Consider the following 55,094-nt stretch of genomic DNA (forward strand, 5'->3'; position numbering starts at 1 on the left):
TGGGACCCACCTCTTCATTCTTAGCCACATGTTTGGATATCCGCATTCCGGATAATGTTTTGGATAATCTGGTTAAGTTTGTTTTTCGGTTAAATGTTTAATTCGGCTTAAAACGAGGTTAAAACGGTCGTTTTTCGGCTTAAAAACAAAATCTATATGAAACCGATTTAAAAACTTTAAAAACTTAAACCATGACATTTATTAACTTAAAACATCATATTATTAATTATCGCGCATCTTTTTCGGCTTGATCGATCGTCTCTTGCTCGGTTTTGTATTAAAGGTTTCGTTTAACGTACCGACGTACCATTAAATCGAAATTCTTTTTCTGTGCTTTAATTCACTTATCCCGAAGCTTTAATACTTCGTAAACATCACTAAATATCATATATCTCGTCTATAATTGAACCCTCGATTCGTTCGGGTTTCAATAACTATCGATCGATTAATCGCATATTCAATACGATGAATTATATATTCACGTACGATCAATACAGTGAACCATGTATTCTCGTATAATTACTATGGTAACTCATGTACCCGACATAAAATATGACGTAACTATTGTCTACCGGTTAGGGTATACCGGGTTTCGTCGGAATCGTTACAGTCACCATCTCGAAATGGTTTCTCGGTTCAGGATACCGGACGTAAGTCTGATCAGATGCAAGGTAGAGGTACTTCTCGGCGGCTTGATTTTGCTTGTGAATCTCATCGGCTTGTTCTTGAATTGAAGGAATCCTTCCTTGAAATGGCGGGAAGCTTGATGAAGCTTGGTTCCTTAGCTGCTCAAGATACTAAACATACGGATCGACAGAACCGTAGCTTGGGTTGTTGGAAGTGAGTGATCCATCAATGGATGTTGATATCTCATTAGGGTTGTCGGGATGCTCTTCTTTCGGTTCGGTTTCTTCCATAGGATCCTCCTCTTCGGGATCTTCCTCTTATTCCTCCATAGGCTCTTCCTCCTCTTCCATATACTGAGTGGCATCGTTGATCATTGTGGGTATCTTGAAACTCTCGTAAGGCATCGTCACCCTCATTCTTGGTTTGCGGGATGATCCTTCACCATTGTTGGGTTGTGAGTTGACTTCATGAGCGGCAGAGCTTCAAGTATGCCACCTTCGCTGGTCGGAGTGGCACTGCATCCAATCGGAGGATGGGGATCTTGGTTCTTCCTTTATGGGTCGGTTTGAAAGGAAGGTATAGGATGGGTGTGCATTTGGAAAATATCCGGTTGGGTAGTATTGTGGTACTTGTGGTGGTTGGTAGGTGGGAATTTCCTAGAGGCCGTATGCTGGTATTTCCGTGGGTTGATACATAGGCATAGTCGGTGGATGATAGCTCGAGTGTCTTGGTGGTTCGATTCTTTGTGGTGGTGGACTATCGGGTAATTTAATTGGGTATTGATCAGTCCCGGGGAAGTATATTGGTTTAGGACGTTCAATGTATTGGTCTCGGCTAAAGAAGGCCTCAAAGTAATCTTCATCCATGACGTCTTTTGGGAACTTGTAGTATTTTCTTGCTCTTCTTGCTTCACGATCATAATACTCCATTAATTTCTCATAAGACATCTTTGGGTGGTTTAGAATGTAGAGAGGGAAAGAGAAGGTTACCAACCAATCTTATCCCTATTCAAATAAACAATTAAATTATTTTCCTATGCTTGGATCGAAGCTTGGGTATTGTTTTATGATACCCAAATCGCTAAGATCGATGGCTCTGATACCAACCTGTCACACCCCCACCTTAGGCCTAGGAGTGTGACTCGATAGTTGGTACCACATTTGTAATTAAATCAGAGCTGCGGGTTAATGCGGAAGACTTTAATAAACTTGTGGATTTAAAGTTTAAATATTTACATTACAAAAGTCGAGACGAAAGTCTCGTTTAGTTTTACTTGTTTATATGTTTTACAAAACCACTATATTTTAATATTTATACAAAATTAACCAGCCATCGGATTCTTGAGCCTTCGTCCTTTAGCTCTAATATTAGTTACCTGCAAAATGTTATGAAAATACGTCAGCAACGAATGTTGGTGAATATGCTGACGCGAAAACATTTTCTTTTACTTTGTTACCCCTCGAGGGTTACGCGTGCCTCGACCCATCTTGGCTTAGGAATAACAAAGTTAAAACAATATCATTATAACTCGAGTCTCTACCTAGGTCACCCTAGCAAGACACCGCAGCGTCCCGACATACATAGGTACCATAAATATACACAAGGTCATTCTCACTCGAACATACTTTGGTTCGGCCCATCGTGGCTGGAGGTCGTGACCAGGCGTGGTGCGATGTGCCCACCGTATTTTACCACATATGTAAGGATCCAGACAAACGTATACTACAGCCTGAGGGCTAGGATTTTACTCTTATTCATAATGTTTTTAGAGACACTTAGTCTCATGTAAAGTTTTACACATAACACATTTATTTATTTGAAAACAAATTTGTAAAAGTGGGGCGTATTCACCTTTGATCGGGATCGGTTTCCAACACCGTCCTTGCGTACTCTTGCTATCTCGCACCTATAGTACGAGTATAACTTTTATTAGTCGGATATACAATCCGGCTTAAGACCTTTAGTCTTATTATCTCGATGAACCTTTAGTTCATTTCTTTTACTTTAAAACCTTTAGTTTTAAAAGCAATATTTATAAACCTTTAGTTTATTATAAAAACCCGACGTTTCTTCTTCTTTAAGAAACGTATTCTTTTCTTTATTATTTAAGAATACACATTATACTTAAATAATAATTATAACAAAGAACTATATAGCACATTTATATAAATACACATTTCTTTTCTTATTCCATTTCTTTGTTATATTATTTTCTTTCCATAAACATCGAGCATAAATCCGACTTAGGGCATTAAGCCTTTATAATATTTTATTGTTATATTAGTCGGGTAGTAAGCCTTACCTTTTCTCGGCTTATAATTCCCTAGGGGGGTGTTTGGTACAGAGAATGGAAAATGAGAGAAAATAGAAATGGATATGGAATTGTAGAAAAAGAGAATTGGTATGGAGAATGAAAATCATTTCTCTTGTTTGGTACACGAGAAAATAAACAGAGAACTCTACCATACCCGACCCCACCTCCACCCAACCTGACACCACTCACCACCGCAGCCCCACCACCACCAGCACCACCACCACCAGCACCACCACCACAGCACCACCACCACAGCCCCACCACCACCACCAGCCCCACCACCACAGCCCCACACCACCAGCACCACCACCACAGCCCTTTCTTCAACCATAGCCCACCACCACCGGCTGCCACCACCAAATCCCCTTCTTCAACCACAGTACACAAGAAATTAAAAAGATTCAAATTTTTGGAACATAAGATATAGAAAAAGGAGGCTCAGATCTGTCATCACTGCCTCTTTGGAGATTTTGTGGTGGTGGTTGTGGTGGCGATGATGATGATGATAATCAGAAGCCACCTGCGACCACCGCCGATTTCCACCACCACTGTCACCCACCTGCGACCACAATCACCCGACCATCTGAAAACCCTAACCTACCATGAACCACCACTTGAAACCCTAATCTCCGTTCACCCGTACCACCTGCAACCTACAACCGGTTACCATCTCTGTGTTCACCACTGCGAACGGCGGAGACGGGGTGGTGGTTGCAGACTTGGAGACGAGGTGGCGGTTGCAGACTTGGAGACGAGGTGGTGGCCGGAGACGGGGTGGTGGTCGGAGACGAGGTGGTGGCCGGAGACGAGGTGGTGACATGCTATGAGGAGGCTGCTGAGAAATGGATTTCTCTTTGTTTTAAAGAGAAATGGAATTCTCTAGTTTTAGAAAAATAGAAAGAGAAATAGAAATGAAAAGTGGAAAACAAACAAAAGAAATAATTCTAATTCCATTTCCCCCCAATCAAATCCCTCTACCAAACACCCCCTAGATGTTCAAGCAGCACTTCTATGCCGCTTAGTCCTTCCAACACTCGCCTTGATTGCCACTTTACTTTGGCACGCAAATCGAGACACCAACTCTTCTCGGCACGCACTTCGAGGTGATCGTCGGGTTGTAAAAACGGCACCACCTTCTTGCTTGGAACGTCGTTGGGAAGTGGTATGTATATCGAGGTATGGCACGTTTATCGAGGAATCGGGGCACGGTTTTCGAGGTGGATCGTTGGCACGAATTTCGAGGCTTAGAGAGATGTTTAGAGAGAGAGTTGTAAACTGATTTTGGTGTGGTTTATGAAGACCTTGGACCTGCTATTTATAGGCAAAATTTTGGATCCTATCGCGATACGCGATAGGCTTCTTGTCACCCATCGCGTAGCGCGATGTAGCTTCGCAGAGTCACAACGTAGGTCTGCCATGTGTTGCTACGTGACAGACGGTGTGCCACGTGTTGCCACGTTTCGGGACACGTGGCGAGAGGTGTGCCACGTGTGGACGCGTGGCAGTCTTGTGCCAGAGGTGTCAGGACACGTCATCGCGATACGCGATGACGTAGGTTCAACCAGCGATCGCGTATCGCTGTTGACCCTTCCAGAAGGTTTGACCAAGCCCTTTCGCGATACGCGATGGCTTGTCCTTTGTCTCCATCGCGTAGCGCGATAGGACAGAAAATAGATTTTTCATTTTTAACCTTGGAGTTTGGATTTGGTAGAATTAGTCCCTTAACTTTGAAAAGTTGACATTTTTGGCCCGAAATTTCCGTGATGTTACAGTTAATTAAATTGTTAAGAATAAGTTTTACTTGAATGATTAGTATCAAGCCCGATCAAATGCCGTGTCGCCCCCGCCACAATGCGCTAAACAGATACCGACTGAATCCACGTTGCATCACCCCCGCACCGCAAAGATAACTCGCGCCGATCACATCCTCATTACGTCCCCGCCACAACGCGCGGGCACACCTACTATTAAATTATATATATATATATATATATATATATATATATATATATATAAAGATCAAATGTTGGTGTCACAACTTTTTTTTAGAAATCTATTGTTTTAGTACTTATGATTTTAGTTTAATCATTAAAACAAGTTTGTCAGTGATGGTGTGTTGGCTAAAGTGTGCCTTGCTAACTTTCTTTATGGTGAGTTGCTTGGGTTCAAACATGGGTTCCTTCATATGGATGATTTTTTTTCTATGTTTATTGTTATAATTTTGTTGGGCTATAACATCACTTATTTTGCCTTTCAATTTATATAATTTTTTTTAAGTAAAATAATTTGAGGGGATTTTGTTTTAGATTTAATTACGGTATCATAACAAACTCGTATAAGATAAATATTGAACGGGGTGCCATGGAATTTACCTTTGCAATCTTACATGCACTTAAAATGCAATAATAATTAACCTAAAACAATGACAGATCGCTTGTACTGATGGTTATTGCTGGGAAGATAAACATTACCTATTCGGTATAGTAACGAACTACCTATTCGATATAGTAACGAACGTAACTAAACCAACCGAATTCGCGTCACAACTCCCGGTTTTACCGACCGAATAACCATTGTTTCAAGTATGTTTATTTATGGTTTTTCTTTCAGTATCATAACGAACGTAACAAAAAACAATGACCAATTAATCATAAGTTTTTTAAATTTTTTTAATTTTAGTGCTTTCTGTATTTAATTTTTTTAGTAAGTTAATGTCTTTTTTGCTTTATATATGTAAATATTTGTCTTTTTTTTCTTTTTAGTTCCGACGCCGTAACCAAAAAAAAAATTAAAACGACCTAATTTATGTTATCTCATCGTCACCAAACACGGGTTTTACAAATAAATATTGTTTTAAATATATTATTATTTTGTATCATAAGTTATACGAGTATCATGTGCGTTTACTAATTTAATTTTTAGTTTTAGTGCCAATATTGTAACGAAGCAAACCGTTACAAATTGAATTTTGTCGCTTTGATCATAATTGTACGTGTGACGATACTTTTGGGTGCACACAAATGCATTTTTGGATTTATTTTTTTGCCTTTACGAACTTAAATGATACCAACCAAATTTCTAAAATTGCTCTGTCGCCGCAACGCGGCGGTACAGTAAGGCCCCGTTACCGGTGCCTCACATTTGGGCGTTGGATTTACTTATCGACATAGTTCTAATTATCAGAGTTAATAAAAACATACGCGGAATATAAAAACTTTTATAAAATATTACATTAACCATAACTTGTCTTAAAATAAACATCTTGTCTTTCAAAATATCATAATATTAAACATAAACATCTCGAGTCTTCCGATGCCAGCCTCTTATTCAATGCCACGTGTTCCCCTCAAGCGAGCTGTCTCATCCTACTCACCTGCGTGCATACTAAAAGTCAGCTACGCTGAGTGAGTTCTAGTTAATAACATAACATACTTTACATACATACGTACATACTTTCATAATTCAAATTTCTACTTTATTTTATTCTACTGCCTCGGATATTATTATGGTCCAGTCCCATTTCTGCCTTGGATATTATTAGGGTACAGTCCCTTTTCTGCATCGAGATTATTAAAGGGCTCGGTCCCTTTTCTGCCTTGGATATTATTAGGGTCCAGTCCCTTTTCTACCTTTGTTTCTCTTACATTCATTCATAACATACATATGTATCATTCATAGTTCATGCATAACATTCACATTTATAATTATAACTTGGCAGTTCGTGCAATATCCGAAGATCGTTCACGTACCGACAAGCAATCATTCATACATTATACATAGCATTCATATTCATAACTATAACTTGACAGTACGTGCAATATTTGAAGATCGTTCACGTACCGACAAGCAATCATTCATACCGTTCACATATATCACATAGGGCATACACTTATCACTTAGGATAAGTGTATTAACAAATCTCATCGAGTATGCACATAGCCCCGAAAACATAATAAGGAATGGGGCTAGAAACTCACCTGGATCCTGTTGCGTTCACCGTTAATCGTTATCCCCTTATTTAACTGAGCTCAGCTAACTGTATATAAGTTACACGTATCAATACTCGTCTGATCTATTCTAACAGCCTTGTATTAGGTTACTTTTACTTAGCATATATATAGTTTTCATTTATTTTAATATTTGTCTTTCTTTGGTAATCCTCTTTCCACACCCTTGCATTCGAACCATCCAGGTAATCCAAAGTAATCGAGCCTTAATGTAATTAAATCTTGGATATATATGTACGTGAACTTACATTAAGCGAACTTATATTAAGCGAACTTACATTAAGCGGACTTACATTAAGCGCACTTACATTAAGCGAACTTACATTAAGCGAACTTACATCAAGCGAACTTGCCGTGTGCGAACTTATATGTACGTGAACTTAATTGTAAGCGAACTTATATGCACGCGAACATATTTGTAAGCGAACTTGCTTGGGCTGCTATCCACGGGTTCGTTTCATCGCATGTTTCGCGACCTTAATACACTTATTATGATTCGGCCTTAGCCCCAAACATTCCCTTAACGGTTTGCGGTCCAAACTTGACCCGAATGAACGTAAAACTTGGATCTTTATGGCTAAGATGCTCAAAACTAGATCTAGAGTTTCTTTATACTAGCCTTATATGTCCATAATTCGTTAAGTTCATTTTAAACATCAAGTTTGCAACTTTATCACATAATAAGGTCCGATTTACTATCCTACTAAGTTTCATGCAAAACCGACTTCGTTTACTTGTTCTTTTCACAAACCGAACGCTACTCGTTTTTACCCGAAACGAACCAACTAACGCGTTTACTATCAAGTTCTTTACTTTATCAACAATCAAGCCCCGATCTATCATCCTACCAATTTTCATGTAAATCCGTTCATGAAAAGTAAACCTTTTTAACAAAAACGTACCTTTGAGGTTTTTGTTTGAAATCACTCGAGAGGCTCAAAACCATATCACACGAACTCCGATTTGAGTGATTCAATCGGCCATGGAACCGACTCGTCCCAATCTACAAACCCATCAACTCACCTTCGCCGGAAACCGCCACTACAGTCGCCGGAACAGCTGAACAGTCTCCGGAATCTTCACTTTTGAGATGCTATGGTATTGCTGATAAAAACCATACTTCCCGACCTCTGATCTAAGATCTAATCAGTAGGAATCTTTATTTATATACCGTGAACACTCAGTTAAAATTTGAGACCGATCCGACGGCTAGATCTCCGGGAATCTTTGTGTATTTGTGGGTGGTTTTCTCAAAAACGAGAATTGGGTTAAGTGTGTGTTTTGGATGGTGTAGAGATATATGAAAATGAAAAGGATTAGGGTTTTAAGGGGTATTTATACTCCCTTAAGCCCATGGACCTTAGGCCAATCTTTCCTTTTTAGTCCATAATTAATTACATCTAATTAGCCTACTTATCCTTCCATCTTTATTATTTTACTATTTTTCTATTAACTCAAGTAAACTTTTCGGTTTTAAATAAATAATATATTAATTATTTATTCTTAGAAATTTCGGGATGTTACAGACACTCAACTAGTATAAGATAAATATTGCATCTTGGTGCCACAAATCTTGAAAGCCATATCAGATTTGGGTATTTAACTAATTCATTTGATGTCTACAACAAAGATATAAGTTTGGCATGATGGCTGGTATTCAACTTATTCCATTCACCATTTTTTTAATTTGTTTTTGTTTCAATGGTCCACTTTTAGGCTGTTCACAATTTTGTTTTTTTTCTTGAATATTGCAATGAGTTTTATTTCTTTTATTTTTTTTTTTGCTTTTAATATGTATTCTTTTTTGTTTTTTAGTTATGGTATCGTTACGAATGTAACCAAAACCGATTGAACTAGCGATGCCCAAGTTTTACCGATCGATACACGTAGTTTGAAATGTGTTTTAACTGAGACTGACCAAATTCATGTCGAGTTACATTTTACCGACCGAATAAATGTCGTTTGAAATGTGTCGTAACCGAGACCGACTGAATACGTCTCAAGTCGCCACCACAAGGTCCGGATACCAACTGTATAAATGTCATTTTAAACATGTTACTTTGTGTATCGTAAGCTATACGAGTTTTTTTAGTTCCGGTACCGTAATAAAAATAATCGAAACAACCGAATTCGCGATGGGTAAATAACCAGATCTCAGCTGCCTCGGTGTTTTGCGCCGAGCCAACCTATTCTATTACCAGACATCCTTGGGAGAAGTTCATCCGAAACTAGAGCTAGAAAGTCCTTATTTAGTTTATATATATATATATAGATATAGATATAGATAAAGAGTCAAATGTCGATGCCAGCAGTTTCTTTTTTGAATATTATATTAATTTAGTTATGATATGTATTGAAATCATTTCAAATAAGTTTGTGTGGCTTGATGGATCTTCAATTTGTTTGTTTAGTTGTAGGCAAGTTCAAAGCTCTGATTCGAGTCTCATTAAGCAACCTTTTGTTTTTCTTACTTTTCTCATTTGTTATTTGATATTTTTGTGGAGCACATATCCTTTTTTGTATATGATTTTTTATGCATTTTTTATCATTCTATTTGTTTTATTTATTTTAATTTGAAGAATTTATTATTTGCATTTATTTTCGGAACCATAACGGACATATCCGATACCAGCCGAATTCGTAACGACTCACCACCGCAATGCCCGGATTTTAACTATCAAGTAAACATCATTTTAAACATATTATTTGTATCATAAGCTACATTGTAACCAAGTTCGTGTCATTTTGATCATAAATTGTACGTGTGCCGATACAATTTTGGACGTTTACATTTTTTTTCCTGATTTAGTGTTGGGGGTGTAACGAACTTAACCGATACTGACTGAATTCACATTGTTGCGCTGCCGCAACGCGAAGACTGTTTACCTAGTTTATTTCTTAAAGTACCATAAACTAATAACCTGATGACCTAGTAGTATATAGTGTTTGCCCTACAAGTATAAGGTGATGGTTTCAAAACAAGTAATAGTTTGCAATAACATTTGGTAGTTTGTAATTTTATTTTATTTTATTTGTTTCTTAGGCTATTTGTAGTGGAGGGTTATTAAATGAGACGATTTGTATCATGTGACGCCCAGTCAGCAAATTTTAGATTTTTGTTTTTGGGTGTAATGGTGTTATAGCCCTATCTATATATATATCACACTCACAAACATATATAATATTAATATATGTACAAACACAAGCAGCGACAAATACCCACCCCCCCTATCGCCCCTCAAATCCCCCCGGGGGGGGGGGGGTTTGCGCTCTTTGTCGCCGGAAGTCGCCCATAAATGCCGCCCACTACAAACGACCTTAGAGGAGGGGCGGATCTAGACATGATTGAGGGGTAGCCCGCACTACCTTTTAGCTTTCTTAACGAAATACATTTTTAGTTAAAACAATTTTTTTTCTTCTTTATTTTATGTATCGGCTAGCCCTCATTTCTAGATCCGCCAGTGTCGTAGAGATCCTTAAACCGTCATAAAAGAGAGACGACCGGGGAGAACGTGATGATGAGAGACGTTGACAGCCTCGACAGATCCGTCTAATTAAGTTGGGGGTGGCCATTATGACAAAGTCTAATGTGTTAGATGGAATTTTATGTTTATTCAACTGTTTGTAGATAGGAAGGAAAAGTCTTTCAGCATGAGCACCAAAATAGGGGGCTAGACTATATATGACATATACCTTTCTAGATTTTTTTGCTACCTTAAAAAGTAAACGCTTAATTTACATTTATTGAAATTTATAAATAATTTGTTATATTTTATTCTGTAGAATTTTAAAAATTATGAAACGAATCAACGATGTATGCTTGTATAAAACTTCTCATGATTGCCTCCTGGTGTTTAGAGATCAATCAATTACCATCTAAAACAGTCAAACTATTAATTATTAACAAATATTGTAACTAGATGAGATTGATCTTTAATACACCACAAATCATTTCTTCTATTGTCGTACATCAAACATACACACACATACATGACCGACTCAATTGTTTTGAAGGCAAAGCGAGGAAAATAATCCAAGCTCCAACTCGTGTAGTTGTTAAATTGCGGGATCTTTTGTTCTTTTTTAGTTTATCTTTTAAGTTTTGTTTGAACTGCAACTTTCCATTTAACAAAAACAAAGCCAAAAGTCCTGTTTAGCAAAGCAAAAACATATAAAAAGAACTTGTACAAAACATACCTTTCTCGCATGTTCCAACCTATATCCAAACCTTTTGACCTATTCCTTTCATTCATGCAAAAACTTAAAACTTTAATATCGCCAAGAAAATAGGCTTGACATTAGAGAAGATTAAGTTGTTTAGAGCCTTCTAAATACACAAACACGCAATTAACCATTGTAATGGGCTGAACATTCTTTGTCTTATACTCTTTGCCAGGTACGTGTTTATGAATGTCAAAAATGTCATGAATTGAAAAGACAAAGATGGAAGAGATGTCACACCACGAACTAATGTTTTGCCAAACTAAGAAAGCTATGTAGCATGAAGTAAACACATGATCCACACTCCACAGATTCTCCTGAATTCATACAACAGTTTATCACTTTAGTAAACACAAAACCTAAAGTTAACCTAAACAATGTCATCAAAATTAGTATCTGATGACTAAACAAGTCTCACCAAATCAAGTCTCACAAATAGACTAAATAGTTAATAGAAAGCGACTAATTAAAAAGTTTATTATAAAATCAATTCATGCAACAATCTAACAAATTCTAAATATTATCTTTTGGCTCCTTTTATAGTTTATCTTTTTAATAACTACCAAACTCTTAAGTAAACAATTAAAATCAAATAACCTAAACAATGTCATCAAAATTAGCATCTAATGACTAAACAAGTCTCACAAATAGACTGCATATTTAGTAGAAAGCGACTAAAAAGTTTATTACAAAATCTGTTCATGAAACAATCTAATATATATAAATCATCTAAAATGCTTAAAATCTTTACCAATAATAAAACAAAAATTATTGTAATATATTTGTGATATTAGTCTATTATAAACAACATTAAATAACAAAAATATTTCAATCACTGATCGAGTGTGTTAAATACCATATAATGGCAATATACAACTAAATTATAAGGGTGCATTAAATTCATACTCAAAGTTTTAACAATACGGCCTTAGCTAGGTTAGGTTAATGATTTTAAAGAGCAACTAGGTAATAAAACCTTTTGTGTTGCGGCAGCGGGTCGGTATCAGTTAAGTTCGTTAGTCGGTATGAATTAAGTTCTTTATAGTTACGTCATAAAAAAAACTAAATATATAAATGCCCAAAAACTGACACACTTACAACTTATGAATAAACCTATACACCCTACCCACATGAGGTGACGGCGGTGTTGCCAGGTGGTTCCGAAGCCATGCACCGTATCTATAGTGGTACCCCTCCCTCTCTTATAGAAAGTGCCCATGACACTTTAACAGCCCATACTGTACGGGTGGTGTGTGTGAGCTTTATCGACCCATAAAATTCCCCCAACTTCATATGCACGGAAATTAAATGTATCATATAAGTTACTTGATTAGGTAACTTATTAAATACAAACTCGCTTATTTCAATTTCATATAAATTTTAAAAATTCAATTAATTATTACAACTTCAATTCATCTAAAGTTTTGGCATAAACTTTTAGCGTATAAAGGGTTGAATATCATGTGTTGGAGGCGAGTTCAACATTTTTCGTTAAACTTGACTTTTTAAATGTCAACTATAACAAAACATCGCCTTTTTCAAACTTTAATATTCAAAGACGAGAGACATTTGACAAAGTCAACATCGACATATTTCAAACCACACGACGCCGTTTATACATATCCACACGTTTTAGTGTTCACAACACTATAAATGCACACCCACAATCCAACTAACTAAACCAAACAAACCACCATGAAAACAATCAAAATACTCATCATTGCCGGAGTACTTGTCGTTGGAATCCTCAACTCCGCCGCCCAAAACTGCGGTTGCAGTCCGGACTTGTGTTGTAGCCGGTTCGGTTTTTGTGGCAGTGACGAGGCGTATTGTGGAGCCGGCTGCCAAGAAGGGCCGTGCTTCGCGGCTCCTCCCACGAATAATGTTGATGTTAGTAGCATCGTGACCAATGCATTCTTTAACGGGATCGTGGATCAGTCAGACGCCAGTTGTGAAGGGAGAGGGTTTTATTCACGAGCCGCCTTCCTTGAAGCCCTCGGAAACTATCCTCAGTTTGGTAGGGTTGGTTCTGAAGATGATTCAAGGAGGGAGATTGCAGCTTTCTTTGCTCATGTTACACATGAAACTGGACGTAAGAATTAAGATTCATTCCTCTATATTAATTATGTTACATGATCTAAATAAGGCAACATTTGAACAATATTACTACTTTTGAAATCATTTTTGTATACTTTATAAACTTATATATGCCTGCCCAATATGGGTATTTTAACCGTCACAAGATATTTCTTAACAATACTTTCACATAGAATTCTTGCAATACCATGACTAATAGATTATAGGTATTAGTGAGATAGATGTAGAGATCTCTTTAAACGTTTGTATGTAATTATTTCACTTAACTAATGAAAGATCTATAACATATAAAAATATGTTATTACTTGAGTTTGTTACAATTAATTTTTGGTAATTAACCATTTACAACATTAAAGTCGCTAACAAAAATAATAAATAGATTGTGTTGTGTGTTCTATATATAAATTAACTATTTGTTTTGCATGTGACAGATTTTTGCTATATTAATGAAATAAACGGTGCCTCAAGGGATTACTGCGACGAAAATAATACTCAATATCCATGTAACCCTGACAAGGGTTACTTTGGGAGAGGCCCGATCCAATTGTCATGGAATTACAACTACGGTCCAGCCGGAAGGAGCATCGGGTTTGATGGGCTCAACAATCCTGAAACTGTGGCCACAGATCCTGTGATCTCTTTTCGGACCGCACTGTGGTTTTGGATGAACAACGTCCACTCGATCATCGGTCAAGGGTTTGGAGCTACTATTCGAGCTATTAATGGAATGGAATGTGATGGTGGCAATCCAGCCACTGTAAGTGCCCGTGTCCAATACTACACTCAATATTGCAACCAGCTTGGAGTTGCAACGGGTGATAACCTTCGGTGTTAGGCTAATTGTAATAATGTGGGATCCCATCCGTGTATAGACGATGAAAAAAATATAATTCATATTTGTGTACCACATTGACTATCTTTGTTGTCATTTTATTCAAGTTTAATGGAATAAGATCTATATATACATGTAAATACAGAGGCTACGAGAACTCAAACATCAAAATACCAAAATCATGTATCTACATAGAATGAAGAAGGAAAACAAAGATAGAAATGGTAATTATGTTTCAGTAGTTACTCTACTTACATATGATAATTGGGGAAAGTGAATATGGGACTGTCACACATGTAAGTTTGCATGTGAAACTCTCCAAAACTACGTCGTTTTAATGCAATATACTTAAAAATTATATTTTATAAAACTATTTACTAAGTGAAGAAACACTAACCGGACCCCGGACAGATTACTGGTAACCTGGGGGTTGGAGAGATGTTTCCCACGAGGGGTTAGACCCTTGGAAGATGGTTCTTCTGATAACCTGCAAAACAGACACCGTGAGCTCGTCACTGAGAAGGGGGGGGGGTTCCTCCTTGTGACCACCCTCCGGCGTGAGAATCAGACTAGATTGCTTTTTAAATATAAAAGTATATTAAGAGATTGCTAGAGCAGATATCAGGTATATTATGATGATAATGTGAATGTAATGTGTTGAGATGATCATACCATTTGGGGTATTTATAGCCGAAGGTAGGTTTCCAAGGAGGTATGGCCGGCTGCTACAGTGTTCCTGTTCATCAACAGTAGCCTACGCACGTGCCCTGCTGGTAGTTGGTGGGTAGGCAGCGGCTGATAGTGACCAGGCCTGCTGTGTACTATTCCCTTTCCACCAACTGCCGGCTACGCACGTGGTATGACAGTAGTTGGTGAGTAGGCAGCGGCTAATAGTGATACAGTACAGGAGCATGCTGCTCGCCATACTGTATCAGTGAGCTGTCGTATCTCTGATCAGATCTTTCGCCCATACCTCGTCAGGTACAGTAAAAGATCCTTCAGTATACGGACTGGCTTGGGCGGGAGTATTCCCCCTCCCGCCTCTGTGCGGGATTGCTCCCGGCTTGGCTCATTCCTTCAGGTGACACTGAATGATCGAGAGCTAAGTGCCTTGTGCGTGTAGCCATGCTGCGCGGGTGGCCTTCCCTAATGGCTTGTATCCGAGGCTGCGGGGACAGGCGGAGTCCTTCACCATTGGGAGGCATTTCCTGCGGGACCAGCTTGCGTACTGCGCGTAAGGACGTCACGTCTCTGAGCATGGTTGGTCCTGCGGATCCAGTTGGTCTCTGCGCAGACGTCCCTGTTTAAGGTGAGTCTTGCGGGTCCAACTGGGCTTTGCTGGGACCTACCTCTTCAAGTCCCCCCAGTCCAATGTTCTTCTCCTGAGTGTTTAATAAAGTGAGGTGAACTTTTGGACTTGAGCAAAGGGTTTTGAAAAGGGTTTTGTAAGGTTTTCCATGGGGATTCTTTCCGCGGAAGTCCTTGTCACTTGCAGAAATGCCCGAGTTTCCTGCTTGGTCTTTGGGTATGATGCGGGTAGGTCTGTAACCTCCTCGCAAGTCAGGAGCATTGAGTCCCAGTTGTATGGATTTTCCATGAGGTTTTGGTAGTTTTGAACATAGTGATCAATTATGTTAAGACCACCAATTCCATCCTGGAGCTTCAAACAACGTAGTTCTCGACGTTCCCGCTATGCGGGGATGTTATTTCCGTTTCCGCAAGCATTGCCCAGAAGATCCTTCTTGGTTTCAATTCCCAGCGGAGCGCTAGGTATGTGAAGGGTTTTGCCTTAACACTGTACCTGCGCTCGTCTTACGGTTACTTTACTTCCAAGGTATTCCTGGCGTCAATTCCCTGCGGGTGCTAGGTATGTGAAGGGTTTTGCCTGAACACTGTACCCGCAGCCGTCTTATAGTTACTTGGTTGCCAAGGTACTTGGCTTCAATTCTCTGCGGGTGCTCGGTATGTGAAGGGTTTTGCCTTTACACTGTACCCGCATCCGTCTTACGGTTACTTGTTTGCCAAGGTTTATTTGGCTTCAATTCCCTGCGGGTGCTAGGTATGTGAAGGATTTTGCCTTTACACTGTACCCGCATCCGTCTTACGGTTACTTGTTTGCCAAGGCTTATTTGGCTTCAATTCCCTACGGGTGCTAGGTATGTGAAGGGTTTTGCCTTTACACTGTACCCGCATCCGTCTTACGGTTACTTGTTTGCCAAGGGGTAAGGGGTATTTTCCCGCTTACTTTTTAATATTTTCAAATTTTGAATTTTGAAATTCGAAGAGTTGGTGAAAAAATAAGAACAGTCCAAACCTCTGAAACGTCGTGCGACGGTTTCTTCTGACTGTGTCAGGACGTGCAGGAAGTTATGGTGACGTGACAGAACATGGTCATTCCAGTCGCTTTTTCAGGCGCGTGGGCGCGATTTTTCGGGCGCGTGGCCGTGAAATTACTGGCATACGTCCTTTCAACAGCTGTTGCCAGCTTGGTTTTTGCCACGTGTCATAGTTTCATTGCACATTCGATTTCTCTCTCCTCCGCATTAATTTCACCGCATTAATTGCGATTACTATATAAAGGGGGAGAGGGTTACTTTGCAATTCACACTTTTCACTCTTCTCTTCATCTTTAAGGCGATTTCCGGCGAATACTCCTTTATTCAATCGAGCATTCTCTCGAAATCGTTCTCTTCTTTCTCTGCAAGATGTCTTCTCGTGATGCTGAAGCTATAGCTGACGACAGGGGTACTGCTGGCGAGTGCCAGTGTGCTCTGCCCGGCGATCAGTACCGGTATGTTGTCAGGAAGTTCATGCTCGATCATCTCGAGCCTGAGTTTCCTGAATCCCACCAGACCGTGTATGATGCCCCCAGAGGCAAGATCGGGGTTTATGCTGCATTTTTTGTCTATGGGAATCTTAGATTCCCGTTGACAAAATTTGTTTACCGTGTCCTTGAGAGGCACGGTGTTCATTTGACCGAGCTGCACCCCATGGCGATCGCCAAGATTCGCCATTTTGAGTGGGTGTGCCGGATTTTGGGCATCGAGCCCCATGTGGACCGCCTGATGACCTTCTATACCTGGAGGTGCATCCAGGGGTGGTACACCTTGACGACCCGTATTAAGGGTCTGAAGATTTGCGACACCGAGCGCAGTCTTCGCGCGTGGAAGCAGGAATTCTTCTACATTTCTGCCCGCGCCATCCCCCTTGCCATGAAGTTTAAAAATGGCCAAGCGATACCGAGCCTTCACGCCCCCAACTACCAGGAGGCGGAATGGTTTTCGAAGATATCCCGGATCCAATCTCCGGTTTACCGGTTTGCGGAGTCCGGGATGGTCATGTTAGGGATGAGCCGGGTGTGGAAGGATGCGTCTCAGGTTCCCATCCTTCTCGAATACGGTTTGAACTCTATTCCCTATGGTATGTCTTGTCTTTCTTTTTGATACAAGTTTGTCTTCTAACTGTTTCTTTTCTTTCAGAGGGAAATAATTTGGAGTCGCTTCTGTTCCCGCAGGAAACCGACGGTCCCGCGCGGATGGGTACTCGTGCTCTGGACGAGGGCGAGTTGCCCATCCTGGAGCAAACGGCGGATCGTTTTGTGGAGGTCTATCCGCTGGGCCACGAGATCCTGAGCCACCGGCGGCCAGGTAAGGCGATATTCTTTCCTCAATCTCTCAATGCTGTACCCGCTGTTGGAATTCTTGACCTGTCTTCTTCTGAGGAATCCTCAGATGCTCCTCCATTGGTGCGGAAGAAGAAAGCTGCTGCCGGCGGGAAAGGGAAGGAGAAGGCCTCCACGGCTGGTCCGGTGGTTCTATCTGACTCGGAGTCAGATAGTGAAGAGGTGGCGGGGAAGCCCGGTGGTGAGAAGACCACTGTTCCGGAGGCTACGACCGTTACCTCCGGAGAACCAACGAAGACGACGGTGACCGGTACCAAGAGGCCGGCTCCATCGGGTTCCTCCCCGCCCGTCCGTACGTTCAGGGTCAAGAAAACCCGTAAGTACAATCATAATGTCTTTGCAGATTTATTACTTCTTAAATTTATCTAACACTTTCTTCTTTGTGCAGGCGTGGATGTTGACGCATTCCGGGGTGAAGCGCAGGGGAGTACCTCCCCGCCAATGACGGTAGGCTCAGTCAGCCTTCCTGAGGCGTCGATGCAGGCGCCTGCGCCTGCATCCGCTGGTCCAGTTGCTCGTTCCTTTGAGCCAACTGTTCCGGCCGAGATGATGCCACCGCCGGCCGTGAGTGCGATTTTTACAGCATCCTTCACGGAGCCGGCGGTTACTGCTGCTGCTGAGGAGGCGGCGACCGCGGCGGCGACCACGGCGGCTGCCACCATGCCCGCGCCACCGGTACCTACGGCCGGACCATCAGGTACGCGCAGGGCTTCCCGCCGATCTTTGCCCCCTTCCCGTCTGCCTGACCTGTTGGATGGATTTCCTTTAGGTTCAGGTGATGGGTTTGGCGGCTATCGGCCTGTCATTGACCCTACAGGTGCGTAGGGTTCCTTTCTTTTTCCCTTATGTTTTTTATCATCTTTTCCTTACTGCCTTTGTTTCTTTTGCAGTGTCGGATTCCAATGAAGTGTATGTTCCGCGATGGAACATACGCCGAGGAACAACCCTTCGTACCCCTGTGGAGTGCGTGGACTGGGCTCGCCACGCTGCTCCTCATGGTGCGTTGGGGGAAGCCATGGCTAGCTACCAGGAGGGTAGGCTAACCAATGAGCTTCGGGTTCTCCAAGCCCGGATGCAGCCGCGCGTCGAGCTGCTTTGTCGTGAAAACGACAAGTTGAAAGCAGCTCGTGCCAAGGACGTATCTGAGGCGCGTGCTCTTCGGGAGGAGAACCAACAGCTGGTGGCAGCTGCCGCCGACAAGGAGAAGGCCTTCAAGGCCCTCGAGGTTGAAGTTCAGGCGCGACTCGAGGCCCGCTCCAAGGCTGCCCAAGCTGTGAATGAACAGCTTCGGCTGGCCAGGGAGACTGCGCGAAACGCAACCGAGAGGGCTGCCAAGGCTGAAGCCGTTGCTGAGCCTTTGCGTGTGGAGAATGAGGAGCTCAAGGCCAAATTAGAGGCTCTCCAACGCGCTCATGATGCCTTGGCAATGGAAGATGCCAAGAAACTCCAGGAAATCTTGGACCAAAGAGGGGTGCTTGACCACACCGAGCGGAAGCTTAAGGGCGTCGAAGAGGCTGCCGCAAAGGAAGTTTTACTTGCCAACCTTAACAAGAGCGAAGCCGAACGCGCCCATAACGAAGCTCAAGCTGCCCTCCAATGGCTTCTTCGAGAAGCGTTGCCTCAGGTATGTTTAGCTTTATCTTCTCGCTTTTCTTTTGTAAGAAAAGGTTCTAATACTTGTATTTTTTCTTTGTAGGTTGTGCGTCGGGTCTTTTCAGAGACCTCTTACGATGATGCTATGACCGCAGCCCTCAACGCTTCTCATGAGGATGGGGAAAAGGCCGGCTTCCTGCTTGGTCTAGGGTTTGTTGAGAAAGGCGTCCCGCCTTCCAACTTCCCTTTGTTCGATGTGGATACCGAAGCCATTTATGACCAAGCATTGAACCAATACGCCGCCTTCCCGCATCCAGTGGTGGAAAAGGTGGACGAAGTAGCTGCTGCTGATGATGGGTTAGCTGTCCTCAAAGCGTTCCTCGAACCACCCCGTTCTTCTGACGGAGCGGGTCCAAGTGGAAGCGGCCCTGAAGCTTGATCCTGAAGATCCCTTCCCATTGCTAAGACTTGTATAGTTTTATTCTCTTAGGCGGGTAGTTACCCGGCCATTCTTGTAATATATTCTTGAAATATTAATCTTTTTGCGTATAAGATTGTTATTTCCTTCTTTGGGTTCCTTGCTTTATAAACTTATGACTTGCATACTTAGTTTAAATTAGCAATTTTCCAAGTGTTTAGAATAAGAACCTTTGAACGTGGTTGATAATGGGTTAAAGTTTCGCTTCCTCCTTCGTGATTGTGCGGGTAGAACCGTCACTTGCACTTGGTAGGATGGCTAAACTTTAACCTTCATCTGACCTGCGTGTAGGTTTTCCTTTTCGAAATTTCTAAGGCATTAAGATAAGTTAACCTTTGAACGTGGTTGATAATAGGAAGTCTTGCTTCCTCTTTCGTGATTGTGCGGGTAGAACAGTCACTTGCACTTAGTAGGATGGCAAAACTTTACCCTTATCTGACCTGCGTGTAGGTTTTTCTCACCTTTTGAGGATAAGTTAACCTTTGAACGTGGTTGATAACAGGAAGTCTTGCTTCCTCTTTCGTGATTGTGCGGGTAGAACCGTCACTTGCACTTAGTAGGATGGCAAAACTTTACCCTTATCTGACCTGCGTGTAGGTTTTCCTTATCCTTTTTAAGAATTTTGTTTTGAACCGTTCGACGCGCGGTTGTCGATAGGTTAGTGTTCGGTTTCCTTTCATGATTCATGCGGATAGACTGGCACTTTCATTTAATAGGATAATTGAACTCTTCCCCTTCAACTGACCTGCGTGAAGGTTTGTCAAGTTATTGGGTTCGTGCGGGTAGGACCGCCTTCCCACGCAACGACTTCACGTAATGTGAACGCCGTCACCAGTGTTGCATAGTTTAACCGTTCGACGCGCGGTTGTGGATAGGTTATTATTCAGTTTCCTTTAATGATTCATGCGGATAGACCGGCACTTTCATTTTTGGGTGCTGAACTTTTTCCCAAACTGACCTGCGTGAAGGTTTGTCACGTTATTGGGTTCGTGCGGGTAGGACCGCCTTCCCATGCAATGACTTCACGTAATTATGCGGTGAAAACCGGCATATTAGTGTTCAGAAAAGTATGAATGTAAAATCATCAGCTTCGATGTTCTTAAAGAGAATCATTTCCATTAGAAGTGGCTCTTGGCCTTTTCTTTACAAATTGGAATTGATTTACATGCAGACTGTGTAAATGAGCTCCCTTCCATGTTGGGATGGGAGTGCCATCGAGCCGATACGCACCTGGTTCGGGATCTCGTTCTTTACGCAGCATGTAGTCTCGATTTTGAAGCTGGAATTGATTCGTGTCTTCCCCAGCTGAGGTTCTATACGCACCCGCCTGCTCAGCCTTTATTGTGCCACGAGGTGCGCGAGCGTCCCATCTCTGACAAATGCTTCGACCATGTCCTTTACGTCTATGCATTCTTCAGTGTTGTGGCCTTTTGTCTTGTGGAAGTCACAGTATTTGCTCCGATCAGCATCGTGACGATGTCGGATTATTGGAGGCTTTGGCCATGGGAGCTCTTCAGTGGCGAATATCTCAGTGACGCTTTTGGTGAGTGGCGTCCATCTGGAGTTCCGGTGCGACTGTACATTATCCCTTCCGCCCACTCGATGTTGCAAGCCGGATGAGGTGTCAAAGTTTACCCTTGACTGCCAAATGCCTAGCTTTCGCTTTTTATTTAGTCTGGCGGTGAGGACGTTGTCTTCTCTCGTCTTCTGAGTGTAGAGGTTTGTGCTCTGTGGGAGATCTCTACCCAGTTGCTTCTCTGTTTCCGCATAGCGTTTTGCTGCTGTCATGATGCCATCCCATGTGGATGGCATGCCATCTTTACCCGTTAGGGTGCGGATGAGCTCTGGGTCATGTGCGCCCTGGATGAAGGCAGCGCGAACAAGATCTTCGCTGATATTGCCCAAACTTAGCTTCTTTGAGTTGAAGCGAGTGATGAAGTTTGGCAGAGATTCATCTTCCTCTCGTAAGCATTTGAGGATTGTCCATTGCTCCTCGGTATACTTCCGTTGCTGGCTGAAGTGTTGGCTAAACTTCTGTTGGAAGTCTGCCCAGTCGTAGATGTGGTTGACCGGTAGACGATCAAACCAAGCTCTAGCAGCCCCAACAAGCGTCATTAGGAACATGTAGCACCACGTGGGTTCCGTCCAATTGCTGACGGTTGCCCCCGCTATGAACCTGTTCAAATGATCGTCTGGATCAGATAAACCGTCATATGTGCCTATGTTAGGCATTTGTTTGGCACTCTTTGGGGCGATTGCTTCCGCAATGTCCCTAGCAAATTTGGACGTTCCCGCATTTGCAACGTTTGGTCTGAATGTTTTGGAGAAGTCTCGTGGACTTCCACCTGTGCTTTTTGGTTTGAAGGCTTGTCCAAAATGCCTTTTCGGTTGGGATTCCGTTTCCTTACGCTTCCCTTTTGCCCTATGGCGAGGGTTCGCGTCGGAGTCGGATTCCTCCGAGTCATCCTCCCAGTATTCGAATTCGTCGGCCTGTTGCACGGAACGCAAGCGTTCGTCCAACTCAGCCTGGAATTCCTTTTGTCGTGCCTCCGCCCATGCCTTAACTTCATCGAGAGTCTGGCGGGGGAGTCTTCGTTTCTCAAACTGGGTATCGGTGGATCCCAGTAGTTGATCATTTACTGCACTTGCCCCAGCTTTGGTAAGTGGGGTAGTGTTCGTAAAATTTACTTCACTTGCCCCGGCTTCGGTAGCCGGGGTAGTGTTTGTAAAAACTGTGTTGCCGGTATTCCCCCCAGTAGCTGGGGTTGTGGTTACCGGAATTTCTCTAACCATCTTTGTAAAAGTTTGAAAAAACTGGAGAAAATTGTAGTTCTAGCTTTATGCACGGATGGCGCCAATGAAGAAACACTAACCGGACCTCGGACAGATTACTGGTAACCTGGGGGTTGGAGAGATGTTTCCCACGAGGGGTTAGACCCTTGGAAGATGGTTCTTCTGATAACCTGCAAAACAGACACCGTGAGCTCGTCACTGAGAAGGGGGGGGGGTTCCTCCTTGTGACCACCCTCCGGCGTGAGAATCAGACTAGATTGCTCTTTAAATATAAAAGTATATTAAGAGATTGCTAGAGCAGATATCAGGTATATTATGATGATAATGTGAATGTAATGTGTTGAGATGATCATACCATTTGGGGTATTTATAGCCGAATGTAGGTTTCCAAGGAGGTATGGCCGGCTGCTACAGTGTTCCTGTTCATCAACAGTAGCTTACGCACGTGCCCTGCTGGTAGTTGGTGGGTAGGCAGCGGCTGATAGTGACCAGGCCTGCTGTGTACTATTCCCTTTCCACCAACTGCCGGCTACGCACGTGGTATGACAGTAGTTGGTGAGTAGGCAGCGGCTAATAGTGATACAGTACAGGAGCATGCTGCTCGCCATACTGTATCAGTGAGCTGTCGTATCTCTGATCAGATCTTTCGCCCATACCTCGTCAGGTACAGTAAAAGATCCTTCAGTATACGGACTGGCTTGGGCGGGAGTATTCCCCCTCCCGCCTCTGTGCGGGATTGCTCCCGGCTTGGCTCATTCCTTCAGGTGACACTGAATGATCGAGAGCTAAGTGCCTTGTGCGTGTAGCCATGCTGCGCGGGTGGCCTTCCCTAATGGCTTGTATCCGAGGCTGCGGGGACAGGCGGAGTCCTTCACCATTGGGAGGCATTTCCTGCGGGACCAGCTTGCGTACTGCGCGTAAGGACGTCACGTCTCTGAGCATGGTTGGTCCTGCGGATCCAGTTGGTCTCTGCGCAGACGTCCCTGTTTAAGGTGAGTCTTGCGGGTCCAACTGGGCTCTGCTGGGACCTACCTCTTCACTAAGTTATCTCATCTTTGTTTCTCATTTTCAAACCTACACCTATTTACACCACGATGAAATCATCTCGTAATCTGGCATCAGTAGTTTACATTTAAATTGGAGTACATATGTTTTTTCTGGTTAACTTCACATTTTATACGAAGTAATAATCAACTATGTGTATGGCCAAAACAAAAAATTGAATTCAAGTACATATGCAATGACGTACTCACCGTCCCCAATATAAAAAAAGTGAACTTGCATATGATTTTATTAATTAATATTATAATTACATATGTGGAGATTTTTGAAGAAAGTTCTCTAAAAGAAAATATGAAAACCACTAGTAGATGGTTACTTGGAGAAGGCCAGCGATGAATTTGCATAAAAAGATATGAAACTGGGTGCATGTTTGAATTGAGGAAGACGAAATCATTTAGGAAATAGTATCAACTAATTTAGGTAAGAATATATTTGTGGAATTTAATCTTTAATTTAATTAAAACAACATGGTTTTGATGTTCATTTGGACAAAACGACGTAGTTTTGGAGAGTTTCACATACAAGCTTACATGTGTGACAGCCCCATATTCACTTTCCCATGATAATTACTCTACTTATATATACTACTTAATAAATAAAGCTTTCTAAATGACACATGTCATCACTATGTTGATCCTTACAAAATTTTCCCTCATCTCTCTCATATTAAGTACATTTCTATTTTTAATATTTCATTTTCAATTTTTAATAATTCTATTCTAATTTAAAAGAATTAATATCATCATAAATATGTTAATTTGTTTAATATAAAATATATTGCATTGGTTTAAAATATTAGATTTTTATAAGTAACTACGAAACGGGTGGGTTTTTTAACTGGTTAAAATATCAAACATTGTTTGTGTCAAAAAAATTTAAGATTAGCATGAGTTTTGGTTCACGAGTTGGTTTAAAAAAGTAGTCATTTACAACTAAGTTTTGATATAGAAAATAACAAAGAAATAATTTATGATTTATGAATTTTCTAACGTTTTATTTTCAAATTGCGTAATGTGTAATTCTTTTACCGTATAATATATCTTCATATATGTGATACATTTTTTTTTATTTCACGTTATGTATTATTTAAAAAGTTAATTATTCTAACTCGTGTGCTACACGGGTAAATAACCTAGTAGAACAATAAAGATAAATACTCTGAGATAATTGCTCTACAAAAACAACTATTATTACAAAGCGTAATTATTCTTATATATAAGTAGAGATTTTATATAACTAAATTAATTATTTTTATGAATAGTGTAATGATCGAGGCATTTTATATGTACCCTCTATTTCATGTTGGTTATTTATAAAATGCATTGGTACTATAACTAAATATGTAACTTTTATTGGTTTTTGTATTTGGTTAGTTTAGGATAAATAAGCCTAAAATGTTTGTTTTAGAATAATAACATATATATATATTAAACATAACATGTCTAATTTGGAAAATCAGTTTTACTATTTTTAATTACAAATGCTGCTTAAATGATTTTTCTTTGTGGTGTTGTTATGAAGCGGGGAAAGAAATAAATAAGACAATTCATTTAATTATTGTTGCAATCAAGACCGTAAAGGTACTCACGTTTTGTTTTGTTGTGTTTGGAGTTGTATGCAAAGTGACAAAATTAAAATGGATGATAGCTCGCTCGCTTAACAATAGGCATGTTTGGTTGAAAGGAATGGAATGAAGGAGAAATGAAATGGGAGGAAGGAATGGAATGAAGGGGAAATGGAATGGATCATTACCATTCATTTGTCTTGTTTGGTTAACATATGGGAATGCAGTGAATAATTGCTTTATAATGTTTGGTATCCAAAAAAAATTTAGGAATGAAATAGAAATAATAAAAATATGCCTATCCCAAGATATAAAGTTTTTTTACAAAAATAAAAATAAATAAATAAATTTTGAAATGGCGACGGTGGTGGTAGCTCTGGAGATGAAAATGGTGGCGGCGGTGGTGTTGGTGGCAGTCAGGCGGCGAGGGCGGTGGTGGTGGACTGGCAACGGTAGTGGTGGTGGCAGTGGTGGTCAAGCAATGGTAGCATTAGTAGTTATGGCGGTGGTAGGGTGGCGATGACGGTGGTGGTGGACTGGAAACGATAATGGTGGTAGCGATATGGTCGGGTGGCGACAGTGACAATGGTTGTCATGGTTATGGCGAAGATGGTGGCCGTGGTAGCTTTGGTGGTAAGGTGGTGGTGGTGGAGGTGGTTATGGTGACGATGGCGATCAGGTGGTGGCGGCGGAGGTGGTGGTGGTGACGGTGGCGATGGCAGTCAGATGATGGTGGTGGCTATGGTAGTGGTGGTGGTGGTGGCGGTGGTTGTTGTTAGGTGATGGTGTTGTTGAGAAAGTAGGACCTGATGGTGTTGTTGAGAAAGTAGGTTGAAGGAGGAATGAAATGAAAAAAAAGAAGGGGGGCGGGAAGTAATTGTTTTGATGGCGGCGGTGGTTGTTGTTAGGTTTGGTATGAAGTAATGAGAGGTGGAATGAAATGACTCATTCCAAAGGAATGAAAGAAAACATGTTTGGTTACCATTCATTAATGGAATGAAGCATTCCTAAGGAATACAAACCCTTCCATATATAACATTTTTCATTTCTTAGCAAAATGTGATTTTTCTTTCATTCCTTCTAGGAATGAAATGGAAAATGATCAATAATAATAATAATGATAATGATGATGATAATAATAATAATAATTAATGATAAAAATAATTATTATTTTTGTTATTATTATTACTCCTACTAATATTATTGCTATTTATCATCATCATTATTACTTTATTATAGTATAAATTTTTTTAAATATAAATTGGTTGTGGTTTAATGGCAGAGCACTTACTTTACAAGTGAGAGGTAGGGGGTTCAAACCTCACTACCACCAATTTATATGGGAGATATGAGGGATGACCATAGCTTGCCGTGGTTCGAGTCCTGATCTCACCCGGTTTTACCGGCTCCTCGCTGTCGTGCCATTTGGCGGGCGTGGGGGTCGGGTTTTATCCGGTGAATCCCTCAATAGGTGGACCGCTAGGGGCCTCATCCGTCCGGACTAGTGGCCGGCTCGGGCTACCTTTAACCAATGGGGGCCGCGTACGAAGTACCCGGCGTTACTTAGTTGGTCGTTCAAAAAAAATATTTTTTTAAATTATAATTGTTATTATACTTTTATTACTATATCGTATTATCTTATAACCGTTATATTAATTGATAAAAAGTATTATGATTGAATAGTTTACTTTTTAATTACAAAAAATTAATAAAATGATGATTCATTTCTTTCCTATGTGGTAACCAAACAAGACAATGGAATAGTAATGATTCATTCCATTCCTTTGTTCATTCCATTCCCTCGTTCATTCCATTACCCCATACCAAACAGACCCTATGTGTAATGGATTATTCCATTCCATTGAGCAACCAAACACCTCTTATTAAATTCCTAAGTAATGAATCATTCCATTCCGCCTGTCATTCATGCATAACAAACGCTACCTAAAGATGAAGATTGTATGATGAGCACGAGAGGCTAAACCCCCGTGATTTTCTCCGAATGAAAGGTTTATTATGATCAATTAATTTATACTTTATACTAGCTACTGGGATTCGAATTGCACGTCATATTATTGAATCTGTTTTGTTTAAATAAGACTCATTTAGTTTTGTCTTTCAATTACCACGTGATTAATTATATACATGGTCATTGTTAATAGCTTTCCACTAGTCAATAGGATTGATAGTGATCAACGAACCTGACGCCTGAAGAATATTGTTTTTTTCTCACAATTGTTTTTCAAACCAAATCAAAGTTATTTGTTATTTTTAGTCACTAATTAAAACTTAGTGAACTAAAATTGATCACAAATTTCTCTTGGAGATGACTCGAATTTCATATACTATATATTTTTACACATATTTTTACCGACCAAACGACATCGGTCACGTAATTATTTTATAAGTTGAATAGTTATTATATAAACATAGTAAACAAGTTGTGATAATTACAATAGTGAATGCCCTTTTTTTCTTTAATTTTAATCGCGTGCTTAGTACGATTTTTTGATTTGTATTTGATCCACTTTTATAATCATATAAGATGTTAGGATTATCTAAACTCGTCTCAAATTCGATTCATTATCATCCATACCTCTTGTTATACAATACTCTTGTGACCGCTCTCCTGAATGTAGTAGGCTATATTAATGTCTATGTTTTTGTTACTCTAGATAAATGATCCTAAATACTTGAACATGACTATGTATTGGACCAGTTACCCAATTTATTATTTATGTGGGTGTCCTCAACGTTTACACCATTGAACTTTCACTAAAGGTACTTGGTATTAAAGTAACTTATCCTTTAAACATTTTTGCTCTAAGGTTGCTCCCACTCATCTAACTTCTCTTTCAGACCATGTTTACTCTCCGCTAGTAATACAATCTTCTACGAAAAACATGGACTACGAAGATTCTAAAAATGCAGGGATTGATCTATCTCGATGAGCTAACAATAGTTATAGTGCGGAATGCTATAACCAATTCAAAGTCCCAGACTATGTTTTGGTAGTCCGGAATCCCCAATTTCAAACATGTTGAAGACCGCAACCAAAATTGCAAACTTCAACGAACCTAACAAAAGTTCTTCCATATCTCATTTTGTCATCCAGAAGCCTTGAAGTCTTCAATTCGAGTTTTCAGAAGACCTACTTTCACTTTTGATTCTTCGAAACCCATACCTCTAAAAATATCAACACTCTATCTAATCCAACTCATTCACTCTTTCCTCCACCTATCCTCTTTTCTTAGAAACTAAACTCTTAAAATGATTACTACTAGAGATGGTACTAAACTTTCGCTTTGCATTGATCACCCTACACACCACACCACACCACACATTAATTATGAAAGGGAACATTTTTCTTTTTGACACAACCATTCACGATCTTTTGTGGTTATTTAAACAATAATTACAATTTTTAAACGACAATAAACTTTTCATACGATCCCAAATACAAACACCCTATGTATTTAACATTCATATAGATGGAATAATCGAAAAATTCTTTTTCTTCATTGTTTATTCATCAGTCAAGTCCATATACCTTATCGATATATAGTTTATTCCATATTCCATATGTTATGTCACGTGTGATTAAACTTGGATTAACTAACAATATGGGCGTTGGAGGGTAGTCTTGGTTCACACTCCTTCCTTTGTTTTTGTATACTACAATTGGTGCATAATTATTAAATAATTAAAGATTGAGTGTGGTGTTTAGTTTTCCTCTTTAAAGAAGTTAAAAGAATGAAGAATACCATTCCATGAATTTACGTAATCAGTATTTAATAGAAAAAACTCGATACAATGGACGACTTTCCTCTTTTACAACTCTCAGCCCTTACTAATTAAATTGACAGTACGTACCGCTTTAATCTTAATTCTTAACCTTTTAAATTAGTTTGATTAAATGCTTTGGTTGTTTCCCATGATTATCCAACAAAATTTATTTCGTATTTGATTTGGGCGTGCATGTGCATACGCTTTCGCGCGCTCGATCTGTAGTTATCTCTCCTGTATATTTTAGTAGCACATTCAGAAATTTCTTTTTAATGTTTTGTGTACAATATTTTTATAAAATAATTACAGGTTATTATCAATAAATAAATGCATGCGGTTATTCTTATATATCTTTTAGGATCTGTTGAAATTTAAAGTATACATAATTGGGTTCGCAACGTACAAAGGTTACATGATACTTTCATATATAGTTTATCTTGGATTACCATCATCGTTAATAAAAAAAAATTAGTTTTCGTTATAGACTCATTTGAACTTATCACATGTTCGATGCTGAGTCACCGAATTAAGATGCATCTAGTAGCTTTCCAACATCTGACTTTGAAAATTCAACTAAAATCATAACAATTAATCATCAAATTAACTTTGGAATAATTTGACACGGTCAACGGCCAGACATGCACACTGTAAATTCACATTCACAATTCCAAAATCTAAATCAAACAAAACACCATGAAAACATACAGAATTCTCATCGCTTCCGGACTACTTTTTGCCTGCTTTCTCAACTCGGCTGCCCAGAACTGCGGCTGTGGCGGCTTGTGCTGCAGCCAGTGGGGATATTGTGGCACCGGTGATCCATACTGTGGAGACGGTTGCCGTGAAGGGCCATGCTACTCGCCTCAGCCGAGTGGAGGAGATGTTGGTAGCATCGTGACCGATGCATTCTTCAATGGGATTATCGATCAATCCTCTGCCGGTTGTGAAGGGAGAGGATTTTATACACGCGTCGCATTCCTTGGAGCCCTTGGAAACTACGGTGCCTTCGGTACATCTGATTCTGAAACAGATTCAAAGAGGGAGATTGCAGCTTTCTTCGCACATGTTACCCATGAAACTGGACGTAAGAGCATTCTTCTTGTCTTTGTTAATTACATTAATTATATATGATTATAGAGAGGGGAATGTTAACGTACAAATTAAATTTACGTGCTAACTGTGTGAATTAAGTAGTGTAATTATATAATATATTATGAGCAGTGTAATTTTGTAAGTAATTACATTATATATGTTTTAATTACACTACACTATAACTACACTATATTGTATATATAATTACATTATTTAATTTCTGATTAATTTATTTTGTATTAACTTGATCAAAATCCTAGATCTAAATAAAGTAAATTCGCAACAATATTAATAATTTAGAAATCAATTTAAAACACTTTATTATTTGGTACACAATATATGTTTGTTTAATTGTCACTAAATAATTAAGGGATTATTTCATAGAATAATAACCAAGTTTAAACTTTGTTCCAATTAGCTCACTCATATTTTATATTGTTTCAATTAGGTCATTTTACCTTCCCATAATGTTCTAATCTTAGATTTTTTTACCTATTGAAGAGGTAAAATGATGACATGTCTTGTTTCCTTTCTCTTTTATTCTTTTATGTTAAAAAATGTTAATGTGTCAAATAGCATTAGGATTGTAGGACTAAAATAGAAAAAATTAGGCTTTGACTTTTAATTTAACAATACAACTCCGGCCGCCCCTCCGATAACTCCAGTCACCCTCTCCAGCCAGCTCCGGTCACCCTCACCGAAAACTCCGGCCACCCCGACAACTCCGGTCACCCTCTCCATTAACTCCGGCTACCCTCTCCACCAACTCCGGCCACACCCTCCGACAACTCCGGCCACAAGATGTAGATCTGTACTAGAATTCCATACCAGATTGATGTGGGAAGATATTTGGGCATCTTTTTACATAATTTCTCAACAAAAAATGGCACCAGGTTGGAGTTGGAAGTAGCTTACGACGGCGGTCATCGGCGCATGGTTGGTACAGTAGAGTACAAGAGTGGTCGTCGGCGCGGTGGGGCTAAGACGATTGCGACTGCGAATGAATCCAACCCAGACCGATACGGGTAGTCGGAGCCCGGAGGAGACGCTTTGGTTGTCGAAGAAGCTGATATGGGGATTGGGTTATGGTAGGGAGAGAGATGCAGGGAAAGTAAAAAATGAAACTTTGTTTATTTGATTCTTTTAAAAAAGATGTATATAAAGACTAAAATTATTATAAGCATTTAACATAAAAGAATAAAAGAAAAATGAAAGAAAAATGACATGTCATCATTTTACCTCTTCAATAGGTAAAAAACCTAGAATTAAAACATTATTTGAAGGTAAAATGACCTAATTAGAACAATATAAAGTATAAGTGACCTAATTGGAACAAAGTTCAAACTTGGTTACTATTCTATGGAGTAATCCCAAATAATTAATGATCCAGGACGATTAAACTTACATGTTTTTATTTTAACGAGTATTTTGGCCCTGCGTTGCGGGGGCGATCAATTCGAAGGGCTAACGATAGACTAAAATTGGCGATGCCATGGTTAACGATTGGTCAATTCGAGTGGTTAACATTAAAATTGGCGAAGCCACAGCGACGCTAAAGTCACCAAGGGCTCGAAATTGGAACCCGACAATGGTAGTCTAGACATTTCGGGTTCTTAGATGGAAATTCTAAAAAAATTGGATTAAGATTAAAACTTGAGTTATTACATTATCGTATTTTCTCTATCTTTAACTCACAACCATTTAAAAAAATCTAATTTGCCAAACTTAAATTGGATAGAAGAGAGTTAATATAAATGATACACAACCCGTTAAATGAAAATAAGGAGGTGATCTATAATTCATCTGTTAACTTTAACATTTGTTTTTATATGTGAACAGATTTTTGTTACATCAATGAAATAAATGGTGCTATATATAATTACTACGATAATACATATACTCAATATCCATGCAACCCTAACAAACGTTACTATGGGAGAGGTCCACTCCAACTGACATGGAACTACAACTATGGGGCAGCCGGTAGCAGTATCAGGTTTGATGGGCTCAACAATCCTGAAATTGTAGGTTCAAATTCTGGCATCTCTTTTCAGACCGCCTTATGGTTTTGGATGAACAACGTCCACTCGGTCATACTTTCTGGTCAAGGGTTTGGAGCTACTATTCGAGCTATCAATGGAATAGAATGTAATGGTGGCAGTCCGGACAAAGTAAGTGCTCGTGTCCTGTACTACACTCAGTATTGCAGCCAATTTGGAGTTACACCGGGCGATAACCTTTATTGTTAGGCTACATCAAACATGTGATTCCGTCGTGACGTTCTTGAAATTAAATCAACTATATTTGTATGTTATACATGTAACATGTGGACCACTAAGATCTGTATACGTGTACCTCTATGTGTTATCTATTATGTATGGCTACACACCATTGTTTATAGAAATAAATGAAAATCATATATATGTGATTTTTTAATTTAAAAGTTTCATAATGATATGTTTGTATGTTTGGTAGCCCGAGTGTTACTTAATGATTTCATTAATAGGCTATATCTATATCAGTCAACATTAAAAGTGTTACGTTTATCATAAAGTCATATCCGAATCGGTCAACAAACTTTTCATCTATAACTTTCATAATGATGCTGAATGGAAAATTCCCCCCTTTATCCCTTTACACGCGTTCATAACCTTCAGTCTCGAACTCACTAACCTGCACCGTCCTTGAAACCGACGTGCAAGAGGGTTTAAGTTTCAAAATTTTAGACAGCCTACGGATGTGTCCATTAAGTCTGATTTACTCTTCTTCTCCTCATGTTTATCTCCCCTCTTTCGAAAGCATAACATGTGGGAATAAGGACCTATGACATTGTCAATTGGATGATCTTGTTGAATTCTTGTCAGAATTGAATACTGGGGAACAGTGCAGGTAGAGGGTAAGTTTGTTGGATCTTCAAGGATTTCAGTAAGAGGGTTCTTCCATCCAGATGTCGTCGTACTGTGTGAGCACGAAGTACTGGCAATGTACTCATTTGGTATGACATATGGGAATAGAGTGCTACCAAAAATTTGACGAATCGTACTCTACCCCTCAACTGATGAAGCATCGACTGCAGGTGCTGGTGAAGACACAGTTTCGGTAACATCTTCTTCTTGACTAGCTGACAACGACTGAGTGGTGTCCAATGATTCTGAAGGATCAATACCCAGCCCTGAAGAGATATGAGAGTCAATAGGTATGTCTTCTTCTTCATGAACAGAATTTGAAGCACCGGCACCCAAAATTTCTGTATTGACAACTGGAAACACATAAAAAGGCTTAAAGAGTTCAATATAATCAAATAACCAGTCAGGACCGACACGAGCATCAGTGTATTTCTCTTCTAGCTGCGCATGTCATACGATTCCACTATCTGCTTAGTTGACTTGTTGTAAACTCTGTAGGCGGTGCGACCAACATATCCAACAAAGTAACAATCATCAGCTTTGGCTCCAAACTTTGGACTCGTTTCAAGATTCAGTAGAGTACATGGACACCCAAAAGCTCGAAAATGCAACTGTGGGCTTGTGACCATAAACAATCTCATATGGAGTCTTCATCTGAGATTTGTTGATCAACACTAGATTTTTGACATAACATGGCGTGTGTTAACAGTCTCTGCCCAGAAGAACAAAGGCAAATTTGAATCACAAAACATAGTTCTTTCCGCCTAGATAAGAGTCTTGTTCCTTCACTCAGCAACCCCATTTTGTTGCGGTGTCCGAGCTGAACTGTACTGTCGAAGCACCCCCTTTTCGACACAAAAGTAATTCAGTGTTGAGTTATTGAATTCCGTTCCGTTGTCACAATGAATACCCTTCAGCTTTAAGTTGAGTTAATTCTCCATAAGCACCATGAAGCGTTTTATCAATTCTGTGGTCTCACTCTTATTTGACTAGAAACCACCCGAGTGAAACGTGAGTAGTCATCAGTTATAACTAGACAATAAGAGCTGCGAGGAAGACTCAAAACATGAACTGGACCGAATAAATCCATATGCAACAACTGAAAAACTGATAAAATGGTATTAACAAGTTTTGTCTTGTAAGATTTACGATTGTGTTTACCCAAAGCACAAGCCACACATTTTTCAGTAGTAACAAAATCTTTGATAGGTAAACCACGCACTAAGTCGTTCTTAGCAAGACGGTTTAGATTTTTAATGTTTGCATGACCAATACGACGATGCCAAAACATGGCATTATGTTCTAACACTTTTGAAAATAAACAAGTGATTTCGTCAGGAACATTTTCGTTCATATCTATCACATATGCATTATCTTTTATCTGTGATCAAACAAAAACCCAATCTTCTGGTATGATGATACCATGTTTCAAAATCAAGCACCCTTTGTTAGTAAAATGTTTAAAAACCTTTATCGCAAATATGCGTGACGCTGAGTAGACTGTGCTTCAACTCAGGAACGAAATTAACATTTTCATATTTGAGCACACCATTACTTTCAATACCATTATGTGTAATCTTCCCCTTCTCTCCTCTCGCAAAGGAAACATACCCACCGTTAAATATTTGAATGTCGTGTAGTTGGGAGATGTCTCCTTTCATATGCATGGAACAACCACTATCAACATACCAAGGTCTGATGATATTCCTCCATAACTGTTCGTGCACGATGTGCGAGTTTAGTTAGTTTTTGGTACCCAGTCCATAGTAATACTGGGTAAACCTGATTTATCTAAAATTTTCATAGGTTGCCATGACATGTCTTCCCGATTATCTAAGATTGAACTTGATATCTTGATTACCAGAGATTTAGGTAACCATTCATATCTTGTTTTAGAAGCTTTGTTATTTGTATGAATGGATGACTTAATCTCTGGTTTGCGAGTGAGAGACACAAATGACTTTGACTTCCGAACTTGTTTCGGTCCAGAAACCAACTTGGTTCTGTTAGTGCATGGTTTTGTGTCTTGAGTCTTTTTAATTATCGTTAACATATTTGATGTTTGTTTAATGTAATAAACAATGATTATATATTGTAGTTCGTTAAGGTATTAGGCTAGTTCGCTAAGGATGTTTAGCGAACTAGACCTTAAGTTACGTCTCCTCTGATTCGTTAGGGGATGTTAACGAATCAGAGGGTGTTTCGTCTTATTAATGTATGTAACGAAGTAACGTATGGTTCGCTAGGGGATGTTAGCGAACCAGACATATCTTCTATTTATAGTGAACACTGTTCACGCTTAATTTATGTTTTGAGAGATTAATTAACGAAACTCTGTCCAAATCCTCTCTCGATCTTCATCCTTAATATTATACAATTACTAATATGGATAATATATAAACATATACAACACTTAATCACATGTAATTATGAGTTAGGTCTATAGTTAAAGTATTAATCGATTACGCACAGATCTGAGATCTGGTATTGTTATTGTTACGAGATTGATACACCTACGGGATCCAACAAGTGGTATCAGGGCTTTCGGGGCTCAATTACACTTGATTTGGTGTTAATTTGGAATATAAGTTTGTTAGTTTTCTGTTTTAGTGATTTTGATTTAATTTGAGGTAAACTGATTGAATTATGGTTAGTTTGGATTGGTTTTGAGGTGTTAAAGGTATTGATAAGGTATTGTGAATTGGAATTGAGGTTTGATTTGGTTTTGAGGTGATTCAGTATTGATTTGGATTATGGCCGAAACATAGTTGATGTTTTGGGATAATTGTGTTAGTTATCGGTGATAATCGGTTACGAGATTTGGTGTATTGAATTCGCGATTGTGCTACGAGTGTTTTGATAGGTAATTTGTGGATTTTGGTTAAGAGTTGAGTGTGTATTACAGATCTGAAACTTCTGGTGTTCTGGGTTTGGTGTTCTACATATCCAGATTTCTGGAAATTTTTGTTGAAGATTTGAAGATTCAAAGATGAATATGATTCGCTACGTTGATTCGCTATCAAGTTCACTTTGATTCGTTCATTAAATCTGTTATTTCGTTATTCATTTCACGTGATTCGTTAGCCAATTCGCTATAATAGCTGATTCGTGTTATCTAATTCATTGATTGGGTTAACTGATTCGTGAGACACGTGTCTACCTTGGGATTTGTGTCATAACAACCTTTGCGACGTGGCATAAGGTATCAAAGTTTGTTACAAACGGTTGTAACAACCTGATTCGTTATAGTTGATTCGCTAAATCAACTGTAGCTGGTTCGTTATCTATTTCGCTAAATTTTCCTTAGTGATTCGTTATTGAAAACCTTTCAATTCGTTAAGATTTATCTTATCAATTCGCTATTTCAATTCGTTAGTCAATTCGTTGGTTTGACTTATTGTTACATCTGATTCGTTGACTTTCTAATTCGTTGGATTGATTCGTTAAATTTATTTTTGATTCGTTATCTGATCAATCTTAACTTCGTTAAGATTTGATTCGTCCATCTACTGTTCACAGTTCGCTACAACTGTTTACAGTTCGTTAATCTTATTCGTTAAACCCTTGAAGTTTTTAATACTTGTCAAAGATGGCTGGTATGCATGCATTGGCTTCTCAAAACATGTTGATGCAACAAATGTTGCAACTTGATACCGAGATAGGTTCACATTCGAAATGTCCAAGATTGATGAAGTTTATTGACTTTGCCAAATGGGAACCTCGGTTTCGTGCTCATTTGGGGTCTGTTCAACCTGACTGCTCATATTGTCTCGATGAAGTTTATAAGAAACCATTGATTGGTGATGATACTATTGGTTTTGTTCCCAAAGCTGTTTCTCAATATTCACAAGAAGAGAAGAAAGCTTTAGAAATCGAAACAAAAGCTTATTCCACTCTTACTATGGCATTACCTGAAAATATCTTTCATCAAGTGGGTAACATAAAGAGATGTGCTTCTCTATTCCAACATCTTCGTATGAGAACTATGGGGAACACAGCTGAGAGTAAGAAAGTGATGCTCAAATTTCAGTTTCGGAACTTTAATTTATTGAAGGGAGAAACAATTGAAGAGATGATTACACGGTTTATTCACTTAATTGCTGAAATGGACAAGATGAAATTGGAAATTTCTGAAACAGATAAAATTGACACTATTAAGAGTGTGCTTCCAAGTTCTTACTCGACATTTCTAATAGTTTTAAAAGGGAATGACTATTTCTTGAATGAAGACTTGACTGCACTTGAATTTTTACAAAAGATCGAAGCTAGAGAATATGATCTTAAGTGTCAAAAATCCTCCAAGGAAAATCAAGATCCAGCTTTCTATGGTGGAAGTATGCCTCTTAGTTCAACGATCTCTCCAATCAATGCTTTTCTTACTCAAGCTGCAAGTGAAAAAGAATCAACTATGTTTAATGATCCAAAAGTATGTTTCTATTATGCTGGTAATTCTGGGTTGTCTGGTGGTTTTGGAAGTTCAACTACTACTAATCCATTTTCTTCACCACCTAGTGTTAATATGAAGGAAGCTGAGCAAAACTTTGTTTTTCTGACAGCTTTCATGTCTTCATATGAAAACTTGGTAAGTAGTAAGATTGCCACTAGTGATTTAACTGATGAGGATTATGATCAGATAGATCCTGATGATCTGGAAATCATGGATTTAAAGTGGAACATGGCCATGATTGTCCGTAAAGTTAAAAGATTCATGCAGAGAACTGGAAAAGATCTTCCGGCTTTAAACAAGAAATTGGGTTTTGACAAGTTGAAAGTAAAATGCTATAATTGTCAAGAATTTTGGGCATTTCGCAAAGGAATGTGACAAACCAAAGAAAGAATACACTGGTTCTCGTGGTCAACATCAAAATTCTTCTACACCACGAGGTAGTGATGCTGAAAAGAAACCATCTTCTTCTACAACACAAGCAATGTTAGCAGATGGAAACGACTGGTCATAACGGTTACTATGTAATGATGCTCAAGCAAATCTGGCTATGTTTGGGTTACATAAAGATTGTCAAGATACAAGTGGGAGTGAGATGTCTTCTGATAATGATTCTGGATCTGATTCTGACGACTCTTGTGACAAGCCTCCAACAGTCTTTGCTTGCATGGCCAAAATCAATGAGGTTAGTCATTCTATTTGCTACTTCATCTGTTAAAGTATCATGTGTTGATTGTGAATCTAACAAACCTAAGTTAGATGCTTTGAAAAATCAAAATGATAATCTTATAAGAGAAATTGCTTCTCTGAAGGATACTTATCGACAATCTCTTGAATCTCAAATGAGATCTCGAGAAAAGATTGAAGCATTGTCGACAAGTAACCACGATCTCAAAGCTGAGTTATCTGTAAAAATGACGATTAATGACCAAAATTTTCAAGAAATTCTGAAACATCGTTCAAAGATAACTGAACTTGAGAATGAGGTGCTTGAGTTGAAGAACAAACTGGGAAAGTTTAGAAATTCTTCTTTTCTGTTGAATGATATTATTGAAGTATCTGGTAAACAAAAGGATTTAAAGAAAGGAATTGGTTTTGTTGAAATTCCACCACCTTTTCACAATGATTACAAAATTAATCCTTTTGCTAGAAAAGAAGAGGATTTGATTGAGAAAGAAACTGTGATTTCTGAAAAACCTAAACCAGTTAAAACAGAAACTGTTAAGACCCAAGTTGCTCCTCAAAAACCTCATATTCAAAGTAAAAAGGTCCTTGTTGAGAAGGTTGACAAAGTGATTATCGAGGACGTGTTTGAACCTGAGATAATACACAAGAATAAGAACATCCCAAGTTCTAATCATATTCTTTGCGAACCTCAAGAATTTGAGAAAGCTGTGTATGGTTCATTCAAGTCTCACATGAAAAAGGAAGAACCGGTGAAAACTAAACCAGTAAAGGCAAAGAAGTCAGATAAACCAAAGATTTCTGATGAGGACTTAATGCGGTTTGTTAATCCTCCTAGTTCTAAGCCTTCATCTGTTAGAGTTTTTAAATTAAAAGGGATGGACACGATGTTCACGGAAAAAGATATTCCAATAAGTCTCATTAAACCTGAACTTGTTGAGAGTGTTTTTATCAATGAAACTTCACATATTCAAGATCTTGAACGTAGATATGCTCAAGTGAAAACATCAGTTCCATCTGACCCATTGACTAAAGCAAAGCAAGTCTTAAAACATGCTAATAAAATTCAATTTGTGAAGTCAACTGGGACATATATGTTGAAGAGTTTCTCGAACTGTTCTAATTTGGATTTCTACTTGAAAAAGAAATCTGAATTATCTGATGAGTTTGCTAAGTGCATGACCAAACATGTGAGTCATCATCAAACTTCTGCGTCATTCATTTCAACTACCTCTCAACATCATCGTGTAGATATGCGAAGTTGTTTTCTTTGCGGTCAACATGGTCATGTAGTGAGGAATTGTAGTCAGAAGAGCTATCAGAATCTTCATCCTTTTATCAAGGACAACTCAAAGCCAATTCCATTGGTAAAAGAGATTCTGAAACGACCTGCGTCGTATGCTGATGACACTCATATTATGTTCTCAAATGTGAATCCTCGGAAGGTTATTCATGTTAATGAGACACATGGTCAGGTTAAACCAAAATTTGTCCCGCATGAGCCAATTTGTAGGAACACGAATTCAAACATTGTTCAAGCAGCTTACTTAAGACGAAAGTCTAGGAAGCCGGTAACTTATTCACAGGTGGCTGAATAACAGTTGAATTATGTTAAAATTAATGATCAAAGAGAAAACCAAAAGGTGCTCAAGACTGAGGCCTGGGCTGCCTTTTTGAACTAATCATCTTTATTTTGTGTGTAGGGTACATCCAAGACTGTGTCTGGTGAAAACTGGATAATGGATAGTGGATGTTCTCGTCATATCACTGGGAATCTCGACCTATTAACCAACGTGAGAAATATTCAAGGGGGTTATGTACCTTTTGCTGGGAATTCTGGGGGCATGATCACACAAGAGGGTGAAGTTTCAAATGGTCACATCACTTTTGAGAAAGTAAATTATTGTGATAAAGTGGATCATAACTTATTAAGTGTATCGCAGATTTGTGATAAAAAGTACACAACGATATTTACTGACAAAGAATGTCTTATCTTGAAATCGGGTTATGTTATTCCCGAGGATATGGTTGTCATGCGATCACCACGATCGAATGATATTTATGTTTTAAACATGAGCTCTAAGATATCTACATCGATCGAAACATGTGTTGTTTCGAAAGCAACCGAGAAAGTCTCGATTCTATGGCATCGCAGAATGGGTCATATACATGTTAGGAAGATGAATTATTTGATGGCTAATGATTTAGTGGAAGGTGTCTCGTTGAAGAATTTTAAATTATCCGATCACTGCGTTGCATGAAAAAAGGGCAAGCAGATGAAGAAGACACATCCTTCTAAATTATTGAATTCCATTAATACTCCTCTTGAACGACTTCATATGGATTTATTTGGTCCTGTGAATCGTGCGAGTATTTCTGGGGATTGGTATTGTCTTGTGGTGACTGATGATTATTCAAGATACTCATGGGTGTTATTTATGATTTCGAAAGATTAAACACCGGTTTTGGTACAAAACCTTATCACCAAGATCGAATCACTTTACAAACAAAAGGTGAGGAGAATCCGAAGTGATAATGCTACTGAATTCAAAAACACTGTCTTGGATTTCTTTTGTACTCTCAAAGGAATTCATCGAGAATACAGTGCACCTTATGTACCTCAACAAAATGGTGTTGCTGAACGAAAGAATCGAACCTTGATTGAAGCTGCACGTACAATGCTCGCTGATTGTAAGCTTCCCGTCCAATTATGGAATGAGGCGGTGAATACGGCTTGTTATACTTTTAATCGGGTTCTAACCGTTAAAAGACTCAAAAAGACAAGTTATGAGTTATTGAATAATCGAAAACCTAACTTAAAGTACCTGGAACCTTTTGGGTGTCCATGTACTATGTTGAAGAAGGATGCGGGTAAATTTGAAGAAAAAGCTATCGAAGGGTATTTCTTGGGATATGCATCTCCAAAGCAAAGGGTATTTAACTTTACATCCGGTTGTGTTGAAGAATGGTACCATGTGGATTGTCAAAAGTACACAACTCCTCCTCAAGGGAAAGGTCCCGATTGGATGTTTGACTACGATAGTTTATTTAACTCATTTACTCCATCAACTGAACACATAGACGAAGACCTGGTTACAGCATACTTTAAAGATCATTTGGCAATTCCAAGATTTTCAAGTTCTGATAATGTTGAGTCTCAACCTGATGCTCCAAATGAGGAACCTCAATTTGCTTCTCCAGTTGCTATCGATAATGTTTCCACTTCTTCTGATGATGATCAAGCTGAAGATCAAGTTATTGAACTTGACAGTGATAATGTTTCATCTCCTGAACTTGGTGAACATTACACTAATTTATTTGATAATGTTGTTGTTCCTGAGAATCCCACTCTTCGGATTCATGGATATCATCCACAGGAAAACATCATTGGAGAACTTGATGTGGGCGTTCGTACACGTCATCAAGTTGCTTCATCGAGTGATAATAACATATTGTGTGCTTACACTGATTTACATTTTTCGGGAGTTGTAAATCTTGCTAAATTCACTTGCTTTCTATCTCAAGTTGAGCCAACGACAGCTCGTAAGGCACTTGAAGATCCTTTTTGGGTGGAAGCTATGCAAGAAGAATTACAGCAATTTGCACATTTGGGTGTTTGGGATTTAATAGACAAGCCTGCTAGAGTCAAGAAAGCGATTCCGACTAAGTGGGTATTTAAGTGTAAGAAGGATGATCGAGGGGTGATTGTCAGAAACAAGGCACGTCTAGTGGTGCAAGGTTTTCATCAGCAAGAGGGTATTGATTACACAAAAGTATATGCTCCAGTTGCAAGATTAGAGTCGATTCGAATCTTCCTGGCATATGCGGCTTACAAGAATATCAAGGTCTATCAAATGGATGTTAAAAGTGCTTTTCTCAGTGGTGAACTACACGAGGAAGTGTTTGTTTTACAGCCTCCTGGTTTTGAAGATCTTGATTATCCGGACCGAGTTTACCGATTAAACAAGGCCCTGTATGGTCTACATCAAGCCCCGAGAGCTTGGTATGGCACACTTGCCGACCGTCTGACTGATAACGGCTTCAAACGAGGGACTGTCGACTGCACTTTAGTTCATAAAACTGTTGGTGATGATCTTCTCCTAGTTCAAATCTATGTCGACGACATTATCTTCGGGTCAACAAACGACACATTGTGTAAGGAGTTCGAGAAGTCCATGCAAACAAAGTTCGAGATGAGTTCGATGGGAGAGATGAATTTCTTTTTAGGGTTGCAGGTTCACCAGTCTGCTAACGGAATCTTTATTCACCAGACTAAATATGTGAATGACGTCTTGAGCCGATTCAAGATCTCTGCTGGAGAAATCCCTTCTACTCCTCTTCCAGTGGGTCACAATTGATCACCGGATGAATTGGAGGATACCGTTGATCCTACCCTCTATCGTGCCATGATCGGTTCTTTAATGTATCTAACGGCTTCTCGCCCTGATATTATGTTTGCTGTTTGTCTTTGTGCTAGGTATCAAGCAAGTCCACGAGTGACTCACCTAGCTGCGGTCAAGAGAATTCTTCAGTATTTGAGGGGAAATCCAGACATCGGGTTGTGGTACCCCCAAGGATAATACTTTTGATCTTACTGCTTATTCAGACTCGGATTATGGAGGTTGCAAAATCAACTTCAAATCAACGACTGCAGGATGTCAATTTTTAGGAAACCGGCTTGTTTCCTGGCAGTGTAAGAAGCAGACAACGGTCTCTACTTCAACCGCCGAAGCTTAGTATGTTGCAGCCTCGAGTTGCTGTTCCCAGGTTTTGTGGATACAACAACATCTCCGCGACTACAGTTTGAAGTTTCTTACTACTCCTATTCTGATTGATAATTCTGCTGCAATTTCTATCACAAAGAATCCCGTACAACATTCGAAAACAAAACATATCGAAATTCGATATCATTTTATACGGGATTGCTTTGAGAAGAAGTTGATTGACCTTGAGAAAGTACATACTGACTTTCAGAAAGCCGATCTGTTTACCAAAGCTTTTGACAAAATGGATTGAAGACCCTCATTGGTATCCTTAAACAAGGATGACTATCTTTATTTTCTGTTGATTGTTCTTTTAAAATTTATTTTGGTTTTAGGGGGTGAAAATCTAGAAAATACAAAAAGATTATGACTTTCGTTTGTATAGATAAAATCCAAAAACATAAAAAATTCCTAAAAATTCAAAAAGATTGTTTTATTTTCTTTAATGTTTTCCTTTAAAATATTTTGAAAAAACCAAAAACATTTTAAAATTTTAAAATCCAAAAATCCAAAAAGGCTGTGAAGTTTATTTTGTTTATAAGAAAATTGAAAAAGACAAAAATATTGTGTTTCTAAAGTATGTATAGAGAAAAACCAAAACGATTTTTGCATGCGTTTGCTGAAAATTATGTCAATTATCTACATTTGAAGGGCATGTATGTGTATATGTTTGGTCCTGAAATTTACTTGTAAATGTTCAGGTTAGCCATTTACCTGATAATGGAAAATAACTGGGGCGTTCGTTATGCGTTTTTAGATTATTTTCTCGCTGAAAATTATGTCGGTTATTTAAGTTTGTGAAGCATGCTTCCATGTCTTGGTTCTATTATTCACTTGTTGAATTGATAGGATAGCCATTTATTTATAGACTTAAGTTAACTGGGACGATTAAATTTATCTTTATTTTGTTTCTTATGCTTCTCAAGTTTTTGAGTTTTTGAAGCAAAAAGAGAAAATGATAGTACATTGATTATCTTGACCCTAAGTCCAGCAAGAAGTAAGTTTAAAAGACTGTGTGCTTAATTGCATTGGTGCATTGGTAGGTCTTAAAACAACCAAGTAGAGTAAAGTATGTGATATAAACATAAAGAAACGCCAAATTGAAAGGGGTGTTAGTCTCTAGAAAAAGTCTCGGTGAGGATGGCATAAATGTAATAACCTGTCATACTCAAACCTTATACTTGTTTGATAATCCAAAAACAAAATAAAGCAAATAACAAGCTTTGAGGTTCTGGACACTGTGAGTCTTTATGCGGCTTAATCATCTGGGTATTCATATGCATGAATATTTCTTTCGCTTTTAGAGCAAACCCAAAGTCATTAAACTTGATCACTGCTGTACTTCGTACAAATCCAAATTACTGACTTGATCAAAATCCGTTGTTAGTCATACATTGTTCCTCCCTTGCGCGCGTCTTAATACCATTAAGAAACGGACCCCAGGGGATACAATGTATGTAAGCCGACATTTGGACTCGTGCATATTCACTCATAGTAACAGAAAATCAATGCATTGCTCATAAATTTCTTTAAAATTAATTTTGATCAACAATATAATGGTTTAAGTCAAGTTGGGGTGATATGGCAAAAATCAAATTAAGCTTGAACCGAGATTAGAGGCTGATAGTTTCTGATATTCTGTGCTATAATTGAACCAATTAATCATATCACAAAAACATTTGAAAGTTTGTTATTAGATTTAAGTGGACAACAATACCAATGACCGACTTAACGCCAGTCATAATATCGCTGAAATATAAAACTGTGATGGAAGGGCAATTTGGTCAATATGATTCTCTGCTCAAACTCAACAAAAACAAAAAAAAATATGTATTGCTTTTATAAAACTAGGTGATTCTTTAGCGAACTACTTTCTAGTTCGCTCACCTAATTTGCTTCCGCACTCTGTAACGAATCACCTCTACTTCGTTATACATAGTTAACGAATCAACTACAATACATACCTAATTCGTTATTTAAAATTCAAACGAATCGCCTTGGGGGGTGTGTTAGACTATATAGGACAGAAACACGAATCGTCCATTCACTATTCACCATCTTTCTTCAACCTAAAGTCACCATTTTCAAAATTTTTCCTCTGATTTTCGATCTTCAAATTTTGACATTTCAAGGATATCATTGTGACACTAAGGTATAAACGATCACCACGATGTGATTTTCGTCAAAAATGATTGTGTTTTAATACACTAATTATGGACTTTTAAACCCTAATTTATTTATGATATACTGTGTTAATGTTAATTATTTTGGGTTCATTGTGTTCGGAATGTGATTTCGAAACCCTTGGTAGACATTAGTCGATGTTTGATTTTTGTTTGCTGGGTTGATTGAATGTGTAAGTATTCGGGGTTTTAGGCTCTGTTTAACTCTTCGATTATTCGTATTTATTTCAAGGTGTTAAGCCTCAATCTTAACACCATGAGCTTCGTATTGTGATTCTGAGTTGGATAAATCTGTGGTTTTGGTTACTCGATGCTCTGTTTGGGATAATTGAACATGGATTTGTCATATTGACCGTCGTTGTTCTTATGCTATGTTGACTTTGACTATGAAAGTCAAACATTGAGTCTAATTATTGGCCATTCGTGATCCTTAGCGATTTGGGACTGTTTCGTGTCTAATTCGTTAAGGAAATACACGAACTAGATCAATGAATAAATTAGTTAATGAATCAGATGAGGATTCGTCAATTTATAACGAACTAGATCCTAGTTCGTCCTTGTGTTTAGTACTTCGCTTGATCTACTTCGTTAATGTATTTACTTGATAGCGAATCATTTGATTTGTTACTGAATAGTAACGAATCAGAGTGAAGATCTCACGAATGACATTTCTTTTTAATTATTTAATTAAATTTTAAGATTACATTTTAAAGTAAATAATTTACTCCAACCGTCTAAATGCTTAAATAAATTAATTACATATATCAAGTGAAATTAACTACACCATTGAGACATAAATAGATATATATATATATATGTATATTACCTTTTCATATTACTTATCTTGATTTATATTCATTCAGCAAAATGTCTGATCAAGTGAATCAAGATCCACCGATTGCTAATCAAGAGCAGCTAGAACACCCTGCTATTGATCAAGGGCAGCAAGAACAACCACCACAAGAGCAACCTCCTCAAGAACAACATGACGATGTTATTTTATTGCCGTTTGATAAGAAACATAACATCTGTGCCTATGTTGATCAAGATATTGCTGATGTTGCTACATTTGGAGATATGTTGACTTTTCTAAGACGATCAGTGATACTTTACGCCATCACTGCTCGACCTAAGGTGTATCTGAGTATTATCAGGCAGTTTTGGGATACAGCTGAGAATGTAGAGGTGGATAAGCATATTCGAGCCACGATTAATCAAACTCCTATTACAATTGATGTTGAAGTATTCGGCATGTGCTTCGATTTGATGATACTGATGACAACTCGAGTGAATTTGATAGGCAACTGGTCAAGGGTTTGTTTACACATGTGCGTTATGGTGGAGACATTAATAAATCTATGTTGAACAAGAATGGATTATGCCTACCATACAAATATCTTCTCCATGTTCTTATTCATTGCATGAGTGGTCTTCGTGGTGGCTTTGACGAATGTTGACTCAGTTTGCAATCAGCCTTTGTGGCTTTAATCCTCAACAAGCCATTCAACTACTCCGATCTTGTATTTGATCATTTGACAGAACAAGTTCAGCAAACGGACCAGAAGAAGAAATTTTTAATGTATCCTCGGTTTTTACAGTTGATTATTCAAGATTTGATACCTAATTTAGCTATTGATCAGACCTTGGTGAATGACAAGCTTCCTATGAAACACATGACGGCTGACACAGTACGTAGAATGGCGATTTATCGAAAGGCAAGGCCAGCGGATAAACGAATGATTGGTCATATCGTTAATCCTAATTATGTATGTCCTTCCGAGGATCGCTGGATTCATGATGATTCAGATTCCGAGCGTGAGGAAGGCGAAGGTGGGAACGATGGTGATGATGGGAACGATGGTAATGATGGGAACGATGGTGATGGGGGTATTGAAGGTGGAAATAATAGTACTGGTGATGCAGCTCTTAGAGAACAACATGCCGCAGTTGATGCTGCATTAGCTGCCACCATTGCTGCTCAACTAGAAAGAAAGAGAAAAGGGAAAGGTGTGGCAACTGGTGAGCCATCAAAGAAGAGACGTGTATCTACTGGGGCTGGTGTTATCATTGGTGTGCCTCAAACTCGTCAAACCACACCTCAACGCCCGGTAGTGCCAATTACAACTAGCACTCCGGAGATGACTTTGACGACGACGATGGTCTCACATGAGCAGTTGGGTATGATTCCTCAATCAGCGTTAACTGAAATACCTTTGCCGACTGCTACAGTGGCTACAGCTCCTCCAACAACATCTATGAGGCCTCCTCCTCCTAGTGATCTCTCATTTATGAGAATTACAAGGCCTTAAGGTCCAATCCAACCAGTTCATCCATCCTTGTATGCTTTGCCACCAAATCGTCAGACATAAATGCTTTTAAATCTTCTGCATTTGTATGAGAACCAGATGTCTGCTGATCGGTTAAATCAAGAATGCCTAATGGAGAATCAGAAGAAACTAATTAGTTATGTTTCTTTCTGTCAAAAAGAAACCAAGGCCCTACGTGAGATTGTTGAGTCTCAGGGGGTGAAACTGAAAGAACAAGAGGATCTGATTTTGCAATTGACATGCAAAGATGATGCTTTGAAGAAGATCAAGAATAATGAGGAAGATCCTGATGATGATGAGTCTGGTACTGGTGGTGAGCCTAAACAAACTCAAGACCCTGCGTCAGGTGCGGGTACGAGTTCTGTTGACGATTCTGAAAAACAGATTGTTGTTTATCATGACTATTCGGCTGCTAAACCAATTGAGATGATTGAAGCTGACACGGTTATATTTATGGATGGAAAGGGGGTGATTAGAAGTATGGTGAACAAAGATGAGATAGAAGTGGGTGAATTTGTTGACAGGTCTCTGACACGAGAGCAGATTTCCATACTGCTTGGATTGAATGACGAACAGTTGACTGTGTTAGAAACTGAGCCTGATGTTGAAGTGGTGAATGAGGAAGGTTTAACAGATGATCCGATTAGTCAAATGAATACGGATTATATTTACGAAGATGAGGATGTTGAGATGGAAGACATCACTGCTGAGGAGTATCCTGACTTGTATCAACACACGAACGTTGATCAAGGTGCTGCGGTATTTAATGAGCAGACTTTTAAAGCAGCTGAGGATGATTTGGAGAAGATGACTAAGGGAAAGAAAGTTGTGGATACTCGTTTTGACTCAATTGTGAACCCAACTGATGAGGATATTGCTAAATGGTTCAGGTTTAAAGCTGCGGGTAAGATTATCAAGGCGTATCGATTTGTTGATCAAGAACGGAAAGACATAGCAGCTGCATGGGTCAAAGAAAATCAAGTAACTACCTTCAAGACAGTATCCAAGGTTCATGGTGATATCCTCTCATGGCTATATGATTCCGAGCTTAAGGTATGTATAGTTAAATGGGAGAAGGGAGTTCAGTACTACGAGAAGATAATGGATGTTCTTACACTACCGCATTGGGATGTTCGTACCCTCGCGAGGCGTCCATTTATCAATCGTGGTGGCATCCGGACAGCTGAGTGGTTTCATCAACACTTGCTGTTCGAAGTTAATCATGGGTTCAAGTTCTTTAAGCCCCAGGTTCCGAGACGTAAACGCATTGACGAGATTGATCCAAAGACTGGCTGGAAGAAACTTGTTCTTAAAGTAAAGCCGCCGAAGATGATGAAACGAGTGCCGATGAAGAAGATGCCCCAACAAATGCATCTCTCATTCAACCGCTGGTACTATGACAATCGTACGGGCGAGGCCGTCATTGTACTTGTAAAGGACTGAAGACTGAGCTTATCAAGATAATCGACCCGATGTGGTTGGTTAATTTATCTGAAACAGACAATGACGTGCTACACAGGAAGCAGATTATTATCGAGCGCCATGAAGATTACGACCTGGCTATGCAATTTCAACGCGTTGTGCGTGTTTGTCATGAAAATGGAATTCATAGTTGCAGAGACTGGCGGTCCAAGCGCTTCAAGTAACTTAAAGACAAAGAGCTCAAGACGAGGGGGTGTCTGTTAATGCACGGTTTTGCGTCTTGAGTCTTTGTAATTATCGTTAACGTATTTGTCGTTTGTTTAATGTAATAAACAATGATTATATATTGTAGTTCGTTAAGGTATTAGGCTAGTTCACTAAGGATATTTAGCGAACTAGACCTTAAGTTACGTCTCCTATGATTCGTTAGGGGATGTTAACGAATCAGAGGGTGTTTCGTCTTATTAATGTATGTAACGAAGTAACGTCTGGTTCGCTAGGGGATGTTAGCGAACCAGACCTATCTTCTATTTATAGTGAACACTATTCACGCTTAATTTGAGTTTTGAGAGATTAATTAACGAAATTCTGTCCAAATCCTCTCTCGATCTTCATCCTTAATATTATACAATTACTAATACGGATAATATATGAACATATACAACACTTAATCACATGTAATTATGAGTTAGATCTATAGTTAAAGTATTAATCTATTACGCACAGATCTGAGATCTGGTATTGTTATTGTTACGAGATTGATACACCTACGGATCCAACAGGTTCTTGAGACCAAAGCACAGTTTCTCTCACTTTTCCGAAACGTGTTAGGCTTGGTATGATGAGGACAAAACCTATAAGCCTTGTTTCTTTTCCAATCACCGTAAAAAGGGATTTTCCTTATGATACCTTAATCCTTTTTTAGGGGTGTTTCGAGGCATATACCTCTAATAATTTCCATAGAATGGGATATATGGACGGTGTGGACAGTTTCTAGCAATATGAGCAGGAATTCCACAATTAAAACATGTTTGACGTTTTTTGTAAAAATCATTGTGGTCTACTCCTGGTCTAGATCTGTTGTGTAAGCTAGTTTGCTTTACTTGGAATTTACCACCTGACTTATTGCTTGATTTATCACAATTTTGACCATTTGAACCTCCTTCTTTGATAAACTTAGGTGATGAGTATTTATGAGAGCTTTATTTTTATCATTTATTCAAAAACACACCACCAGATTTCAAAGTTTTAGAGGAATCAACCACACAATTGTCTTTGCTCTTAAAAACAGAGCCCACATAAACATTTGAAGTCATAGAATTCATGTGCCTAGATCAGCCACTATCAACATACCAAGGTCTGATGATGGTCCTCCATAATTGTTCCTGCACGATGTGTGAGATTAGTTAGTTTTTGGTACCCAGTCCATAGTAATACTGGGTAAACCTGATTTATCTAAACTTGTCACGGGTTGCCATGACATATCTTCCCGATTATCTAAGATTGAACTTGATAGCTTGATTACCAGAGATTTAGGCAATCATTCCTATCTTGTTTTAGATGCTTTGTCATTTGTATGAATGGTTGACTTAATCTCTGATTTGTGAGTGGGAGACACAAATTTGACTTTCGAACTTGTTTCGGTCCAGAAACCGACTTGGTTCTTGAGACCGAAGCACTGTTTCTATCACTTTTCCGAAACGTGTTAGGCTTGGTCTGATGAGAACGAAATCTATAAGCATTGTTTCTTTTCCAATCACCGTTAGAGGGATTTTCCTTATGATACCTTGATCCTTTTTAGGGTTATTTCGAGGCATATACCTCTGATAATATCAATTATATGGGACATATGGACGGTGTGGACAGTTTCTAGCAATATGACCAGGAATGCCACAGTTAAAACATGTTTAACGTTTTATGTAAAATTCATTGTGGTCTACTCCTGGTCTAGATCTATGTATGAGCTAGTTTGCTTTACTTCGCATTTACCACCTGACTTATTGCTTGATTTATCACAATTTTGACCATTTGAACTTCTTTCTTTGACAAACTTAGTTGATGAGTATTTATGAGAGCTCTTATTTTTATCAAATTTATTCAAAAACACACCACCATATTTCAAAGTTTTGGAGGAATCAACCACACAATTGTCTTTGCTCTTAAAAACATAGCCCACACAAATATTGAAGTCATCGAATTCAAAGTAGGTAAATTTAAAGAAATATGAGAATTAATGTCTTTATAATTCAAAACAAGCAAATCATCATTCTCATCAGTCCAATCCTTGACAATTACTTCAGCTGCACGTGAAGTAAACACATTAGTATCATTCACCCCTGAGGTTGATTCAGTAGCTTTTACTGAACCAGGAGCATTTTTGCTATTTTCAGTTGATTTACCATACCGCATGGTTTTTAGCCTTTCCTCCTGCTCTTTGGTAAGAGGAAGACTAGTGTATTTCTCGTTATATGAAGGGGGTACAACACTGTACCCTATACCCTCACCAGCGTTTTCTTTCCACCATAATTGATTTCGATCACGGAGTTAACAATAGCACTGGAGCCTTCTAATTTCTTAAAGTCTAGTTCAGCTCTTTCAAATTTATTAGTTAAATTGATGATCTCTAACTTAGAGGATTCCAGTTCAGCAGTTAACTCAGCAATTTTCTGTTTGGCATCAAAGTGGTGACAACATTTTATGATAAAATCATATTGAAGTTCAGAAAAGTCCCTTTTCTGTGCCTTAATTTTATCTTTGAAAGCTTTCTTAGTTTTCTTAGAGTAAATTTTCAGATTTTATTCCTTCCATTTCTCGAAGCAAGTTAGATTGTGGGATTTGTATAAATCTACTTTATTAATACAAGCTTGAAAACATAATTCGGAACTTACCTCAGATGAGATGGAAGGAGTGAAGGCCATGAAAGCAAATTGAAGTTCCTTCACTTGTTCCTCAGCAACATTCTCTTCTTCAGCAACTTCAATTCGAGCAAAGTTTGCAGTCTGATTATTGATGCTGAGAGCTGCCATCTGATCATTCCAAGAAAATTCTTGAGTTACTAATCCTCGCTCACCTTCACCTGCACTTGCTGAATTTTCTCCTTTTGCGTTTCCCACTAGAACCATTGCCATTTCTCTGATTCCTACCTTAGCTGGATTAGTGCATTCACGAGCGAAATGGCCCGACTCGTGACAGTTGTAGCACCTCAGATTGTCCTTGTAAAATCCCGCCTTCTGATTAGTCGGCACATTCCAGTTGTTTCTGTCTGCTCTCTTTGTAAATTTCTTCACACGAAACACTTCCATGGCGATTTTCCAGAGATATCCATTTCCTCCATATCATCAGGATGAATTTGATCCAACTCAGCAGCTACAACTGGTTGAACCAGATCTCCAGCAAGAAAGGTATTGTAGCAATTCATGAACCCTGCCATTAAGGCGATGTTTTCTTGAGTCTCCTTTAAGATAGAGAAAATCTTATTGGGAGACTGATGGAAGGTGCAGCAGATGGTTGAGGCTTAGCAGTAGAAGTAGATTGTTGAGTATATTGAGGAAAGAACACGGGAGAAGGTTGTGTGGTGCCTTAGTGGATTGACCATGAGCAGACTTAAACATAGAAAAGTTATTTTGAGACTGATGTGGTGGAGTGTACTTCCCCTAAGAAGACAGAAACCTTGAGAAGTTGTCTTGAGAGATAAGAGCATTATTAGAGGCAACATTGTAGCCAGTTGCATTGTAGGAGTCTGCATGATTTATGGCACGTTGCTTGTCATCCATGTCACAAGTTTTGATGATTTCCATTGTCAAGTCCCCCGATTTCAGCTGGATCTTACTCAAATCATGTCATAACTCACACAAATCAATGTGTCGACAGGGAGTTAATGACGGATTGCTATATTTAGAAAGTTCACCGTTTGTTAAAGGCGGAGTCAATAACAAACATACGGTTGCTTAATCAGTATTCAAAGGTAACCAACACAAGCAAGATTCACTCAAAAGATTTCCATTTATATAATATCAATCATACAGATTGGATAATCGATTTAGGGTTTCTTGAAGGAAGGTTTTGTCCGTACGATACCAAGACAGCCGTCACACACAATATTCTCTCTTAATTAATGTGGCTGTCTGCCTTGTTGTATGTAGCGTTAGGAGGTGTGCCCTAAATTATTCTATTTATAGGTCTGACACCTCCTTTACAGCTGTCATTCCTTCTAGAAACCCTATCCGATAATACATATTCAAATTACATATTCAGAACTATTCTAAGTGTAAAAACAAGTCTTCCGGGTAGGCTTTGCATTAATCTTCATTTTCCGAGTACGCTGTGTACTCTGCCTTCCTTTAGGACTTGGTATCATAGAAGTGTGCTCGGGATCAGTTTCCGGGTAGACTTTACTTGAAGAATAATTACCAAGTAAAATACTCACGGGTAGACTTCAATCTTCTTGGCTTTGACAGACTTTGCCCGACAAACCCTTACGAGCAACCTTGTTCTTCAATGGTCATATCAACTCCTTGCCTGGAATAAGCTTATTAGCAAGTGTGCTTGTAAGCACTTTATCTTGCTTGAGTTGAGCCCTGCCCGATGATACTTGTGATATCTTATTAAACACAGGCATATCCGGACCATCTTTATTAATGAATACCTTGCCCGATCTCCCAAATACTTGTTTTCCTGAGATTGGTTAGCTAAGCTTACTCGGAAGTGAACTTTACTTGGCTATGAAGACAAACCTGCTTGATAAAGTGATCCTTGCCCGGTCTTGCATACATAGTGAACCATACCCGGTAATGCACTATATTTGCAAACCATGCTCGGAGATTCACTAAAGAAGACTTAGAGAAGATAACCCTGCCGATAGACAAAATATCGTACCCGGCTAAGTAAAAGCTTGCTCGGAGTTCTAAGGTGTGCCCGGATCCATACTTAGCGAATTCTGAGGAGGTTGAGAAGATTCCAATCTTCCATCTGATCAGTTTTGTGTCAAATCTTGACTCAACAATCTCCCCTAGATTGGAACACCTCAGCTGACCTAAAACATTTCTAAGGTTACTTACACTTAGTCAAAATACACATCAAATTAAAAGTCAATTACATAATCACTTACATAACAAATTACTATTCAAAAAAGGCTGTCATAAGATATTACACAGTAAAAGCCTAGTCTAGGAATTTTGTCTTTTCCATGCACTGTATGCGGCTTGCCTTGATTCAGCTCATTTTGAAAATATCAAGGGCTCGGTAATGAGTATGACCTTCTGGTATGACCAAGTCCCTAATATCCATTAGATCTTCATCATGTAGGCAATTCAAGTCTTCATCCTTCTTGATAATCCCCAGTACTTTCCATCAGAGTTTCTCAACAAATAATGATCATCTTTCTTTGTATTCAACTTCAGTAATGATGCCATTTCTTTGTACTGTGTAGTTGGGGCGTGTCATTCTTCTTCCAAGGTTTAGCATGCATTCAGGTTTGACTCTGGATTTCCTGTCTCTGAAATTCAGTTGGTAGTGCAGTTCAGCTTGGTCCATTTTTCTCAACTTTTCTGACCTTTTCGATCTTAGAAGTAGTATCATTCTCCAAACTTCTCTTTTCTTATAAGACCGGATCCCTGGTACGCTTCTTTCTTCAAATACTTTGAGAGTTCATTCATTTGCTACTGCCATCTTGTTTTGTCTATAGTCATACAGGTCAAGTGTGGCATTCTATCTAGTTGTTCTTGAGTATAATCATAAAAGTCACTTCTCACAATATCTCTCTAAGTTTTTGTATCTCCATAATCATCTCAGATACAGATACAGTAGTAGCATTCTCTGGGAAGATCCACATCTGATTGTGGTCTTGAGTTCTTTGTTGTGCAGGACCTCACTTGATTCACTCCTTTCCACTACTTCTTCCACTTGTGGATATTTTAAACATAGGTGGCTGAAAGGAACAAACTTCTAGGGTTTTTTAGGACCCAAATTGAAGCAATTTGATGTAGACTGCTTCTACATTTCAGTTGGAAGGTTGGCAAGCTCAACAACATTTGCTCTGCATCTTTAAGAGCTAGCAACATTTTATCCATACAGGAGTTCTTGACCAACAGCAGGTACAAAACTCATCTGCATAGTATTAGGGTTCTCACTTCCCTAGGGCTTTCTCCATTCAGCTTTTTTGGGACATAGAAGAGATATTTCAAATCTCCATTTCCTTCTCTATTTTTAGTATTATAAT

At 39.0% G+C, this 55,094-nt stretch overlaps 2 protein-coding genes across 2 annotated transcripts; both read left to right on the forward strand.

Moving 5' to 3' along the window:
• The first annotated feature begins 12,861 nt into the window (after positions 1–12,861).
• On the forward strand, positions 12,862–14,164 carry LOC143593697 (endochitinase EP3-like). Its single transcript, XM_077073251.1, has 2 exons — positions 12,862–13,261; positions 13,698–14,164. The coding sequence occupies exons 1-2, from the start codon at positions 12,865–12,867 to the stop codon at positions 14,099–14,101; spliced, it is 801 nt and encodes a 266-aa protein (XP_076929366.1). The 5' UTR covers positions 12,862–12,864; the 3' UTR covers positions 14,102–14,164.
• A 15,539-nt stretch (positions 14,165–29,703) lies between these two features.
• On the forward strand, positions 29,704–32,397 carry LOC143593698 (chitinase 5-like). The gene is made up of 2 exons (XM_077073252.1): positions 29,704–30,140; positions 31,988–32,397. The coding sequence occupies exons 1-2, from the start codon at positions 29,750–29,752 to the stop codon at positions 32,395–32,397; spliced, it is 801 nt and encodes a 266-aa protein (XP_076929367.1). The 5' UTR covers positions 29,704–29,749.
• Positions 32,398–55,094: the final 22,697 nt, after the last annotated feature.

The sequence above is a fragment of the Bidens hawaiensis genome, unplaced genomic scaffold (genome assembly GCF_021521415.1).
Source record: "Bidens hawaiensis isolate Kalapana, Puna unplaced genomic scaffold, B.hawaiensis_p1.1 tig00042519_1, whole genome shotgun sequence".
Taxonomy (NCBI): Eukaryota; Viridiplantae; Streptophyta; class Magnoliopsida; order Asterales; family Asteraceae; genus Bidens; species Bidens hawaiensis.

Bases quoted from the DNA above. Each gene is read 5' to 3' on its own strand.
- LOC143593698 (XM_077073252.1), top strand. From the start codon at position 29,750: ATGAAAACATACAGAATTCTCATCGCTTCCGGACTACTTTTTGCCTGC. The intron at 30,141-31,987 runs GTAAGAGCATTC...ATATGTGAACAG, and splicing joins TGTTACCCATGAAACTGGAC to ATTTTTGTTACATCAATGAA.
- LOC143593697 (XM_077073251.1), top strand. From the start codon at position 12,865: ATGAAAACAATCAAAATACTCATCATTGCCGGAGTACTTGTCGTTGGA. The intron at 13,262-13,697 runs GTAAGAATTAAG...TGCATGTGACAG, and splicing joins TGTTACACATGAAACTGGAC to ATTTTTGCTATATTAATGAA.